This window comes from Cotesia typhae, unplaced genomic scaffold (genome assembly GCF_013202065.1).
Source record: "Cotesia typhae breed Kobodo isofemale line unplaced genomic scaffold, CoteBio_Ctyphae contig_42, whole genome shotgun sequence".
Classification (NCBI taxonomy): Eukaryota; Metazoa; Arthropoda; class Insecta; order Hymenoptera; family Braconidae; genus Cotesia; species Cotesia typhae.
The window spans coordinates 1,099,115-1,171,203 of record NW_027423751.1 but is presented as its reverse complement, the minus strand read 5'-3'; the positions used below and the strand labels follow the sequence as shown (position 1 = coordinate 1,171,203).

Sequence of the window (72,089 nt, the reverse complement as noted above, 5' to 3'; positions counted from 1 at the left end):
GGTTATATACACTGTTTATAGGTTATGTAGACTGTTTATAGGTTATGTACACTTTTAAAGGTTATGTGACTGTTTATAGGTTATGTACACTACACAATAGTTTTTGCACACTGGACTATGCTCGCGTACTTCACAACACTGAACTTCACTATATTTTATATAACACTGAATACTGTTTAATCATGAGAGATGTACTTCGTTTTTGTGAAGTACGCTCTCGGCGAGCTGCTTATATAGGCAGAAAATACTGCGTAGTTACCCCCACTCCTCTACCTAAAAACCTGTTTGATGACATCATCTACTGCGCAGTAAGAAAATTCTAGAACAGAATGAGTCATCTACTGCGCAGTTACCCCCACTCCTCTACCTAAAAACCGGGTTTTTAACGTCATCTACTGCGCATTAAGAATATTCTAGAACAAAATGAGTCATCTACTGCGCAGTTAGGAATAGAACAAAGAAAACTACGCAGTTACCATGACCTTGAACAGGTTCAGACCTGTCTGATGACGTCATCTACTACGCAGTTAGAAATAGAACAAAGAAAACTACGCAGTTACGCGACCTTGAACAGGTTCAAACCTGTCTGATGACGTCATCTATTCCGCAGTTAGAAAATTCTGGAACAGAATGAGTTATCAAATACGCAGTTAGAAATCGAACAAAAAAAACTGCGCAGTTACGCGACCTTGAACAGGTTCAAACCTGTCTGATGATGTCATCTACTACGCAGTTAGAAGTAATGCAAGCTGCCACCAGATGGCGCTGCGTAAAATCCTTCTCGCAAGCAGTTATCATAACTTCATTTTAAATATATAAAACATGGATATATCATACTACGAATGCGTAATCCTGAACTATTGATCTGTTATGGCCGAGCCGAAGGCGGGTTAATAGTTGAGGATGCTTTTTTCTAACCTCAAAATGTTGAACTTGAATTTAAAATGACGGAAATCAGATTCAAGAAAAAGAGTTAATATCAGCTAGTGATCCTAATGCTTGTTCTATGGAGTTTACTGTTTCTGGCGATGGGACATGGAAAAAAAGGGGTTTTAATTCTCTATTTGGAGTAACTACACTTGTAGCAAAAAATTGCAAGAAGGTTGTTGATACTGTTGTCAAATCTAGTTTCTGTCAAGGCTGTAATGTTTGGAAAAATAAAAAATATTCTGATATTGCTGCGTATAACGATTGGTATGAAAGTCATGAAGAATTATGTACAATAAACCATAAAGGAAGTGCAGGCAAAATGGAAGTTGATGCTATTGTCGAAATGTTCTGTCGATCAAATGAAAATCACGGATTGAAATATGCTAAATACATTGGAGATGGTGACACTAAAACGATCAAGGGTATTCTCGATATGGATCCTTACGATGGTAACCCATTTGTCCAAAAAAAAGAATGCGTAGGTCACGTCCAAAAAAGAATGGGTGCAAGGTTACGAAAAGCGAAAAAAGAAAATAGAGGGATTGGTGGAAATGAGTCTCTGAACTCTCTGATTTGGACTTTCGCTCCGAAACACATTCATTCTGGACTTCATATTATCGAGATAGCGACATTTATTAGCGTTTGTGTTTTCAATGAAGGCTTTATTCCTATTTTAAAAATGATGGAGCTGATAGGAATAAAAATTGGACCAGAAGCTCATTCATTTGCTGGCAAACGCGACAACGCCCGGATTGACCGCTCCGAAACACGAGCATCCATCGCTTCAAAGGAGGCCAGAACTGCTCGATATGAAGAAAGAAATGCAGAAAATAGTTTCTTTGAAGTCGAGGAAGGTCCAATGTATGAGGCAGGAATAGCAGATTAAATCAATGTAAGTTTAAAATATCATTATATGACTTAGACTAGAAAAAACTTTACGCGAAACTTTAAACGCGTTTTTCTCAAAACTGTCTTTTTCGGAACAATGACCACGATTTTTCAGGTTCTACTGGACCGATTTACTTGGAATTTTTATAGAGTCTTCTTTATTGGCTTGTCTATGGTTGGAACTAGCCCTATCCCCAAATTTTTATTTTAACTATTTTTAAAAAATTCAAAACCGTCAGAAAAAGTGGTCGAAAAAAAAATTTTTTTTTAAACAGTCGCCATTTTGTGAAAAATTTTTTTTCAAACTTTTCCCTACTTCCGACCATTGCGACATTATTCTTGATTAATAATCTTTTTTTTTTTTAGTTTCAGATTACTAGGAGGGTTAAAATCATAGTCATAGTCACGTGGAAATTTTTAAAGAGCCCCCACTTCGTCAGCTTATAATTTTAAAAATTTTGTACTTTTTTTAGTTTTTAATTTTTTTTTGTATTCTTCTAATGTTAACAAACAACTAATAAAAAAATGTATACTAAAAACATTAATTGTCTTTTTTTTACGACATTTCAAAAATTACCTGAAATTCATGTTTCTAGACCAGAATACCCCCTTAAATTAACAAAAAAATAACAAATGATTGTGTTGTCGTGACAACGATCGTCATTCGTTACTGTTTATAATTTTCATAATCATACCCTGTTGAAAAACCCCAATATGATCCCATCAAAAGCGACAAAAGCCACTTAGAAACCAATCAAATTTATGGGTTTCTAAGTGGCTTTTGTCGTTTTTGATAGGATCCTATTGGAAATTTTAAACAGGGTAAAGCTCAAATTCATTTAATATTATCAACTTAATACAGAGATTATAATTAATTGAAAGTCAAATTCGTTTATACATTTTAAATAATTAAGTTATATTTCAAGTTATTAATTATTGTTTGTTGTGCATCATGAAAATAATTCCCGGTAAAAGTAAAGAATCGAAAGTGCTTTTTGACAAAGGATTTACTTATGCTCGTGATAAAAAAAGCGTGGATTTTTTCCAATGCTCTAAAGTTCAAAGTGGTTGTGATGCATATTTGAATTTTTTTATTCCCCTTGTTGTTTTCAGAATTTTTAGATGGTTTGTATGTAAAAAAATTTTTAAAAAATCCTCCCTCAAAGGGGATTGCGGGGGCGTTAACAATGAATAATTTCCGTTTGTAAACTATAGCTTCTATAGCTCCCAAATTTGGTAGAAATCTTCCGTGAGAGATATATAAATAATCTACGAACGAATTTTACGATAGCTCGCTCCACAGGGGTTGGGGGGGGGGTATTAACAATGAAAATTTTTAACATTCAAATTAAAGATCCTACAGACGGCAAATTTAGGTGGAGTCTTCTATATGTGATGCGGAAATGATCTAGAAGCGGATTTTACAACAATCCACCCCCAATAAGGATTGCGGGGATGGGTGTTAGAATATTAAATTTCCATTTCCACACTAACTTCTACTACAGACTTTAAATTTGGTAGGAATCTTTTATTTGACGATGAATAATGCAAAATTTATTACTTATGATTTTATTAATTTTAGTTATTGCTTTAGATTAATTATTATCGTATTAAACTTATTGTTCGAACTTAAAAATTAATTGATCATTATAAAATAAAAAATTATAACAAAAACTTTAGTCATTTTGACTGACGCCCAGTGAAGTGGGCCGGGCTGCTAGTATATATATATATATATATAATATTATGAACTGGTTGTTACCTATTATCTCCGTTAGGCGCTGTTTAGAATTGTATTTTTAGATCTAGACTTGAAATTTAATTGAAGCATTAGTTTGCAAATTTTGCTATTAATTAAAATTTTTTTTGCGTCGTCAATTAATTTTTGAAAAGAAATTGTACATGTTTTTTATGAATTATATCAAAATAAGTAGCCAAATTTATTTTATAACATCTCAAGTATTTGGAAAATTAATTCATTTTAATCTATTATATTCCCGCGATCCAGCAGTAAGAGCAATTTTTTAAATAAAATTTTTTCATTGTTAACGCCTCCGCAATATATTTTGGAGTTGGAATTCGATGAAATCTATTTTAAGCTGAACTTAACATCATAACACAAGATTATATAAATATAGTAGATAGTACAGAGTTAATTCGGAGCAAGTCGTCTATACTTCGCAAGATTTCGTGATGAGTGACAATATGGATGAGAACTATCTTTAAGTATATAGATAATAATTAAAAAAAGAAATGTTTATGGTCATAATGATAATAATGATTATTATTAGTTCAATAATTAAATATCTTAAATTTCTTATTTCCAGTTTCCCTGAAATTAGCAAGAACTACAATTTTAGCTCCTGTTCGAGTACATTATCGCGTGAAAGACAACATCATCGTGAAAAGATTCCAAAAACAATGAAAGAGTTGGGACAAATTATAATAAACAAAAATATTGCACAAGGTCATGTTGAAGCTGAAGGTCATTCTGCTATTATATTTACAAATAATAAATTATTGAGTGTTCTGAATGAAAGTACTGATTTGTTTATGGATGGAACATTCGAGGTATTTCTTTTCTATAATCACACTATCGTTTTCTCCCAATGACATCCAATAGAATAGAAATAATAGTTTAAAAAAACTAAACAACACGCTTTTTATAGAAAACCGAACTAAAAAAATAGAAAATAAGTTTTAATAAATTTAAATTAAGAATAGTGTTAAAAATTTCAATAAATTTAATCAATAATAGTGTAAATAAAAAAAAAATTTATTTTATTTTAAAAAAAGCGTGGGGTGCTTTTTAAGATATTCTAAAAATGATAATCACTCTACTCATATCTGTCGATAAGATATTTATATCTATTGATCCATGTACCCCACGCTTTTTTTTTTAAATAAAATACATTTATTTTTATTTACACTATTATTAATTACATTTATTGAAATTTTTAACACTATTCTTAATTTAAATTTATTAAAACTTATTTTCTATTTTTTCAGTTCGGTTTTCTATAAAAAGCGTGTTTTTTAGTTTTATTAAACTATTATTTATTTTCTACTTTTTTGTTTGGTTTATTTATAATAGGTTGTTTTTTTTATTTTAAACTATTATTTGGCAACTAACTTACCACCACGCACTTTGTTAATATTAGATAAATCGTCTAAAGATAATGGTTGGAAAATTAAAATTTCTGCCTTATCGACTATAGATAAAAATTACATAAATCAACAAAAATCTTATTTTGCAAATTAAAAAATGGAATAATTTTATCAAATTAGTGTATTGTCATCGGTCCTCGATTAATCTACAAAGTTTGAACGAAATCTGGCCGTTTAAAGTGCGTAAAAATCGCGCCCAAAGAAGTCGGTTACAAATATACAAACATACAAGTGATGCTAATAAAAAGCGTGTAAAAAAAGGTTATCATTTACAAATGGGGTGCATCCCTGATTAAAAAAAAGTATTAAGACAAAGAAAAAAGTATTGAAAAGAATTAGTTTTCTAGACAATCCAATTCTTTTTAATACTTTTTTTTTGTCTCAATACTTTTTTTTATTCAGGGATCATTTTACTTTCAATTTTTTTGAACAAAAATTTACTTTCTCGAAAATTTTGATCAATTTTTTTTTTAAATATATAAAAAAATTAACAATCAAAAAAAAAAGTTGATTATCACAATTTTAACAAATTAAAAAAAAAATTTATAAATTTTTTAGAAAATTATGATGTTCAATAATTTTTTTTTTTAATTGTTCGTTTTTTTGTGTACTTTATAAAAAAAAGATAAAATAGAAATTTTATCCAAAAACATGAAGGCCAAAATTTTTACTAACTTTTAAAGGCAAAAAAGCTATCGGAATCTTAATTTATTATTTTACAATATTCTTTATTATAAATGCGCCGCACAAACAAACAAAATAAAATAATAGTATATTACACTACTAGGTCCGAAAGTTGAATTTTCGGCCCTGCGCGTCATGATGCCCGAGCCGAAGCCGAGAGCACCATGACGCGCAGGACCGAGATTTCAACTTTTGGCCTGTGTAGTGTATACGATTTTTCTTCATAGCCGGTCGAAAGTACGTTATCAATTTTACTTTTTTTAACTTCAAGTGCAGATAAGTATGTCTTGATGCCTGCCCCGACATTTGCGGCACGAGCGAAGCGAGTGCTGCTGGTCGTGGGGGCAGGCATCAAATACATTCGAAGAGTCAAGTCTGGTCATATTTTTTGAAAATAAATTAATTTCATTTTTTCAAAGATGTATTTATTTTCATTAGTTTAACAAACTATATTATTTATTATAAAATTTCTCAAACAAAACATATTATAAGCGAAAAACTCTTATTGCATTTTTTTTAATCATTGCAATTTTCTCTTGAATGATCGCAATTATTAATAATCCTTCCATAAAATACACAGTTTTCAATCTTGATATTGGAGCAGTTAAAAATTATATCTCCACTGAGTAAACAGTTTTGATAATTCATAACTTGATTATTCAAATTAAAATTTTTAGATGAGTATTCTGATGATAGTTTACTGGTAGGAACATTATTTTCAGAAATTTTTCTTATTTAACAGATGACAAAACAACATTGATAAATATTTTTAAGGTTAGAGGTTGCAATAGAAATTACAGCGGTTAAGAATTTGCTATAGTGACGGAATAAACAGTCCCTAGTTACAAGTGTAATTACGCATGAGAAATTCTTTCCTCCCGCCGTTACAAAGGGCGCGCGTGTACTTCTCACAGGGAGTTAATGTTAAACATTCTTTCCTGCCATTAGAGAGGAAAGTACGTACTTTCGACCGAGGTATGAAGAAAAAATTTTTAAATGTTAATTTATCACCTAGATATGGCCAAAAATAGGGTGGATTATCTATATAAGAGATTTATGCAATTATATATTTTATAGTATATAGCTGTAGCTCTCACAGTAGGTAAACAGGGGGGCGGGAGCATGTCCAATCGGTAAAACAGATTTGTGGGTTCATGTCCATAATAAGTTACCATTCATGGATATGGGCGCCCTGTTCTACCGACCTGTTTTTACCGACGTGGACATGGTGGAGGGTTTTTCGTAGGTGGCGCTGGTGGTTAATTCTGTCGCCATTTTGAATCTTACTATCCACCATTTTCCCGCCATTTTTTAGATCTATCCACCATTTTGAATTCGCTATCTGGTGGCTGATATCCGCCATTTTGACTCTGTTATCTGGTGGCTGCTATCTGAAATCCGTCATCTGGTGGTTGCTATCCACTATTTTGAATCCGTCATCTGCTATTTGCTATCAACCATTTTGAGTCTGAAATCCGTCATTTTGAATCTTATTTCCCCCGATTTTGAATTTGTCGTTTCGAGTCTCAGTTCACCATTTTGTTAAATAATGCACCTGTGATCTCAGCATCAACTATAGTTGCTTAGATCACAGGTGCATTTCATGGTTTGTATACTGAAAAGATTAATATATTGAAACTCTACGTACGACAACTTCTTGCGAGAAGGATTTCACGTAACGCCATCTGGCGATAGCTTGCATTACTTGTAACTGCGTAGTAGATGATGTCATCCGACAGGTCTGAACCTGTTCAAGGTCATGTAACTGCGCAGTAGATGACTCATTCTGTTCTAGAATCTTCTTACTGCGTAGTAGATGACGTCATCAAACAGGTTTTGAGGTAGAGGAGTGGGGGTAACTGTGCAGTAGATGACTCATTCTGTTCTAGAATCTTCTTACTGCGTAGTAGATGACGTCATTAAACAGGTTTTGAGGTAAAGGAGTGGGGGTAACTGCGCAGTATTTTCTGCCTATATAAGCAGCTTGCTGAGAGCGTACTTCACAAAAACGAAGTACACATCTCCAGTGAAGTACGAGCTCTCGTAATTAAAAAGTATTCAGTGTTACAAATTATATTGAAGTTCAGTGCTGTGAAGTACGCAAGTATAGTCCAGTGTGCAAAAACTATTGTGTGTACAAAAACTCTAGTCCAGTGTGCCAAAAACTATCGTGTAAATTCAGTGTATAACCTATAAACAGTGAACATAGCCTATAAACTGTGTACATAACCTACAGTGTACATAACCTATAATATTGTGTAAATAGATAGTAGTTAAGTGTGTGTCTTTCCAAGATGGCCCAACCAAACCTCATTGAGGCTTTAAAAAACTTGGTGGATACAATTGCAACCTCGTATGCTGATCTGTTGGGAGAGCAGCTGACTGATGAACATCGTGAAAGGTGTTTACGAGTGTGTAACGAGACCATTGAATACTTCAACACAATATTACTGGATCCTGGAACAACAATTCAAGTGAGACGAAGTATTCAAGCACACATCAACCAACTCAACTGGTTTGCCGATCAGTTCTCTAGACTCGGTAACCTAGTTGTTGGTGGGGATCTTAACCAAGGAGTCAAATGGCGGGACTTGGAAAACGCTTTCGCTGGTAACATCCAGACTGGATGTGTTGTCAACCAGCATCACAAAGAAGAAAGAGCCAGCATCATTTCTCCAGGCCTCACGGGACATCATCATCAACAAGGTACAGAGTGTCTTGAGAGATCTGGCAGGGCTGAAAGTGAATGTTGAACTCTTTTGTACATTCCGGAAACAAGAAGATGTAGAAGAGCGAAAGTCTTTCATCACTAAAAGTCGTGAGATTCTCCCTGCTACATCTCTCCAGGATTGGTCCAGTGAACATGTATACGACAAATTACTTCAAAGAATTGAAGAATTTGAACATGAGGGTTCCGGATGGAGTCTGCTTGGACCGAACAGCTTGATGGTGACCATGTCAAGATTCGCACCAACCCAAGTTGGAAACTCCACCTTCGTCAAATTACCGAGGGATATTATCAGGAAGAGTGCGGTTACCAACATCCAAAACAATGACGAGTTCTGCTTCCTGTGGTGTGTCAACGCTGCCTTGCATCCACCAGTATCGGTTCCAGAAAGCCCTACAAGATATTGCCACTTCAGCGTCAGATTGAACAATGAAGGTATTCAATTTCCAATTAAACTTAATGATGTACCAAAATTTGAAAAAATGAATGATCTTAGCATTAACGTATATGGTATAGATTCTGAATTCACGGGTAAAAAGTCTGAAAAAAGTACGATTATTCCATTATATTTAAGTAACTTCGAGTCAGAAATACCAACAATACATTTATTAATGATTAAAAAAAGTGTAAATTATACCAATAATTTAGATAATATTGAGTCTGTCTATCACTTTGCGTGGATACATAATCTATCCGGACTAATTAAAAGTCAAATAACTCTAGGAAGACATAAATTGTACTTTTGTGATCGTTGTTTGAATCATTTCAAATTAGAAAAATGTTATTTAGAACACCGAGCAGATTGTTTCAAATCTAATAAAGTTCGTATGGAGTTTCCTAGTGAAAAAAATAAAATTTTTAAATTTAAAGATTTCAAATCTAAAGATACTGTACCGTTTGTAGTTTACGCGGATCTAGAATGCACACTCGAACCCCCAGAAGATGATGAAAAGACAGCTCATAAACATGTTCCTCACAGTATTGCTTACTATGTACATTGCAGTTATGATAACACCCTCTCCAAATTCGAATTGAACCGTTCTCCTGATTGCATCAACTGGTTTGTTAAACAATTAGAGTCATTAGCTCTAGACTTTGAAAAAATTCTAAAGAATCCTATTAAAATGAAACCCTTAACCAAAGAGCAACAAGATAGACACAACCATGCAACTGTGTGTCACATCTGTGAAAAGCCTATAACATCTCCTAAAGATAAAGTTTATGATCATTGTCACTTCACGGGTAACTATAGAAACGCAGCTCATAAATCATGTAACGTTAATTATCAAAAATCCACTATTATTCCAGTTGTCTTTCATAATTTATCTGGCTATGACTCGCACTTTATAATTAAATCCTTAGCTACAGTATTTGAGGGTGAAATAATATTATTACCAATCAATAAAGAGCGTTACATTTCTTTCACAAAATCAGTTAAAAATACTTCAGTCTTTCTAAGATTTATTGATTCTTTTAGATTTATGGCCTCCAGTTTAGATAAATTAGCTTCATACCTTGATGACAAAGACAAACCGATTACGCGACTGCACTACACTGACCCCGACAAATTTAAATTAGCAATACGTAAGGGTGTATTCCCGTATGAGTACATTGACAGCATTGACAGACTAGATGAGAGACAATTACCTGACCAAGAATCATTTTATTCAAAATTAACAAACTCAACTATTTCTGATGATGATTATGCTTTTGCTCAAGTAGTTTGGAATGAATTCGGTATCAATACGTTAGGTGAGTACTCAGACTTGTACTTGAAGACTGATGTACTTCTCCTGGCTGATGTTTTTGAGAATTTTAGACGCAGTTGCTTTAAGACATATAATTTAGATGCCCTACATTTTTATACAGCACCAGGTCTTTCAAACTCTGCAATGTTAAAGCATACTGAAGTAGAACTTGAACTGTTAACTGATCCTGAGATGCTTCTTTTCATTGAAAAGGGTGTTCGTGGTGGGGTATCGATGTGTGCTAATAGACATGCTGAAGCTAACAACCGGTATATGGGCAAAGATTATGATTCAAACAACCCCGAAACATACTTGATGTACTACGATGTAAATAATTTGTATGGAGCAGCAATGAGTATGTCTTTACCCAAGGGTAAATTTGAATGGGTTGAAAATGTAGACAATGTAGATCAGTTTTTCAATGATGATGAGAGTGTAGGCTACATCCTTGAAGTGGACCTACACTATCCTGAGAAATTACATGATCTACACAAAGATCTACCTTTATGCCCAGAACATTTTGTACCACCTGGCAGCAAACAACAAAAATTAACAACAACTCTGTATGATAAGTCTAATTATGTAATACATTATAAGAATTTAAAACAATGTTTAGATTTAGGCTTAGAACTTAAGAAAATACATCGAGTCTTGAAATTTGAGCAGTCAGACTGGCTCAAGTCATACATTGATAAAAATACTGATTACCGAAAATCAGCGAAAAATGAGTTTGAAAAAAATTTTTATAAATTAATGAATAACGCAGTTTTCGGAAAGACAATGGAGAATGTAAGAAAATATAAAGATGTATATTTGAGAACGAAGTGGCAAGGTCGATATAATGTATCCGATTTAGTATGTAGACCTAACTTCCACAGCCTTACAATTTTCGATGAAGACATGGTTATAGTAGAACTTAAAAAAGCTAGAGTCTGCTTCAACAAACCAATATATATCGGCTTTAGTATATTAGATTTATCCAAGACTTTTATTTATGACTTCCACTATAATTATGTGCTTGAAAATTATGCAAAAACCTCTAAATTATTGTACACCGATACAGACAGTTTAATTTACCAATTCAATGTACCCAACATCTATGAAGACATCAAACGTGATATCTCAAGGTTTGATACTTCCGATTACCCACCTAACAACGTCTTCAATATGCCCCTTGTTAACAAAAAGGTTCTGGGACTCATGAAGGATGAGAACAATGGAAAAATCATGTCCGAGTTCGTGGGTCTCAGAGCCAAATTGTATGCCTTCGAAATCCATGATCCTGAGAAGGAAAAGGATAGGATTAAGAAACGGGCAAAGGGTATCGGAGGATCAGCCTTGAAGACTATCATGTTTGATGACTTCAAAAGATGCCTTTTTGAAAATGTGCTGTTAAAGAAAGAGCTGTATATGATAAAAAGCAAAAAACATCAAGTGCACACAGTAAAACAGGAGAAACTTGCTCTCAGTTGGGCTGATGACAAACGTCAACTCATTGAGGCAAGATCTGATACTGTGCCTTGGGGTTATAAAGGCTCCTTAGATTTTAAGAAAAGAAAACTTGTAGATGATGAAAATAATAATAAGAGACAAAAAGTTTTGTAATAGTAAAAATAATGTAAATATATTTTTAAGGATTTATGTATTAAGGTTTTGTAAATAAAAACAATGTAAATATAATTTGTGTTTTATATATCTGATTTATTGATCCAACTATTATGTTTAGTATCAAAGCCTAACCATTTAACATAGTATTTATTTCCACGTTTTCTAATTACTTTTTCAACAAGATATACGTCTGGATATTTGACTTTGCTGAGTTCTTCGTTGTAAAATCCGCCTTCAATTGGTTGATCCTGATAGCCCACGAGCTGGTACGTCGTTGGATTCGTATTCTGCACCGATTTGATTGTGAAGATTTCTGTTGTTCAGTTTGGCGTGTATCCTTTGTCAAAAACATGCTTGTACTTGCTGATTCGGACTTTGTCTCCAACTTTGAACTTCTGCTTCGATTTGGTTTTCAGTGGTTGATATATATTTTCCAATAGTTGTTTCTCCTGAGCAGCGGTAACATAAACAGGTTTCATTGTGATGGTACTATGTTTGGTGTTGTTGTATGTATTCACCAAGTCATCAAGTACATCAGTCCACTTGTAGCTGCTGCGAGCTGTAAACTCTCGCCACATTTTAGTCTTGAGTGTTCTATTGAAACGTTCACATATGGATGCTTTGAGATTGCTGAATGTTGAATACAGATTTATCTTGTGCTGCTTCATCAGATCGTTGAATTCTTTGTTGTAAAACTCTTTACCCTGATCAACATGGAGATTCTTAGGAACACGACCTTGCTGGAGTACAGACTTCATAGCACTAGTGACATCTCCACCACTTTTTGATTTAATTGAACTGCCCATGCATATTTAGAAAATATGTCTATGATTGTAAGCAGATACTTGTATCCTTTATTGACTGTTGCATATGGAATCATCTCAACCAAGTCGGCTTGCCAAGTCTCATCGAGATCTCGGATATCAACATGACGACGTTTATAGTTCCTGCGAGCTGGTTTGTGAAGCTCTTCAGCTATCACCACCTTTTTCTCTTCCATTGAAATTATTAACGAGATATTTGATATTATTTTGATGAGAGGAAAGTACTGCTTTAACTTCCTCAATAGCTGTCTGCAAATTTCTCACAGCAGCTTTCAGTATTACTATTTCAGAGTGTAAATGTGAAATAATCTCTTTCTGTTCACTGTCTATACTTTTATTCAGTTCAGACATCTGTCTCAGTACAAACTGCACTGTCGCCGCATCATGTTCATTTGAAGGATTACCGAGATTGCACAGCCTTTTATTCTCAATGTTATAGTTTCCATCAGAAGTTACATTGAAACCTCTACCAGCAGGGCCTCGTTGACCTGACTTATCATTGTCCAGTGGACGTCCAAATATATCGATGCTCATGGTTATGAACACTTTGACTGTCAGCGTGCGAATGATTTAATTTTTCAGAAGCTTTTAATATATAACTCCAGCCTCCCTAAGCTCTTCAATAATTGATATGATTTCATTCGTGTGGCTTGGATTTTCAGCAGCTTGAGATGCCATAAGTAGTCGCAAACGATCAACTAGTTCATTTGGATCATCCCAGTAAACATAGTCCATTGGTAATCTCTGTTTTCTTGCAATCATATATTTTGGTAACCCTTTACCGAACTTGGTGATAAAATCAGCAATGTATTTATTAAACTTGATTGTTGTATCTTCATAAATGGTACGATTTGGATCATAATTTTTCCTATGAACGTTGGTATGTTGAATTATGTCCAAGTACTTTTTCTTATCATCTGGGGTGATGAGTGCACCCTCTGGTGATTTTCTAAATAATAATTCCAACAACCCAGGAGTTATTGGATAATTTTTTTCTTTGACAGTTATTGTATCATTTGCAAATGAAATAGGTGAATCACACATATGCATTTCACCACGTTTTCTGCGTACACCATATCTCATATCATTATCTTTATGTTTTTTACTTAAACGTTGTAGATAATTAGTGAGAAGAGGATTTCTACGAGCTGGAGTACTTGTTGATGGTGGTGGCTGAGTAATAGCAAGTGCTGTATTATCAAATGAACTTTCATCATCTGTTATTAAACTGTTGTATACTTCTGGATCATCATACAAAGATTTTTCAACCTCTTGTTTTTGAACCTGTGGTTTTTCTTCTTTTTTAATATTTTCCCCTTTAAACTTTGAAGATTCAACTATACTCTGGAGTGGTGTCACAATAGGCTTGAATATTTCCTCCATAGCTTTCTCAGCTGTATCTTTACCCAACTTCAACATCTTGTGCTTCCGTCGGATGGCATCACTGGCTTCCCTGATAAAACGAAATGATTTGAAATGATTCAAAATGATTAATTTTTTAATCATTTTTAATCGTACCAAATCATTTAAATCATACCTGATATTTCACAGTTAATCATTATGAATCATTTTAAATACAAATCTATTGACAGGATAAAAAATGATTTGGTATGATTAAAAATTTTTAATAATATTAAATCATTTCTAATCATAAAATACTCTGTGAATTTCTGTCCCCTGGTATGATTAAAAATGATTCAAGTATGATTCAAAATTTTTAACCATAACAAATCATTTCTAGTCATAAAATACTCTGTGAATTTCTGTCCCCTGGTATGATTAAAAATGATTCAAGTATGATTTAAAAATTTTAATCATACCAAATCATTTCTAATCATAAAATACTCTGTGAATTTCTGTCCCATGGTATGATTAAAAATGATTCAAGTATGATTCAAAATTTTTAATCATACCAAATCATTTCTAATCATAAAATACTCTGTGAATTTCTGTCCCATGGTATGATTAAAAATGATTCAAGTATGATTTAAAAATTTTAATCATACCAAATCATTTCTAATCATAATATACTCTGTGAATTTCTGTCCCCTGGTATGATTAAAAATGATTCAAGTATGATTTAAAATTTTTAATCTTAACAAATCATTTCTAATCATAAAATACTCTGTGAATTTCTATCCCTTGGTATGATTAAAAATGATTCAAGTATGATTTAAAAATTTTAATCATACCAAATCATTTCTAATCATAAAATACTCTGTGAATTTCTGTCCCCTGGTATGATTAAAAATGATTCAAGTATGATTTGAAATTTTTAATCTTAACAAATCATTTCTAATCATAAAATACTCTGTGAATTTCTGTCCCCTGGTATGATTAATAATACACCGGCACACAAAAAAATAAAAGTTGTCTGTGCATTGGACGCGACACATATATTCTCATGTATTTTGACCCGCTCAATCCGAATCCGAGGTCCGTTTGACCCGTATACCTTCAAATTTTCGAGAAAACCTTCAAAAACCGTGAAAAATGACTTAAATTCGGGGTTTTAGTAGTATAAAAAATTTTTTTGATCCAAATAAAGCCTGATGAAACAGAATGATTTGATATGATTAAAAATGATTAAAAAATAAATCATTTACAATCATTTTATATAATCTAAATCATTTTCTAAATTTCACCAATAATCATCATTATAATCATTCTTAATAATAGAATAAGAGCATGATATAAAATGATTAAAAATGATTAGAGATTTTTAATCTTTATAAATCATTTCAAATCATCAAAAATACTCAAATTTTTGTCGCAAGTTATGATTAAAATTGATTCGGTTAGTATTAAAACTTTTTAATCATTTCAAATTCTTCTTAATTGTTAAATTATGTTAGAATTTTTTTACTCGTTATTATTGAAAATGATTTCATTAGTATTAAAAACTTTTAATCATTTCAAATCGTTTTTAATCGTCAAATAACGTTCGAATTTTCGTTATTTATTATGATTTGAAAGGATTCTGTTGTTATTAATAATTTGAAATCATGATAAATCATTATTAACCATAAAATATTTTCTGAATTTGTGAGACCACTTATGATTGAAAATAATTCGGTTAGTATTAAAACTTTTTAATCGTTTTAAATTATTTTTAATTGTTAAATACTGTTAGAATTTTTTAATCGTTATTATTGAAAATTTCATTATTCGTATTAAGAATTTCGATGGTAAATTGTTTGTATTGCAGAAATTCCGATTAAATTAAATAAATTGATAAAATCATCCATGGTCAATATTAAAATTATTTTAACTGCTTTAGAATTGTGTACAATACTATGAAAATTTATTTATTTTTATTTGAAATCTTAGGAAATTACTTTCATCGGCTAGAAATATATCTGAGTGAAGACTGAATTTAAAATATTTCGACTTGTAATCGTTGTTCATAATCTACATAGAATTTTCTTCACTGTTAATTTTACTCTAAACAGAATTAATGGCCGAAAAATTATTATTTTTCTATTCCTGCCTTGTATTTTTACAATGTATCTTTGCCTTCAAGGTTTATCAGTCATTGAAAAAAAAAATTTCGCTCACGCAAGTAAAAAAAATTATATATATTTCTGTAATAATCACGAAAAAATTTTTACTGATTATAAAAAAAATGGAAAACGGTCGACCCTAGAGGCCATCCCTGCAACTGCAACTTTTCGCTCATCCCATATATATATATATATATATATATATATATATATATATATATATATTATTACGTTTTTTAGCTGTTCAAACTCAAAAATCCGACAGCCCACAGAAAAAAATGATATGTTAAAATTACAGTAATATAGCTGCAAAATTTACATTATTAATAAAATGTTAATTTTACAAGAAAAAACTCTAAAATTTTTAAAAATAAAAGTGTAAAAATTACAAAAATTCGATTTATAACTTTAACAAGAATAAGCTGTCAAATTTACTAAATAAGTAGATTAAAATAATACTAGTTACTTACTTAATATCCACAAAATAATAAATGTTATTCTTACAATAATCAATCGATAGTAAAGATTGTTCTACACGGAAAGAAAAATATGGGAACTGTTTCCATAATTATAAGAACTGTTACCATAATTATGGGACAATTCCAATACCTATAGGAATGGTTCCCATAATGATAATGGAATGGTTCCGATAATTATAGGAATGATTCTTATACTGTCATGGGAACCATCCTATATAATTTTGGTAACTATTCGAAAGGGCTTTACTAAACTCAAATTTACTGTAAGCTTGAACCAATTCAGACCGATAGATTTTGAAAAATACTCGTTTAGAAAATTGAAAAATCTACACGAATATTTTTTTTTTTACTAAGAAATTCAAAATTGAGTTTTTTTATATTTCAAAGTAAAAGAAATTAACAATAAAAGATTTGTAACATTTTAAATTGTTAAAATTTTTACAAATATATAAAATATGTAAAAGATTGATGTGGATACTCGAATGAAAGGTATCGATGCCTGTAACATCGGGATGCCCTGATTAAAAAAGTATTTAGACGAAGGAAAAAGTATTATAAAGAATTAGATTGATGATAAAAAACTAATTCTTTTTAATACTTTTTCCTGTGTTTGGAATACTTTTGTTTAATCAGGGTGAGCTTATATCTCCAAAAATATCAATATTCGATAAAATACAATACCATTTCTTAACTATTGACATTTTTACATTTATACACTAATAAAAGAAATTAGTTGAACTAGGAAACAAATCTTGACTTAAGATAATAAATTTGAAGAAATTGATTGCCATGAGCTAAAAAGAAAAATTCTGAAACTAAGAAAAATTTACTTAAACTGAGAAAATGTTCTTGGTTCAAGAATTTTTTCGTTGTGGCTCAAGATGATTAATTCTTTCAAAATTATTTTGTTGAGTCAGATTAATTATTTTTTCAGTGTACAGAGAAAATACTGAACTTTCAATAAGTATCATTTTTTAGGTGTAAAATTAACATCTTTTCGAAGCAAAGTTTGCTTTTTTTTCATGTAGATATTATATTTTGCCAGCTGTAATATTTGCATTTAAAAAAATGTAAAGTTAACATCTTTTCAAATGTATGTTTAACATTGTTGATTTCACAGTGCAATTTAATAAAACACTATTTGATAAATTTTCAAATTGCGATAACTTTTGAATGGATGAACCGATTTTCACGTTCTTGGCGGCAATTGACGCGGTTTTTTGAGTTCTAAAAATCTTTCCATTGCATCAAAGACGATCCTATCAGAAATGTCGGAGTTACGTTAAAAAAACACTTTTTATTTTCTTGGGTTCACGATATCTTCCGAACGAATCGATTGATTTTGACCAGATTGGTCCCAATCGACGTGGTCTTGTAAGCTTTAAAGTTGATTAGTTTTTGAACTTGATCAATTGAGCCGTTTAAAAATAATTACAAAAAAATCACATTTCAAAAAATTTTTTTTCTTCGTTTTTTTGAGATTTTTCAAAAACTATCGGTCCGAATCGGTTCAAATTCTCAGGAAATCTAAGTTCAGCAAATACTTTTCGAATGCTGCCAACTATTATTGGATCGCTCAAGCCGTTCAAATGTTATAAGCGGGTTACACACATCCACACACACACACACACACACACACACACACACACACACACACACACACACACACACACACACACACACACACACACACACACACACACACACACACACACACACACACACACACACACACACACACACACACACACACACACACACACACACACACACACATTCATACAGACATACAGACATACGGATATTATAGCTAAAATTTTTGAAGAAGCTTCCTTGGACCTCAAAACGTCAACATCCGTTGAAAACTAGATTTTCGAAAAAAAAAAAAGAGAATGGAACCAATAATTACCTGAATTTAAAAAATTTTCAATTTTTTTTAACGGAAAGTGAAAAATAAATAAAAATTATTTGTTAAAGTATTTGAAAGTATTATGAATATGCTTAATAATTACTGATAATTTTCATTAATACTTTTTGTGATTTGAAATAATTATATATTTTTTAACTAAATCGAATTATTTTTTTAGAACTAACAATGAATGAAAATTTTAATTTATTTCACATCATTTTCAATCATATTTTTATAATTAAAAATGATTAAATATTTCTAATAGTTTTAAATCATTTTCAATCATATATTTATAAATAAAGATCATTTGAAATGATTAAAAATTTCTAATCATTTCAAATCATATTCTTATGATTAAAAATGATTTAAAATGATTCAAAATTTTTAATCATTACAAATCATATTCTTATGATTAAAAATGATTTAAAATGATTCAAAATTTTTAATCATTTCTAATCATTTCGTTTTATCAGGGTTGAGATATCTGATGCAGAATATCTTTCTAAAGTAGAACAGTAGAATATCTTTCTGTTTTTCCGCATAATTTCTCTCATTGTTCAGAAAAAAATTGAGCTGAAGTATTGAAACAAAACTGAAATTGTTTATTGCTTAATGGAGAACAAAATTGACTTTGAGTACTTTAATCTTATCTTTCATAGTTTCAACGAAGTTCCAATTTAAAAGCAAAAAAAAAATTTTCTCAAAATTTTTTTATAAACATTCACTTAAAACTAAATAAATAAATGATCAAGAGTTTAAAATTATAGCTTAATTTATTTTTTGTTTCATGATAAACAATAAAGACTCGAACGGTCATGGTCATATCTTCAAAAGTTTATAAGTTATAATAATTATTAGAATGAGAAATACGGAAGAAAACTGCAAGTTCGAAGCATGAGAATTTTATAAGTTATAGAAAAAATATAAAAAATTTGTTTTTCTTAAAAAACGTCACATGACCGTTTTTGTATATTTTTATAGTATTTAAAAAAAAATATAGGGCAAAATTTCATTTGTTTATAACAAATTGTTTATTTAAAAAACAAATAAAAAATTGAAATAAAAAAATTACTCTTTACATTTATAAAGGGCAATGAAAATTACGATTTAAAAAAAAAAAACGGTTCCTTAATATTCATAATGACTTGCAAAAAAAATTTGTTAACTAACAAATGCGATTTTAAGCAACAAAAAAATTTTTTTAAGAAATGATTTTTATCTTAAAAATCATTATTTTGATTATTAATTATATTTCCAAAAAAAATTTTTCAACTATCATATAAATAACGCATTTGTTATTAAAAATTTTTTAAACAATTATGGTAAAAAAATATTAAAATTTATTTTCGTATGGCTTTTTGTAATAAAAAACCGAATCACTCGGGATCATGAGAAAAAAATTTTTTTTCTGCTTTATTTATGTTTTTTATTTTTCAGCATTTTTCATTGTAAAAAAATGAAAAATAGAAAATTTTCAATTTTTCCAACGAGGATCTGTTCTAAAGCCTTCAACGAACAAGTCCAAAAAAGAAAAAAATTTGTGACTTCCGGTTTAAGAATTATCGAGGTTTTATTGTTTACTTTCATTTTTACAAATTTTGTTAATTAACAAATACATAATTAAAAAGAAAATTGGGATAAAAACTTTTTGAATTTCGAAAGACTTTCTATTTTTCCATTTGAATTACACGCGTACAAAAATTCATTTTACGTTTTCATCAGGTAAAACTACGGAAAAAATTTTTTTACTTGAGTTAGATTTTTAGAAACGTCTTCATTTATCACTATTTCAACTGAAAAATTCATGTCAAGATCTCGCGTCAAACCACGGTAAAACCACGGAAAAACCACGTTGAATCCACAATGGGTCTACTGTGGATCTACTGTGGATCCACCGTGGTTTTGTCGTGGATTCACCGTGGATCCATTGTGAATTCACCGTGGATCCACCGTGGATTCACCGTGGATACACTGTGGTGAAATGTCACAAAACCACGGTGGATCCACAGTGTATACACAGTGTATCCACGGTGGGTCCACGATGTGGTGGTTTCACCGTGGATCCACGGTGGATCCACGGTGGATCCACGGTGGTTCCACGGTGGTTGCAGGACCGCGAGGGTAGTGAATGGATAATAAAAAAAAGTCACGTAACAGTCTATGATTGCCCGACTTTAACTACTGACGGTCCTGAAAGCTTCCATTGTCATAACAAAATAAAACTAGGTGGAAAACATCCTGGCGTTTGGGATCTTGTCGGCAATTAATTTTTTTTTTTTATTTATAAAATCATAAAACTAGCAGGCTAGAGTAAATATATGGACGGTAAAAATGATTAATTATGAAAAAAAAGTTGACTTAATTATTTACAAAAATTTTAAATGAGTATATATAGAAAAAATTTTAGGTACTTTTTAAATAAATTTTATAATTTTATAATTCAATATATAATTTATATAATTCGATAATTTTTGTATTTAGATGGGATTCAAAAAGTATTAATCGATGAACAAACTAATTACGATAGAATTATGACAACTGCCAAGAAACCTAAACGTGAGACACGTATGTTATTGTTCGATGCAATTACATAGACAATTTAAAAGAAGATATTAAAGAAGAAAAAGGGAGATTCAATGTTGAAAATTTTTTGAAAATATTGCCTTGGTCCTTAAAAGAACTTCAAATTTATTTAAAATTATTAATTGGAGATAATTCGGATGAATTGAATCCCTGTTTGAAAAAGAGAATTAAAAACGATTGAAAAACCACACATTTTAAAAACCTATTTAATACCCTTCAATACTCTTAATTCTCCGGAGAATTAAGATATAACTAAAACTGAATTCTTTTTGATTTTCCTTTATCCGGCGAAACAATTTTTATCATTTTAGGATTAAAAAAGAAAAAAGATTGAATAGGATTCAATATTTCTAATACTAATTTATGCTTTTTAATTCTAAAACAATGAAGCAATTTCTGTTCCCGCAAAGAATTCGAAAGAATAAAAAAGAATTCAAAAAAGTTCAATACTAACTTATACTTTTCAATCCTAAAATAATATTGTAATTTTCGTTCTTTTCGGAGATTCAAAAGAATTAAAGAGAATTCAAAAAATTTAATACTAACTAATTCTTTTTAATGCTAAAATAATATTGTAATTTCGTTCTCTCGGAGAATTAAAAAGAATAAAGGAGAATTCAGAAATGTTGAATTTTAACTAATTCTTTCGAATTTCTAAATAATATTGTAAATCCGTTTTACCGGAGAATTTAAAAGAATAGGATAGAATTTCGAAATGTTTAATTCTAACTAATTCTTTCGAATTCTAAAATAATCTTGTAATTTCGTTCTCCCGGAGAATTTAAACTATAAAAGGGAATTAAAAATGTTTAATTCTAACTAATTCTTTCGAATTCTAAAATAATCTTGTAATTTCGTTCTCCCGGAGAATTTAAAACTATAAAAGGGAATTAAAAATGTTTAAGGGCATTCTCCCTAAATTGCCATTTAAAAATTTTTCTACCGAAGCGCCGTCTGGTGTCAGAATGTAGCACTAAAATTTTTAAAATTGAATTAAATTAATAATTAATTTTATAATTAAGAAAAAAATAGGGGAATGAATTTGGTCGTTAGAAAAATTAAAATGCTACAATTTGATAATAATTGAAGATAGTAAAATTTAAAATATACTTACATAAAATGAAAAAAAGTAAACTGTAGGTTAAACATGGGAAAAAAATGTCATGTGTAAAATAATTATTTAAAAAAAAACTATTACCATTCACTAAAAAAGAAATGATCAGCTCCGTGTAGAATTTTTAGGAGATTTTAATCACATTTTAGTTAAATTTTAAACAATAATATTAATTAAATAGTTTTATGAAAACCATTTCCAAGTTTCAACATAAACAACAGTATCGTACATATTATGAGGTCCCAAAGGGATCCCAGTGTAAAAAGCGGGAAGTTAAAAATTTTCAAAATTTGTGGATAATGCAGTTCGCAAGTTACACTCCAAATGTAGTTACCATGGGATAGAGAGAAGCAATGTTACCAATAAGCCCTGGAACGGAAGTCATTCATGTAATTTGAATTTATCACCAAATATGGTGAGTTATACATACTTTATTTATTCATATTTTCTAGATAATGTTTATTTTATAAGGCATGCATATAATGCTATATTCTAGACTAAACAAACGATCGTTTTAAATAAATTTTCACTTTGATTAAAGAAATTTTTTCTTTGAGCATAGTTTTAAAATATCGCATCAGCATAAGTTCCCAAATTGTTTAAATAATATTTTCGAGATTGGCGAAGAAAATTTGTAACTTCACTGGCAGATTTTTATTGAGCTAAGAAAATATTATTATCCAAAAAAAAACTTTTTCTTGCTCAAAACAACGGCCTTTTCAAAAATTTTTTTGGTTTTAATAAATTCATTTTTACTGAGTCGAGTTATGATCAATAAAATTCATTTTTTTGTAGATATTTTTTCCACTTTTTAGCTGGAAGTCATTTTTCTAGTTTATTCTTATTACTTACAACCAAGCTTTCCTTAATAGTGATATCAAATTGTAAGTCGGTAGTCATAACTTTATAATTTAAAGTTATCTAAAGTATGAATATTCTTTACCAGAAAATATGTAGTACAACGAATTTAAGAATAAATGTTATAATAATATTTTTTCACTCAAAAAAATGATGGAAGGTCAAATACTATATATATATATATATATATACGTGTAATGTCCATTTTGCATTTTTCGTAGGGCGTGGCTTTGAAAAGTACAATCCCTGAAATGATAGACTATTACAAAATAGGACTTGTTTTAAAAATATAAATGGTTTCGAACGTAAATATGTAGCATGAAATGCACACAAGAAAATAAAAAAAGATATTTATACAAATACTTCTGCACTGATAAAAAAAATAATTTGGTTTAAGAGAAAAACTTCATAACCAAAAAAATCAGTTTGATGAGTTACTTCATTATTTCGAAGAGTTTCACTGAAGAAAAGAAATTCTTGAATTAAGTAAAATTTATTTACACCAAAAGTTTTTTTTTGGTTCAAAAATTATTCTGCTTCATTCAGATCGACCGAACTCCTTAAAATAATTTTTTCCATTCCACATTTCTGATGAATAAAAGTTTTTTTTTTAAGTTATTGTTTTTTAAAATTAAACAAAATTTTTTTGTAAAATTTTTATTTTCATTGAATATTTAATTTATAATTCCCGCTAAAAAATACAAAGTTTATTTTACTGATGGTAAAAGCAAATTGATTATATATATAGACTATGTGTACATAATTTCTATATACGACTTTTTTACGCCCCACCTTCCTAACCCTTTAACCGCATAGTTTAACAATAACAACAAAGCAGCAACACATTATTAAAATTAAAGAATCAATTATTGACAACTGTGAAAAACTATTGAAACAGTCGCCGCAGATTTATCTCAATAATTTGTTATTTTTAATAGTTGCAATGACTCGTAAGTATTAAAATTAGTACATTTTTAATTTAAAAATATTTAAGCATTTCTTAAAATCTCAAAACTTTTTGGTTATAAATTAATGTATGTTTGGTTTAAAACTCCCCAACTTGACATCCTGTTATTCAATACGATAAATCATTTCAGCTAAGAGCGAGGATCGAGGTCAAACTAGACAAATTTCATCTCATGAAGTTCCATTTCCACCTCAAAATGTGGTTCAGGTTCAAGCGGGAATAGCTGAAGAAAATTTGAGACTTCCAGGTCGACCACAACCAATCCGTCGAACACTTATTATTTCAGCAGTAGTTCGAGCGCCAGTTTCACCAGAAGTTGATCCTGCAACATTAGCTATTGATTCTGCTTGGGGACGAAGATCTTATTCTACTAATGTCTAAATTAATAACCTTTTTATTTATGCATGTTAAACCTTGATGTTTATTTAAATAAATGTGTAATTTTTTAATTATTTTTACCTTCACATTTATTATTCGTATTTCTCGGCAGTTCCGAACTGACTGCAGGTAGCTAATGACGAATTACAACCCTATTAGTGTCAATTAACACAGTGCACAATATACTAGGTAATATTTGAGTACAACTTGGGTGTGTGGTATAACAATAAAAGATACCGTAAAAACCACTGTGCATATTTATGTATTTTTGTTATAGAGGCCTTTCAAATAAAAGTAAGGTAAACGTCATTATTGGCTGTCTTTTGTAGCATCAAATCGTTCATAGATTTTCGAAAGAAATAAAATTAAGCCAAAAATATTTCATTTCCTCAGGTAATTAAATTTTTAATTATTCATGGCAATGCTAGTAATTTTTAAACGGAAAAAGTCCTCATGTTTTTTTACGAGTTTTCAATAAAAAGTGTCATTCAATAAAATTGCTATTCGCTCCACCTACTGATTTTTGTTATAAATCTTTTAAAAATTCTGCATACATTAGCACCCCCTACATACATAATAAATTTATACATATAAATAAAACATTTAACCACTAGCGTCTATTGAAAAATATTAATTCATTGCTACCGATTTCACACCTGCTCACTTTTTTTTATCATTACGGACGAAAGTATTTACATTTGATTATGGATGATGTGTCATTGAACAATGATTTACTTAATAGTAAACAATCTATTCGCAAAAAATATGCAAAAAACCATAACCCTTACCAAACTAAAAGTCGGCGAAGGCGTCAAAAACAGTATGTACATTTGATTTATTGTGATTGATTCATCTAATAAATCTTCGTGTTGGTTAATTAATTAATAATTAATGCGTCATGCACTGATGTGTTTATTATAATTTTATGCCTTTGTTTAATTTGTTATTAAATAAAAATAAAGCAATAATTTATTGGTTATTTTAGGGTATACAAAAGAATTGTTGATAAACAATCACAAGAATCGCAGGAAACAAGTACATCTGATGTGTCACCTGAACTACCTAATACAACACCCGATATGTCGTCTGATTTACCTTTAACACCTGATCTACCTGAAACACCGGATCTACCTTCAACACCTGATCTACCTGAAACACGCCATGTATCGTTCGATCTACTTGCAACATCTGATGCAATCGTTGATTGTGAAATCGAAGCGGAATTTACAATAGAGAATATGGAAATGGAATGTGAAATTGACAATACGACTACAAATGTTATGAAAATTGTTCGTAGTAGTACTAATCAAAACGATGCAAAGTTTGGTTTTTCCGTTGGCAATCAATGTACGGCTATGGCTGCATCGGCGATTGTTTTTAACACATTGAAACCAGTTGACACTTGGATATCAAGCACTATTGATAAGATTTTAGATATTGGTGATGAACTGTACAAAAAAAGTATCAATGTTAGAGATCAATCACAGTTGAATCACTTAGATTCTTCGAATAAACGAAGCGATGAACATTATTTGTCAGCAACTGAACTTGTCAACAATGTTAACATTTCAGGTCCATTTTATTCTTCTTTCGAAATTTCACAAATTTTTGACGGACACTTTTGTAGAAATATTGATAACTCGTCTTTTTTTTTGCCGCTGAACAAACGCTTAGAAAATGTATTTGAAGATACGAACACAGCAGCAATTCTAACCATGAATATGATTTCCATTGCCATCATTTCATACAATGGGGTGTATTATACATTTGATTCCCACAGCAGGAATGCCGAAGGTAAGCAAGATGGTGATGATGGAAAATCATGTCTCTGTTGTTTCGAAAGTCTTGACAATGTACATGAAATAGTTTTATCAAATATGTACATCGCTGAAGATAATTCACAAAAAGATTCAATGATAGCTTTGCAGAGAAATATGTACACTCTATCCGTAATAAATGTTGAAGAAAGTTTAAAGAAGAGCGATCGTAATCAAAACAAATCTACTCCCACACAAACCACTAAGACTTCAAGCAAACCTATACCTAACCCGTTACCATCTAACAATCTAGCGGATAATTCTACATTTGATATTGATGATACATACAGAATCAAAAAACCTCCTCGGAAATATACCAGAAAACCATTAAAACATACAACGAAGTTTATTATTGATTATGATTATGTTCATAATGAAATAAATATGTTATTTGATTTACATCGCGAAAGCTCAAGAGAACAAGCTTGCAGAACATGGCAGTGCAAATGTAATTACGTTGGGTCGGTACTGTATGGATTACAGTCAGTATTATTTTTGAATGTAATGGATGTGAGTACAGATTCGAAGTTCAAAGCGAACCTGACAAGAGTGATGAACTTCCTACTAATCAAGGTATTCTTTTGGGATGTTTTGGAAGTGGTATAGGGTTCTATCAACTTGAAGGCTTACTTGCTTCTGTAAATCTACCCTGCTATGATTACAAATCATATCATGAAATGGAAATAATGATGGGTTTGCATGTTCAACGCACAGCTATCCAATCAATGGCTAATGCAGGTGCCGAAGCGGAATCAAGAGCTCGTTTGGAAGGCCGCATTACAGCTGTTGGAAATATGGCGCACACAACAGTAGTGGTTGATGGCTCTTGGGGTAAAAGATCATACAAAACTGGATCGTTTGATTCTCCTTCTGGCTTAGGAGTAGTGATCGATTACCATACAAAAAAAGTTTTAGATGTTGGTGTCGCCAATCAGAGATGCTTACAATGTCAATTAGGTAAAGAATTGGCTCATCTCTGTTGGTGTAATTATGATTCGAAAAAAACTTCTAGCAGTATGGAGTCGGCAAATATTTTGGGACTGTTTCAGTACAGTGTTGAAAAACATAATCTCGTGTACAAAACTATGATTGGTGATGGAGACAGCAGTGTCATCAAAGCAATCCACAACCATAACCCATATGTAGATTTTGATGTTACCGTGGGAAAACTACTTTGCACGAACCACATACTTCGACGTTTGTCAACAAATCTTTCTAATTTAGCGTCCTTGGATCAATTCAAAGATCACCCTACTCTTAAAAATTTTTTGAAAAGTAGCTGGAAAAATCCAGTACTGCTATTCGAGCAGCAGCCAAATATTGGCAATCTGTTAACGATTCTCAGGACAATAAAATTATGAATATGCTGAGGGACTTAGAAAACATGGCTAATCATGTTTTCGGTCAGCATGATGACTGTCGAGATCATTATTGTGATGGGAATAAAACAGAAGCTAAAAATCACATGGATGAACTAATAAAAATAAATATGTGGAGCACTATATTGGGCTGTTTCGGTACTTGTATATCTGCCCCACTAGATTTTTTAATGAATTCCAATAACAATTTAGCGGAATCGTTTAACAATGTGGTTGCTTCTAAAAATTTCGCAAAACGTGTAGATTCTTACAAATGCGGTAGCTACACTTTCCGAGTCTGTTATTCAGTCATCCAATTTAATTCAAAAACGGCCATGTGTGACGTTTATACCTCAATGGGAAAGAAAGTTCCAGATCAGTTGAGGCATATGGAAAATATGCGACGAAAGAAAGTTGAAAATAATGCACGTCGTGCAACAGAGAAAGGCTTCCGAAATCGCCACCCGGAAACCAATTACTCCAGAAGTGACGCACATTATGGACCTGGTGCCAATCCGCCGATCATGTCACCTGAAGTATATCAAGCTAGATTCGGAGCTCACGAGCAGAAGTTGATGGCTTTACAAGCCGACAGAGTGAATATTGAGCGTAGAACTGTAGGCCAATCACGTTCAGTCGAGTGGCATACGACTCGTCGACTGTATTTAACAGCTTCTAATTTCAAACTTGCTTGCCAATGTCGAAAAATTTCGACTCAAAACAAAGCAGTTCGTGAAATTCTCTATTCACCAATAGCAAATTTTCATCCTGCAATAAATCATGGTATCGTCAATGAGAGTCAAGCTCTTAGTGATTTATGCAAAGAGTTTGGCGTACAAATTGATAAATGCGGATTTTTCATTGACGCAAATATTCTCGGCTTGGGCGCTACACCTGATGGCTTAATTGGTACCGATGGAATAGCTGAAATTAAATGCCCGTACACCATAAGGAACATAACCGTTGAAGAGGCTATTAACAATAATGTTGCGTGGTGCAAGCCTCATTTTGAACGCAATAAACCGAGAGAATTGTTGAAGAACAGTCCATATTATTATCAAATCCAGGGCCAACTTCACGTCACTGGAAGAAAATATTGTTTATTTTCGATATGGACTTTCAAAAATTCCTTGAGTTTGGTCATCCATTATGACGAAGAATTTTTTAACAAAAAAATGCTCCCCAAACTCACTAAATTCTATTGGACTCATTTGGTGCCTGAAATATTGAACCCAAAATTACTATATTCTTCTTCGAATGATGATAAAGAAGTAGAGTATTCACATGAAGTAGAAAACTCATCTACTATGGTATGGAAAGAAGTTGATGATGCCATAAAAGATTTTCTTCTTTGTAGTAACCTTTCTAAGCCCAGTTCTCTTGCACCTACCATGAGAGTTCGTAAAATATTAGAAAAAAATAACAAGGATACTAATAAAAATGATAAAACTAAAGATAAAAATAATAAAGATAAACCATCTGAAAAAATCCAACAGAAGATAATTGATATCATTCCGAATCCAGATCAAAATGAATCAATATTAGGGCAAGGTGAATTGAATGCTATTTATGAAGCTGAAATTGATAGTGACGGAGACGAAGACTCAGAACGATTTGGAAATTTCATCGAAAGTACTGAGGCAGAATTTAGTCAAGCCGAATATCAAAATTTACTGAAAGATTTTAATTTTTAATACTAAATGCATGTTAGTATATAATAAAACCGCAAGTATACAATATATCTCACTACATAATGTAGATTTATTTATTTATAGACGTCAAATAATAAATCTAGAATATAGCATTATATGCATGCCTTATAAAATAAACATTATCTAGAAAATATGAATAAATAAAGAATATATAACTCACCATATCTGGTGATAAATTCAAATTACATGAATGACTTCCGTTCCAGGGCTTATTGGTAACATTGCTTCTCTCTATCCCATGGTAACTACATTTGGAGTGTAACTTGCGAACTGCATTATCCACAAATTTTGAAAATTTTTAACTTCCCACTTTTTACACTGGGATCCCTTTGGGACCTCATAATATGTACGATACTGTTGTTTATGTTGAAACTTGGAAATGGTTTTCATAAAACTATTTAATTAATATTATTGTTTAAAATTTAACTAAAATGTGATTAAAATCTCCTAAAAATTCTACACGGAGCTGATCATTTCTTTTTTAGTGAATGGTAATAGTTTTTTTTTAAATAATTATTTTACACATGACATTTTTTTCCCATGTTTAACCTACAGTTTACTTTTTTTCATTTTATGTAAGTATATTTTAAATTTTACTATCTTCAATTATTATCAAATTGTAGCATTTTAATTTTTCTAACGACCAAATTCATTCCCCTATTTTTTTCTTAATTATAAAATTAATTATTAATTTAATTCAATTTTAAAAATTTTAGTGCTACATTCTGACACCAGACGGCGCTTCGGTAGAAAAATTTTCAAATGGCAATTTAGGGAGAATGCCCTTAATTCTAACTAATTCTTTCGAATCCTAAATTTATATTGTAATTTCGTTCTTCCGGAGAATTTAAAAGAATAAAAGAGAATTTAAAAATGTCTAATTCTAACTAATTCTTTTTAATGTTAAAATAATATTGTAATTTTCGTTCTTTTCGGAGATTCAAAAGAATTAAAGAGAATTCAAAAAATTTAATACTAACTAATTCGTTTTAATGCTAAAATAATATTGTAATTTCGTTCTCTCGGAGAATTCAAAAGAATAAAGGAGAATTCAGAAATGTTGAATTTTAACTAATTCTTTCGAATTTCTAAATAATATTGTAAATCCGTTTTACCGGAGAATTTAAAAGAATAGGATAGAATTTCGAAATGTTTAATTCTAACTAATTCTTTCGAATTCTAAAATAATCTTGTAATTTCGTTCTCCCGGAGAATTTAAAACTATAAAAGGGAATTGAAAATGTTTAATTCTAACTAATTCTTTCGAATCCTAAATTTATATTGTAATTTCGTTCTTCCGGAGAATTTAAAAGAATAAAAGAGAATTTAAAAATGTCTAATTCTAACTAATTCTTTTTAATGTTAAAATAATATTGTAATTTCATTCTCTCGCAAAATTTAAATGAATAAAGGAGAATCTAAAACTAGTTAATACTAACTAATTCTTTTGAATTCCTAAATAATATTCTAATTTCGTTCTTCCGGAGAATTCAAAAGAATGAAAAAGAATTTTAGAAAGTTTAATACGAATTCATTCTTTGTAACTCTTAAATATTATTGTCATTTCGTTTTCGTTGAGAATTCAAAAGAATGAAGGAGGATTTAGAAAATTTCAATATTGAAGCATCCTTTCCAATTCGTCTTTATTAATTTAGCATTGTATAACATTTTATATTTATTGACCTTCGAAGATATTAGGTTGCAGACATACATAATTATTATCTGCAAATTTGCAGATGTTTTGACAGATAGGTAAGATTGTTGTGAGTAAAATTGTGAGAGTGAATTTTAAAAGTATTTTGGAAATGCGTGGGCACTTTAAGTTTAAGTTAGTTTTGCGCATTGTAAAAGTATGAATGAGTGGGGTAAGAGGCCCAAGTAGTAGGTAAAGTAATTAAGAAAAAGGACTTGAGAACAGTGTGGCCAGATCGTGCTCTTTTCTTACCCCCACTTTGTAGGACACTCTCATCTGGCTATATTGAAAGCGGTACAAAGTGGGAGTAAAAAAATCGCACGATCTGGCCACACTGCTTGAGAAGACAGTCCTGAAGAACTATTCATTGTAGACAGACCTCTGTATTTTTTCCTAATAAACACAACACTTAAATTACCTGACCTGTGATCTCCTTTTCAGATATTAACAACATCAATATCCTATACAGTATTTCTGATACTTATTAATTTTAAATAATTAAATCGATGATCCGGTTACACCAATTATTGACAGGTTAAAAAACTGATTGATCTAATTATTGACATACCTTAACTTGAATATTATCAAAGTTTGTTAATATTAATTTCCATAAATGATTAATTACTATTAAAATTAACTTAAAAATAATTTATTGAAACAGAAGAGTTCAAACTCTTAAAGTTAATTTTTTATTGGTTAAAGTAAAAAAATAGCGTCTTAGCGCTGTCGATTGGCTGTCAATATAAGATTCAACTTAAAAATTATGTACTAGTTATTGACACCCATCATTTAAACATTATAAAGCATGCAATTAATTTTGATTATTCAATTTTATAACTTTTTCATTTATTGTTAGTTGAAAACAAAAAAGATCATGTAATTAGATGAAGAAATTAATTTAAACTCGGCATTTAAAAAAAACTGCTTTTCTAATCAAACTCGTTAAGAAAATAAACGCTCGTAAGCTGGTTTGATGAACTGGTGCTAACTTTATTTTTTTTGAATAATTAACATTTAATATTTTAAACTGACAGTAATTTTCATAAAATTTTTTAATTAATTAGAATTTAATAAAAAGTCATTTCCTTCATATTTTTTTATACTTTAACGTAATATTAGAATACAAAATACAAATAACCATAGATTATGTTCCAATAATTATTTTTGTTTCATTCGGTAATTATTAATCTATATGTTTAAGTGATGACTATTAAGTAATTCCTTATTAAATTCAACGCCATTTTGGCAATATTAAAAAATTCATAACTTGAATACAAGCTCGATTCCCTAGCTCAAATTTTCAGGGTTTTTTAGGAACATAATAAAGCAACTTTCCTGAAAGTTTGAAGAAAATCAAAGTTCAGAGAAAAAAGTTCTAGCCATCTGAAAACTGCAATTTCTTAAAATTTGATTGATTTCAGATGGCTATAACTTTACTTAATAGAAGCAATCAAGTAAAAGTTGCATAGATTCCACTAAAGTATGCCCCAATAGAAGACATTAACTGCTGGTTGACCCTTAACTTCAAACACTGTACATATACTAGTGTTTTACAAATAGGTAAAATTTAACCAAAGCAGTTCGTTAGTTAGAGGCTATCAGCTAAGTCCTATATGAGTTTAGACTAAATACTAATTTTTTTCTTAAAAGTAGACAGTCTACTGAGAAGAATGTCGTTTGGTAGGAATCTTTTTTAGAAGTTATTTAGAAGCTGAGATATAAATTATTAGAATTCAATGAAAAATTGACTTTTCTCAAAATTCAAAAAATTTTAAGCCAAATTTGATTATATCGGGCCCAAATTTTCAGGATCGTCTTCTTTCAAGGTGTACTTTTGAGGAAAAAATCGGTATCAAAATCGCTGACGTACCTAAGTACGCACACTTTCGTCGAGAATTAATGGATCTACCCATGTATATACATACACTAGCTGTTACCCGCCCGCTCCGCTGGGTACTTTATAGAATTGTAGTTTTAGATCTAGACTTGAAATTCAATTGGAGTATTATTTTGACTTGCACACGTTCCACATTCCATCGAATCGGAAGTAGAATTTATTGAAATCCGTATTGAGATGATCTCTGCATGACAAATAAAAGATCCGTACCAAATTTGCAGCTTTTTGAAGCTATATTTTAAAAATTATGATTTTTTATTGTTAACACCCACCCCCGCGATCTTTATTGGAGGTGATTCGGTGTAAAATCCATTCTTAGATCATTTTTGTATCACATGTAGACGACTTCTATTAAATTTGGAGTCTATAGAAGCTATAGCTTGAAATTAAAAATTTTCATTGTTAATACCTACCCCGGCAACCCTCTGTGGGGTGAGATATCGTAAAATTCATTGATAGATTATTTCTACATCTCTTACAGAAGATTCCTACCAAGTTTGAAGTCGATAGGAGCTATAGTTTAAAAACGGGAATTTTTCGTTGTTAACGCCCCCGCAGACCCCCTTGTGGGTGGAATCTCATAAAATCCGTTCTTAGCTGACCTCTACTCCGTGAAAGGAATATTTCTGCTAAATTTCAAGTCTCTAGGTCGTATAGTTCCAGAAATATCGTGATGAGTGACTATATCTATAGAAAGTCTCCTATATATATATATATATATATATATATATATATATATATATATATATATATATATATATATATATATATATATATATATATATATATATATATATATATATATATATATATATATATATATATATATATTACGGTATTAATTATTTATCAATGACAAACAAAATTTATTTAATTATTTGTATGTATATATATTTTGCGGCTGTGGACCGACATGTGCTTTATTGTACCGTATCTACCCTATGTCCCATTACACGGCGGAACACAGTGACATGAGGAAACCACAGAGAAAACTCACGCCAGTACAATCGGTGATAGGCAAATTTTCACTAATCACTAAAATTCTGCATTGTAGTGATCAATGAGCCTTTAACTTATACCTAACAACAATGATGTTCATGCAGGCCAATCGTATTCTTAAGAAGATCACCCATCAAAGTACTAACCACTCTAAAAGCTGCATAGATTGGGTGATCAACTGAATCATACGCCAGCTGCATAGCTATCACTGCTGCACTTATATTAAATAATCTTATTACAATTACAATAATAAACATTAATATTTTTTTTAAAATAGAGAAGGTAGCTTGAAAATGAACCGAAATTTAGAGCTAAATGTACGTCAATGTAGATCAATAATATTATTTTCTGGACATTTTCTAACTTCCTTCTTTATTTTTTTAATCGTTTTTCTTCCTTTATTTTTTCAATCTTCTCCTTTTTTCCCTTGTTCCTCCGTTCTTCTCCTTATCCACTTCTTCACCTACTCTTCCTTTTATGGCTTCTTCGTCTTCTATCTCAGTTGATTCCGTCGCGATGTTTTTTTCATCTGATGGGGTTGTATTAAAATTAAATTTATTTATTATGTTTTATATAAATATCTCAATTAACAAATAGAAAATTACTTTTTAATTTCCACTCCTGCTGTTGTTTAGCCTGTTTAACGAAACGCATCATTCGTTCTTGTTCTTTTCTCTCAAAGTAAGTTCGTATTTCTTGACAGTATAATAAAGCGTTGTAAATTCCGTCAATTAACGATTTCTAGATAAATTCAAATAATTTTTATTACATTTATAATTAACTCTTGAACTTTATCATCACTTTATTTTATTTGTTATGCACATTTACCTCTCTAATCTCTGCAAAGGAAAATTCACTTATATTATCGTATTCTTCAAAGCAACCAATCCCTTCATGGAATCTTCTGTCACTTAAAGTGATTCGGACTGTTGTGAAACATCCAATATAAGACTTTCTTGATTCTTTTGATAGTTAATGTCGAATTATTAATAAAAATTTGTAATTTACAATTTAATTATATATCAATATATTTTACAAATCATTACTTACCTAAAGTTTGAGCTTTTATCTCATGAGACCAGTTTTTAGAACCAAACACATAGTCAGCACACAAACATAAACTTTCAATACTTTCTCTGTCGGACATTTTTATTTCACTTCTCAACCGCTTATGAACTGAGGTTTTATCATAAGATTAATTAGGTTATATAAAAACAAATGAAATTAATTAAATTAAAAAAAAAACAATTAACTTTAACCTTTTCTATTTAAACAGTAAAAAATAATCATTTGGAGTCTGTAGAAGTTACAGTTTGGAAATAGAAATTTCACATTTTAACACCCACCACCGGAAACTTTTTCAGCGGTGAGTTGTTGTAAAATCTGCTCTTAGATTATTTCTGCATCACATATAGATGACTCTAGCTAAATTTGGAGTCTGTAGGAGTTATGGCTTAAAAAATAAAAATTTTCATTGTTAAACCACCCCCGCAACCCCCTGTGGGGTGAGCTACCGTAAAATTCGTTCATAGACTATTTCTACATCTTTTACAGAAGATTCCTACCAAATTTGGAATTCATAGGAGCTATAGTTTAAAAACGGAAATTGTTCATTGTTAACGCCCCCGCAATCCCCTTTGGGGGATGAATTTCTTAAAATCCGTTTTTAGTTGACCTATACATAACGAAAGTAATATTCCTACCAAGTTTCACATTTCTAAGTCCTATAGTTCTCGAGATTTCGTGATGAGTAACTATAGAAATTGGAATACTTCGATTATCATCGAAATTTTTAACGTTTTAGCAGACTTTTTTAAAATTTTCTTACCTATAAACAATCTCCTGACAATTCTGAAGACAACAAAAAAAAATTAACCCAATCGGTCCAGCCGTTCTCAAGTGATACTCGATCATAGATACGGCATTTTATTTTTATTAAAAAATGAGAGTGGGTGTGCAGGGGTGCGTGGGAGTTGGTGAGTGGATGCGTGAAAGTTTGTAAGTAGATTCTTAGCTGAATGTAAAAGAACATTATTCGTTTAGTAAACTCCGTTGAAATCCATGAAAACAAAAGAATCAAGAGAAAACGCTTGTCTTTTGTTTTTATTAGCGGGATAAATGTTCATAAAAGTAAAACAGCAATAAAAAAATGACGGAACGTTAGAATTCTAAAAATAAATAGCCATAAACCATCTAGGAAAAATTTCGCATCGAATGGTGGTAGTTTCATGTCGATACGATCAGTGGTTTAGGCGTAATTGAGCCTCAAACGAAGACTATTTTCATTATATATATATATCATCAAAAAAACAGATTCTCTGTAATATGGACGAGCCAAGTACATGTTTAGAAAGTGCAAGTTCGATAAGTATTAATGACAAAAAAAAAATAAAATCATAAGATGCCAAGTATAATCATTTTCCAAAAAATTATCAATTAAAAAAAATACCAAGTAATTGACATAACTTTTGAAAAATTGAAAAAAATATTTTGAAAATTGAATCCTAACAAAAAATGTTTCACTGTAAAAATCCTTTACAAAATAATATGAAATAAAAAAATCTAAGTATGCGTTATGATTTTCAAAAATGAAAAAAAAAAATTTGGTGCTAATTTAAAAATTATTAAAAAAAATTTTTTTAACGTACTTGGCATGCGTCATTGAGTACCCCAAATTTTTTCATATCAAACACATTAGGAATATATTAATTAATTTTAAAGATTAGTCATTTAAGAATGAATCTAGAAGAATGATAAATTTTCTCTGTTGAACATTTACAATTCAATTTTAAATTCATTCGAACTTTTCTGTGAGTAACGTTAAATTTTATATATGAGTTAAATACCTTGACAACAGGTTTCAATAGTAGTAGTTAAACAGGGGGGTGCATGCCCAGTCGGCAAAACAGATTTGTGGGTTCGTGTCCAACACTAAGCTGGGATCTACATTACCGACTGTAGATTCATGACAAGTATCATATGTGGATATGGGCGACCTGTTTTTACCGACAGTAGGTGTTGCTGACGGTAGATATGTATGTCATTTTGAGGTTATGGGTGAGGTTTTTATCGAGGTTATAGGTGGCGCTGGTGGGGAATTCTGCCGCCATCTTACTATCCGCCATTTTTTGAATCTTACTATCCGCCATTTGGTGGCTGCTATCCGCCATTTTGAATTTGAGTTCAACATTTTGAGGTTAAAAAGCATCCTCAACTATTAACCTGCCTTCGGCTCAGCCATAACAGATCAATAGTTCAGGATTACGCATTTGTAGTATGGTATATCCATGTTGTATATATTTAAAATGAAGTTATGTCAACTACTTGCGAGAAGGATTTCACGCAACGCCATCTGGTGACAGCGTGCATTACTTCTAACCGCGCAGTAGATGACTCATTCTGTTCTAGAATTTTCTAACTGCGTAGTAGATGACGTCATCAGACAGGCTTGAACCTGTTCAAGGTCATATAACTGCGCAGTAGATGACTCATTCTGTTCTAGAATTTTTTGAGTCTGCTATCTGATTTCCGCCATCTGGTGGCTGCTATCTGAGTCTGAAATCCGCCATTTTGAGTCTGCTCTCTCAAATCTGCTATCTGAAATTTACCATCTGGTGGTTGCTATCTGACTCCGCCATTTTGAGTCTGATTTCCGCCATTTCAAATTTTGATTCTGATTTCCTGCATTTTTGTTAAAAAATGCACCTGTGATCTCAGCATCAATAATAGTTGCTTAGATCACAGGTGCATTTCATTGTTTATATTCTGAAAAGATTAATATATTCAAACTGTACGTATGAGGAGTACATGCGAGAAGATACGCCATCTGTCGAGATTTCTGTCTACTTCTAAACGGGTCTGAACCTGTTCAAGGTCACGGTAACTGCGTAGTTCTCTTTGCTTTATTCCTAACTGCGTAGTAGATGACGTCATCATACAGGTCTGAGCCTGTTCAAGGTTGCGTAACTGCACAGTTTTCTTTGTTCTTTTTCTAACTGCGTAGCAGATGACGTCATCTAACCGTTTTTGAGGTAAAGGAGTGGGGGGTAACTGCGTAGTATCCTCTGGCTATAAAAGCAGCGCGCTCATGCCGTACTTCACAAAAACGAAGTACATCTCTCGTGATTAAACAATATTCAGTGTTATAAAATATAGTGAAGTTCAATGTTGTGAAGTACGCGAGTATAGTCCAGTGTACAAAAACTATTGTGTAGTGTACATCATCTATAAACAGTGACATAACCTTTAAAAGTGTACATAACCTATAAACAGTGTATATAACCTATAAACAGTGTATATTCTCGTGTAAATTCAGTGTGTATATAACCTACAAACAGTGTATATAACCTATAAACTGTGTACATAACCTATAAACTGTGTACATAACCTACAAAATTGTGTAAATAGACAATAGTGAAGTACGTGTCTTTCAACGATGGCTCAACCTAACCTCATTGAGGCTTTAAAAAACTTGATAGATACTATTGCAACCTCATATGCTGATCTGTTGGGAGCACAGCTTATTGATGATGAACATCGTCAAAGGTGTTCACGAGTGTGTGATGAGACCGCTGAGTACTTCAACACAATATTATTGGATCCTGGAACATCAATCCAAGTGAGGCGAAGTGATCAAGCACACATCAACCAACTTAACTGGTTTGCCGATCAGTTCACCAGACTCGGTAACCAAGTAGTCGGTGGAGATCTCAACCAAGGAGTCAAATGGCGGGACTTGGAAAACGCTTTCGCTGGTAACATCCAGACTGGATGTGTTGTCAACCAACATCACAAAGATCCAGCATCATTTCTCCAAGCCTCACGGGATATCATCATCAACAAGGTACAGAGTGTCTTGAGAGATCTGGCAGGGTTGAAAGTGAATGTTGAACTCTTTTGCACATTCCGGAAACAAGAAGATGTAGAAGAGCGAAAGTCTTTCATCACCAAAAGTCGTGAGATTCTCCCTGCTACATCTCTCCAGGATTGGTACAGTGAACATGTATACGACAAATTACTTCAAAGAATTGAAGAATTTGAACATGAGGGTTCCGGATGGAGTCTGCTTGGACCGAACAGCTTGATGGTGACCATGTCAAGATTCGCATCAACCCAAGTTGGAAACTCCACCTTCGTCAAATTACCGAGGGATATTATCAGGAAGAGTGCGGTTACCAACATCCAAAACAATGACGAGTTCTGCTTCCTGTGGTGTGTCGACGCTGCCTTGCATCCACCAGTATCGGTTCCAGAAAGCCCTATAAGATATTGCCACTTCAGCGTCAGATTGAACTATGAAGGTATTCAATTTCCAATTAAACTTAATGATGTACCAAAATTTGAAAAAATGAATAACCTTAGCATTAACGTATATGGTATAGATTCTGAATTCACGGGTAAAAAGTCTGAAAAAAGTACGATTATTCCATTATATTTAAGTAACTTCGAGTCAGAAACACCAACAATACATTTATTAATGATTAAAAAAAGTGTAAATTATACCAATAATTTAGATAATATTGAGTCTGTCTATCACTTTGCGTGGATACATAATCTATCCGGACTAATTAAAAGTCAAATAACTCTAGGAAGACATAAATTGTACTTTTGTGATCGTTGTTTGAATCATTTCAAATTAGAAAAATGTTATTTAGAACACCGAGCAGATTGTTTCAAATCTAATAAAGTTCGTATGGAGTTTCCTAGTGAAAAAATAAAATTTTAAAATTTAAAGATTTCAAATCTAAAGATACTGTACCGTTTGTAGTTTACGCGGATCTAGAATGCACACTCGAACCCCCAGAAGATGATGAAAAGACAGTTCATAAACATGTTCCACACAGTATTGTTTACTATGTACATTGCAGCTATGATAACACCCTCTCCAAATTCGAATTGAACCGTTCTCCTGATTGCATAAACTGGTTTATTAAACAATTAGAGTCATTAGCTCTGGACTTTGAAAAAATTCTAAAGAATCCCATTAAAATGAAACCTTTAACGAAAGAGCAACAAGATAGACACAATCAGGCAACTGAGTGTCACATCTGTGAAAAACCAATCACTTCTACAACAGATAAAGTCTCTGATCATTGTCACTTCACGGGTAACTATAGAAACGCAGCTCATAAATCATGTAACGTTAATTATCAGAAATCTACCATTATCCCAGTTGTCTTTCATAATTTATCTGGCTATGACTCACACTTTATAATTAAATCCTTAGCTACAGTATTTGAGGGTGAAATTTCATTATTAGCAATCAATAAAGAGCGTTACATTTCTTTCACAAAATCAGTTAAAAATACTTCAGTCTCTCTAAGATTTATTGACCCTTTTAGATTCATGGCCTCCAGTTTAGAGAAATTAGCTTCATACCTTGATGATAAAGACAAACAGATTACGCGACTACACTACCCTGACCCTAACAAATTTAAATTAGCAATACGTAAGGGTGTATTCCCGTATGAGTACATTGACAGCATTGACAGACTAGATGAGAGACAATTACCTGACCAAGAATCATTTTATTCAAAATTAACAAACTCAACTATTTCTGATGATGATTATGCTTTTGCTCAAGTAGTTTGGAATGAATTCGGTATCAATACGTTAGGTGAGTACTCAGACTTGTACTTGAAGACTGATGTACTTCTCCTGGCTGATGTTTTTGAGAATTTTAGACGCAGTTGCTTTAAGACATATAATTTAGATGCCCTACATTTTTATACAGCACCAGGTCTTTCAAACTCTGCAATGTTAAAGCATACTGAAGTAGAACTTGAACTGTTAACTGATCCTGAGATGCTTCTTTTCATTGAAAAGGGTGTTCGTGGTGGGGTATCGATGTGTGCTAATAGACATGCTGAAGCTAACAACCGGTATATGGGCAAAGATTATGATTCAAACAACCCCGAAACATACTTGATGTACTACGATGTAAATAATTTGTATGGAGCAGCAATGAGTATGTCTTTACCCAAGGGTAAATTTGAATGGGTTGAAAATGTAGACAATGTAGATCAGTTTTTCAATGATGATGAGAGTGTAGGCTACATCCTTGAAGTGGACCTACACTATCCTGAGAAAGAGCTGTATATGATAAAAAGCAAAAAACATCAAGTGCACACAGTAAAACAGGAGAAACTTGCTCTCAGTTGGGCTGATGACAAACGTCAACTCATTGAGGCAAGCACTGATACTGTGCCTTGGGGTTATAAAGGCTCCTTAGATTTTAAGAAAAGAAAACTTGTAGATGATGAAAATAATAATAAGAGACAAAAAGTTTTGTAATAGTAAAAATAATGTAAATATATTTTTAAGGATTTATGTATTAAGGTTTTGTAAATAAAAACAATGTAAATATAATTTGTGTTTTATATATCTGATTTATTGATCCAACTATTATGTTTAGTATCAAAGCCTAACCATTTAACATAGTATTTATTTCCACGTTTTCTAATTACTTTTTCAACAAGATATACGTCTGGATATTTGACTTTGCTGAGTTCTTCGTTGTAAAATCCGCCTTCAATTGGTTGATCCTGATAGCCCACGAGCTGGTACGTCGTTGGATTCGTATTCTGCACCGATTTGATTGTGAAGATTTCTGTTGTTCAGTTTGGCGTGTATCCTTTGTCAAAAACATGCTTGTACTTGATGATTCGGACTTTGTCTCCAACTTTGAACTTCTGCTTCGATTTGGTATTCAGTGGTTGATATATATTTTCCAATAGTTGTTTCTCCTGAGCAGCGGTAACATCAACAGGTTTCATTTTGATGGTACTGTGTTTGGTGTTGTTGTAAGTATTCACCAAGTCATGAAGTATATCAGTCCACTTGTAGCTGCCACGAACTGTAAATTCTCGCCACATTTTATTCTTGAGTGTTCTATTGAAACGTTCACATATGGATGCTTTGAGATTGCTGAATGTTGAGTAAAGATTTATCTTGTGCTGCTTCATCAGATCTTTGAATTCTTTGTTGTAAAACTCTTTACCCTGATCAACATGGAGATTCTTAGGAACACGACCTTGCTGGAGTACAGACTTCATAGCACTAGTGACATCTCCACCACTTTTTGATTTAATTGGAACTGCCCAGGCATATTTAGAAAATATGTCTATGATTGTAAGCAGATACTTGTATCCTTTATTGACTGTCGCATATGGAATCATCTCAACCAAGTCAGCTTGCCAAGTCTCGTCGAGACCTCGGATGTCAACATGACGACGTTTATAGTTTCTGCGAGCCGGTTTGTGAAGCTCATTAGCTATCACTGTCTTTTTGTCGTTCATTGAGTTTCTCAGTGAGATATTTGATATTATTTTGGTGAGAGGAAAGTACTGCTTTAACTTCCTCAATAGATGTCTGCAAATTTCCCACAGCAGCTTTCAGTATTACTATTTCAGAGTGTAAATGTGAAATAATCTCTTTCTGTTCACTGTCTATACTTTTATTCAGTTCAGACATCTGTCTCAGTACAAACTGCACTGTCGCCGCATCATGTTCATTTGAAGGATTACCGAGATTGCACAGCCTTTTATTCTCAATGTTATAGTTTCCATCAGAAGTTACATTGAAACCTCTACCAGCTGGCCCTCGTTGACCTAAGTTATTGTCCAGTGGACGTCCAAATATATCGATGCTCATGGTTGTGAACACTTTGACTGTCAATGTGTGAATGATTTAATTTTTCAGAAGCTTTTAATATATAACTCCAGCCTCCCTAAGCTCTTCAATAATTGACATGATTTCATTCGTGTAACTTGGATTTTCAGCAGCTTGAGATGCCATAAGTAGTCGCAAACGATCAACTAGTTCATTTGGATCATCCCAGTAAACATAGTCCATTGGTAATCTCTGTTTTCTTGCAATCATATATTTTGGTAACCCTTTACCGAACTTGGTGATAAAATCAGCAATGTATTTATTAAACTTGATTGTTGTATCTTCATAAATAGTACGATTTGGGTCATAATTTTTCCTATGAGCGTTGGTATGTTGAATTATGTCCAAGTACTTTTTCTTATCATCTGGGGTGATGAGTGCATCCTCTGGTGATTTTCTAAATAATAATTCCAACAACCCAGGAGTTATTGGATAATTTTTTTCTTTGACAGTTATTGTATCATTTGCAAATGAAATAGGTGAATCACCCATATGCATTTCGCTGCGTTTTCTGCGTACACCATATCTCATATCATTATCTTTATGTTTTTTACTTAAACGTAATAGATAATTAGTGAGAAGAGGATTTCTACGAGCTGGAGTACTTGTTGATGGTGGTGGCTGAGTAATAGCAAGTGCTGTATTCTCAAATGAACTTTCATCATCTGTTATTAAACTGTTGTATACTTCTGGATCATCATATAAAGATTTTTCAACCTCTTGTTTTTCAACCTGTGGTTTTTCTTCTTTTTTAATATTTTCCCCTTTCAACTTTGAAGATTCAACTATACTCTGGAGTGGTGTCACAATAGGCTTGAACATTTCCTCCATAGCTTTCTCAGCTGTATCTTTACCCAACTTCAACATCTTGTGCTTCCGTCGGATGGCATCACTGGCTTGAGATATCTGATGCAGAATATCTTTCTGCTTTGATATTTCTTCAGGCTTCATGTTGACAGGTTAACGTCTACAGCATGTATGACTATCACACTCTAAAGTACCTCAATTTATACTAATGAAGCAGTCGAATCCTTTGCGATACCTACCACTGTTCAATTCACTGTCTTTATCTATTACCACAAACCCATATTTATTCCAACATGCCGAGCATAAATCTCTGAATGAGTTGTACGACATGTCTGTATTGACATGATCATTATAAATATGCTTTAGATTCATTTCATCTTGATGGAATAGCACGAGAAAGTTTGCATTATCTCTAATCAGATGCTTCGGTATTCGTGTATACGTTTGACAGAGATAAAAGCTGTCTACATCCTTGTGTCGACCCATGCAGAAAAAAGCCTTGATGTGATCTTGTTTTTCACAAGGAACATCATCAAATATCATCAGGGAGTTAGGTTTAGCATCTTCAGGCTTGATTACAGCTTCATGTTCACTGAATGTGAAGAATCCAATATCATCAATCTGTTTAAGCAGCGTCTCCAGGAACTGATACTTTGGTTGGTTAAGAGACTTTGAGTAAAGATATATATTCTCAAACTTCAAACCGTTTGGATGTACAATAAGGGATAGTAGAGCGTTGGTCTTTCCACAGTTTGATGGTCCGCAAAACACTGCACGGATACTGTTGGGAAGTAAAGCACCGTGTCGTTTGAGTTTCGCACCGGTTCCTTGAACAATTTGATCAAAATTGATAACTGGCAACTGAGCTCTTGGTTTGCTATCCATGACTGATGATTGTATTCTGAGCTCAAGAGGTATATATACCGGCTTATATAGATAAGCGAGTCAGTCTTTGATGTGACATGTCTGAGAGCAGACGTGGTGAAGGTTTATTCAACAACATAATCAATAAGCTTCCACTTGAACTTCACATACCAGGATATCAGTATTGTGGTCCGGGAACAAAGTTAGCTAAGAGGTTAGCTCGAGGTGATCCAGGCATAAATCCTCTGGACGCTGCGTGTAAGGAACATGATATAGCTTACTCGAAAAATCGTGAAAATTTAGAAGCCCGTCACGAGGCTGATAAAATCCTTGCTGAGAAAGCGTGGCAACGATTTCAAGCAAGAGACGCTGCTATTGGTGAAAAAGCTGCTGCTTGCAGTGTGAATAAAATCATGAAGTTGAAAAGACGTTTCGGTATGGGTCTTAAAAAAGAAAAACCTATTACAAAGCGTAAGACAATTAAAAGAAAAACAATGAAGCGTAAGACAGTCAAAAGAAAGACAACCAAGAAGAAGGATGTTGCTCTGAGACAGATTGTTGATGAAGCTAAAAAGTCCATGCAGCCTGGTGGAGATCCAGTTAAAACAGCTCTTGGAGGTGCCCGCAAAGCTGTCAAGAAAGTTGGTGGGAAAAAAACGTTCGATTGCCTCGTATTCTACCAGTTCCATCAAAGATTGGTGGAGTACTTCCATTCTTGATTCCCCTGTTTGCAGGGTTATCAGCGGTTGGTGCTCTAACAGGTGGAGCTGCAGGTGTTGCAAAAGCTGTGAACGATGCCAGCGCAGCCAAAAATCAATTAGCTGAAAAGAAACGTCACAACTTGAAGATGGAGGAAATAGCTGTAGGTAGAGGATTATACCTCAAACCTTACCGCAGTGGTATGGGACTTTATCTGAAACCATACCCAGAAGGAGCTTGCTGCAAGAAGTCAAAAAACCAGTAGAGCTACCACATCGAGCACTGACTAACATCGACTTATTAAAGTATGCCAAGCTGCTTAAAATTCCAAATTTTCGAGGAGTTTTTATGAGAAATGATTTACCAAAATCTGGACCTAAGACAAACGAATCAGCAATAATAAATTTAGATGATAAACTTGGACTTGGAACTCACTGGGTTGCATACAAGAAGAATCATAATCAAGTAATTTACTTTGACAGTTTTGGTAATCTACAACCTCCACAAGACTTGATGAAATATCTCGATGTAGGTAGCGTAAAGTACAATCATAAAAGATATCAAGACTTTGATACAATCATATGTGGACATTTGTGCTTAAAATTCCTGGCTGGACAACTATAAATTGAAGTGAGTCGGGACAACAAGCGTCAGTCATGGCAGAGTCATTCACCTTGACACTATCCGGAAACTCCTCCATACTGGAGGCAAATTATTTTCCGCCGATTGAGCTATCACCAACAAAAAATTATGTACTTGGACTCGTTAAGCTCCTGACATTTAATTCAATACCAAATATTGATGTTGGTGCTTATAAATTTTATGTGTCATCAAAATGATCCAAAAGAAGTACAATCAAGAGATTTCAAGAAATAACTATACCAACAGGGAGTTATGAAATTAAAGATATTGAAACTTATATAAACAAGACATTACCTGAACTAAGTTTCACTTTAAAAGCAAACAACAATGAGTTGAGAAGTGAAATAAGATGTGATCAATATATAAATTTTGAGCCTGAAGATTCCATTGGATCATTACTTGAATTTACCAACCGCGTGCTTGAACCTAACACAGCACATAAATCTGATTTACCAGTCAAATTATTGAAAATCAATGCTCTGAGAGTCGAGTGCAATATAACTACTGGATCGTACATCAATGGTGAGAAGAATCACACAATCCATGAATTTTTCCCGAGAGTTCCAGCAGGATATAAGATAGTGGTAGTGCCAACAAACATCATTTACCTACCAGTCGCCGTACGAGCAATACACAACTTGAGGCTCCGCATTGTTGATCAGGACGGGAGAATAGCAAATTTCCGTGGCGAGACTATAACGATAAGACTGCATATAAAAAGTCTGTAATGGGTATCGTATATGAGACAAAGACTGGTAACGGGTATAAAAGGATTGCAGGATGTGCAAAGATTATCAGTCATCATCGAGCTCTGAAAGTGTTGACACGTCAAAACGCAGAGTTCCTAAAAAGTCTAGGACTAAAATTACGTGGAAAATTCACAAGATAAAAATAAATTTTTGTTGTCTAGCTTGTGTGATACGATGGCGGAAATCTTAGATATAAAAAAATCAATTATTTTCGATGAGTCTATTGCACACTGTGAAGCTCATTCACACTTACCATATGCATCATCAACATTCAACAACAGTGATGAAATCAGGATTGCTGTTCAACATCAAGATCTGTGCTTGCTCCCAAGCAAAAGCACATTACATTTTTATGGAAGAATGAGGAAAGCTGATGGTACTGCTGTAAGTGCTACTACGAAGATGGTCAACATGGCTGTTTGTCATATGTTTGAAGAGATACGTTATGAACTCAATGGTGTAGAAATCGATAGATGTAAGAATGTTGGTATCACCAGTGTTATGAAAGGATACGCTTCTCTGAGTCCGGGACAACAAAATATTCTGGAAAATGCTGGTTGGATTGTTAATGAAGATGACAACAAGCTGACTGATAATAGCGGTTACTTTGATGTCTCAGTACCGCTGAGTTTCATTCTTGGATTTGCTGAAGATTATCAACGAATTATCGTGAATGCCAAGCATGAATTGATACTGATCAGATCAAATACTGATCAAAATGCTTATGTTGTTACCGTTGAGAATGAAAATGTTTCAATTACGATTCAAAAAATTGAGTGGATTGTACCATACATAACAATGTCTGACAAGCAAAAAATCGAGGTGTTGAATTACATAACCTCCGATCCAGCTATTCCAATCAGTTTCCGGACTTGGGAATTGTATGAGTATCCACTGCTACCAGCTACCAACAAGCATATTTGGGTAATCAAAACGACAAATCAGCTTGAGAAACCTCGTTTTGTTATCCTTGGATTCCAAACAGCAAGAAAGAATCAATTGAATCAAAACGCACGCGAGTTTGATCACTGCAGCATAAGAGACATTAAGCTGTTCTTGAACTCTCAGAGTTATCCATATGGAAATTTGAACCTCAACATTGTGCATAATCAGTATGCCTTGATGTATGATATGTACACAAATTTTCAAAGTGCTTACTATGGGAAAGAAGCTGAACCGCTATTGGCTAAGAAAAAATTTCTAAGTACAGCACCTCTGTATATAATTGACTGTTCCAAGCAGAACGAGTCAATCAAGTCTGGACCTGTGGATATACGTCTGGAGTTTGAATCGTCAGCACAGTTTCCAAATCAAACTGCTGCTTACTGCTTAATAATTCACGACCGAATAGTTGAGTACAATCCCATCAGCAGCACTGTGAGAAAACTTACTTAATTGTACAGTTTGACCCCAAGCCCACCATACATTACATGTATGTGTGGGACTTTGCATCCAGACAAGCGAGGAAAGGTCCATGGGAACAAGCAGCAAGAGACGGAGAACGATTTCGCCGACGAATACAAGAATTAAATAAAATTATTGATCCTATACTAATCAATAAACTTATTGTAATTAAAAATAATCAATAAACTTAATGTAATTAAAAATAGCAAATAAAGAAAAAACTTTTTTGTAATTTTGCGTTTTTAACTATAAACCTTACTAGAATAAGTATAAAAAATTATTTAGTATAAAAGTTAAGTATAAAACAATTATTTAGAATAAAAGTTAAGTGCACATATCAAAACACAATTCTCTCACAATTTCTGTAATTGATTTCCCAGAGTGATTAATAAGCTTGAATTTATTATAATTGGCCCCAATGTAGTGTCGATTTAAAGTATTGCATAAAATTAAAAATTTCATTTTAAATATCATATCAGGATTGCTGAGATATTTCTGGTTGGTGGTAGCAGGGAAGAACGTTGAAAAGTGGTTTTCCAGATCGATTTCAACGTTGAGTCCATGATCTATCATAACCGTTCTAATCCCAGTTAGCTTGTAAGTTTTTCCCACCTCAAGTTCACACATCCTCTTGAACATCAACGGGCTTGGAGTTTTATCTTCAACTTTGACACGCTTGAAAGTTGTTGATCTCTCAATTTCATGCATTGTATCGGTAACAGGATGTTTACGGTACGGTGCCATGATTGAGATTTCTTCAGCAGATTTCAAGTAGCAGATTCCAGCACGAGGTAGCAGATTTCAACAGCTGGTAGCAGGCTTCAGAAAACAGTTTCAGAACAGCAGATTTCAAAAGCTTGAAATTTTCTAACACACAACACTATGGTACTTCACTCGTACTTCACTTCGATGAAGTATGCTCGCGGCGCGCTGCTTTTATAGCAAGGTAATGACGTCATCTACTGCGCAGTTGGAAAAATTCTAGAATAGTATGACTCATAATCTAAAAATAGAAACTACGCAGTTATGATAGATGACGCACAAGAAGTTTAACATAACCTGAAATCATAAGTTAAATGGTGGGAAAGCATAATCATAACCTGTAAAATGAGTTAAATGGCGGGAAAGCATAAACATAACCTGTAAAAATGAGATGACGTCATCTACTACCCAACAGAAATAGAACAAAGAAAAACTGCACAGCTACGAGACCTTGAACCGGTTCAAACCTGTCTGATGACATCATCTACTACGCAGTTTAAAACTCTACGACGTAGTTTGAATAACCAATCAAATTATTAATTAACCAATAAGATTATCGAGTGGTGGGGGTAAAATCCAGAGATCGGGTTATAAAAAGGTTGAATTGATTGTAAGAGTCATCATTCAGTCACTCTTCGTTGTCAAGAGCAGTAAAAATGGAGATCATTCTAGACGTTCAAGGATTCAGAGGAGCTGATAATCGCTTCATTGTTAAGGAGTTGGCCTCAATAACAATTCAACATGATATTGATAATATTGAAGAGTTGTCATACACACTATTTCAACCGCCATATCACTGGAAGGTGCTACCTACCAACTATCAACGTCTGAATACCTGGCTGATCCGAAATTATCATGGAATCGGTTGGAATGCTGGAACAACTTCATATTACAAGCTCAAAGAAGTTCTTAATTATTTAACTTGTAATAAAAAAATTATTTATGTCAAAGGTATCGAGAAAAAGTTATGGGTTCAAAATTTAATTGATTGTAATAATAAAATTGTAATCGATCTCGATAATTTCAAATGTCCCTCTCTAAAAAGTATGAAAATTTGTAACAATCATTTTTGTAATTATCATGATCGTTTATCTGATTTATGTGCCTTGGAAAATGTAAAAATTTAAAAGATTGGTTTGTAAGCACTCAATAAATCTAAAATAAATGAATTATAATTGTTATTATTATTTCATCCTAACACATTTAATTCAGAATAGAATTAATTATTGTTAGTTATTAAATTCAAATAATTTTCCAACACTACTACTGATATTAATACTTATCAACAGATGGCGTAATGGTTTTTGATTTTTTAATTATGATAATCAATAATCAGTTTTTGTTTTCTAAAATTTTATAATTAATATTTGTTTAAATTAAAAGTCATGCATTATTTTATATAACCATTTAAAAATAAAAACTGAGTATTGATTTTCAAAATATATAGAAGATTTTTGGATTTGACGATACAGAGCACATCAACCCCATATTAGTTTATCAAATAATACATAACTTTTAATTTAAATAAATATTAATAATATTAATAACAAAATATTATAAACTAATAATAATTATTTATCTTTTATTTAATTAAAAGTTATGTATTATTCTATATATGTATATATAACTAGAAAATTTTTTTAATATTTATGAATTGACAGCTTTCACGCTCTAAGAATAAACTGATAGTAGATGGCTCTAGTAAAAGAAGCGCGAAATTCAAACTATCATTATGATAAGTAACTTAAAAAATTATGATTAAGTATAACTTATTGAATTTGAATTATAAATATTAATCTTAAATTAAAAATGTGAGGAATTACAAATAAAAATAATGAATTATTTATATTGAAATCCAATATTTTATTGATTAAATAATTCCACTGGTCATTTTTACATCAAGACTAGAATTAATAAATTCAAATTTATTATATTTTCCACCATGGAAACGTAGAAACAGATAGTTTGAATCTATTAATTCATTCAAACTCTTCAGGAAGTTATCATCTTTTAAATGTTGAATAGTTCTAGATGGTAGATAAATGTTAAATTCATCGTTTAGATTGGCAACAATCCTAGTCCCATACTGAGTTGTAATAGCTTTGATACCATTAATCTTATATTCTCGATTAAACTCCAAATGAATCATTTTTTTAACAGGAAGAATCCCAGTAAGACAATTAACCTCATTTATCGTGGTAAAATCCATGATTGATAGCTGTAAAAATTTTTTAATTAATTAAATGATTCTTCATTCAATTCATATTTTAATTAGACAGTAAATGAATACTTACAATTAGTAATACTGATAGGCAGAAGATGTATATCACCAATACTTCACTACTGTCTGTCGACAACTGGTACTTCACTGGAGACGTGTACTTCGTTTTTTATGAAGTACGCTCTCAGCGAGCTGCTTATATAGGCAGAAAATACTGCGTAGTTACCCCCACTCCTCTACCTCGAAACCGGTTTGATGACGTCATCTACTGCGCAGTAAGAAAATTCTAGAACAGAATGAGTCATCTACTGTGCAGTTAGAAAATTCTAGAACAGAATGAGTCATCTGGTTCGTGGAAATTTCCCCCACCCCTTTCACAAAACAAGTCTAAACCTGTCTGATAACGTCATCTACTACGCAGTTAGAAATAGAACAAAGAAAACTACGCAGTTACGCGACCTTGAACAGGTTCAAACCTATCTGATGACGTCATCTACTACGCAGGAGAACAAAGAAAACTGCGTATGACCTTGAACAGGCTTAAACCTAAGGTTGACAAAAACCTCACCAGATGGTGTATCTTCTCGCATGTACTCGTCATACATGCAGTTTGAATATATAAACCTTTTCAGATTATGAACAATAAAATGCACCTGTGATCTAAGCAACTATAGTTGATGGTTAGATCACAGGTGCATTTTTTAACAAAATGGTGAATTCACAATTCAAAATGGCGGATAACAGCCACCAGATGGCGGAAATCAGATTCAAAATGGTGGATAGCAGCCATCAGATGGTAGATAGCAACCACCAGATGTCGGATAGCAGCCACCAGATGGCGGATTCAAATGACGGATTCACAATTCAAAATGGCAGATAAATTTTAAAAATGGCGGGAAAATGGCGGACAGTAAGATGGCGGCGGAATTCACCACCAGCGCCACCTGCAAAACCTCGACCATATCCTCAAACTGTCGGTAAAACAGGTCGCCCATACCCACAGACGATCATCTAATTGCAGCCAACCTGATTGATTTCTTATAATTGCAAAGTAATGATTTGAATCTTCTTCCATATTCGAGAGATATATCGCACTGATTAATTTATATCTGTTATTACTAATAGAAATTTTAGCCGTTGGAACTGATTTTATAGAAAACTTTTTTTTTAGTGGCTTATTTCTTGCATCGTTAAGAGAAAATAAATCTAATTTTAAAACGACCATTTCTTTCGATGATTTAAGAGTTTCCTTACGTTGTACTTCTGTTATTTTCATACAATTATTACAAAATTTGAGGTCATTATACCAATGATTATATGACTCATCAATCAATTCATGTAAGCTATAGACTTTTTTTTCATCCTTTGTTGTTAAAGTTATTATATTTTTATTTTCAATATATGAATGTACATAAGTGCATGTTTTGCAACGTTCAGTACATGATAGCTCAAATTCTATAAAACTTCGTATAAACTCGTACTCTTCACACAGCAACGAAAATATTATCGAGGGATCGCCTTCTTGAATTATTTGTAGCCGATTATTCATCAAATTCCATATCATAGTCGACTGTAAGATATGTTTATTGTCAGCATAATTTTTTATGAAGACACTCCAATTGAAATTGTCAGTAAATTCTCCAATAATAAACCTAGATGATTTCGTGATCTGACTGTGTAAAATACACTGAGTATTAAAATACAATAGAAATTAAACAGCTAGATATGTTATCTGTATTTTGAATGCCACGCATGGATAATGTATCTAGCTTTGTCAACTTCGGTACAATGTTATGATCATCTTCAAATGAACTCAATCCAACATCCTATATCAAATCATACACTTTAGTCTAGCGCTTGACTTGATTTGATATTAATGGAAGATTTTTCCTATAAATACTTCTAAGACGATTATACTCATCTATTGCTTTTGAGTTAGCTTTGACGGCGTGGGGATCAAAATTAATTAAATGAATTCCTTCTAACGTAGTGAGTCGTGAAAGAGCTACGTAAGTCTGTCCAACACTAAATATAGTATTTCCTGCATCAATCACAGCATTTTTCAGGCTTAAGCCTTGATTTTTATGAACAGTAACTCCATAACTCAGACAAATTGGAAATTGTTTTCTTACTATAAAAGCTTTATCTAAAACTTGAAATTTTACACTTATTCTTTCGATACTGTGCACTACATCATTTCCAAAATCAATGTTAATTTTTTTTTTTTTATTTTTTATTTTATTTATCTGGTAAAGAATTCTATCGAGGTGTAAGAACACCTGTTTATAGAACCAGTACAAAAATAACAATTTTACAATATATATATATATATACTTTTTACAAAATTTTAGTTAATAATACAATGCAAAGAGATAATAAGTACAAAAGTAATGATTCAACTTCATTATGTTCGTTGGATCTAGTCACTGATTTTACATGTCCAATTGCACCATTAACAAGACCTAGAGTCACATCGATGTTACGTCTTAGCATTATTTTTGCTCCTACTTTAATAACAATTTTTTGAGAGAGCCCGGCACTTCGGCTTGCATCATCTTCAATATTAGATAAAGTATCTAATGTTTTTCGTTTTAAGAAATTTGGACAGTCAGTACTATCAATAGCTGTAAGAGTCACTTCTTCAGAATTAACTTTGTTCATCATGGCTGAGTTTAATAGATCACACTGTTTACAAGTAGGCATTAAACATATTGTGTCAAAAGGTAATTTATCAATATAATTACATATCATTTTTAATCTTTCCTGATAAGATAATTTTTTATCAATATTAATTTTTCTTTGTTCTAAAAGCACAATATCTTCTTTAGTCATGTTACCAATGCGTACTCGGGACAGTAATTCTCCATACGATTGATCAGTTTTTTGACGCATGTTAATATTTAATTCGTCATAAGTGAATAAATTTTCCCATAAATTTATGGTACTTAAGGAGTCAACTCGTTTCTCTAATTCTGATGGCGATAACGTTTTGTAAGTTGGATCTTCATGCACGGGAGGCAATTGCAGCAAATCTCCAAAAACAAGTATGTGTTTGCCACCAAACCATTCTTCGGAATTGAAAATTTCTACTAATCTTAAATGGATGTACAACAACGTAATGTTTGACACCATTGATATTTCATCAATAATAATCAATACAAGATTAGTTAATTGGTCTCGTAATACCTTAAGGACATTGTCAGATAATTGTTTATATTTAGGAGTATAACCGTGTTCGACTGGTAGCTGAAATACTCTATGGATTGTTAGTCCATTGATGTTGAACGCGGCAATTCCAGTGGGTGCTGTTACCATAGTTTCTTGTTTCATACAATCCTTGATCCAACGCTTTATTACGCTTATCAAGAAACTTTTACCAGTTCCACCTTCTCCACTAACATACAATCTCATTTTATCACAATCCTGCTGTACTACATTTTTAACAGTATTAAAAACCCTAAGTTGATCACTATTCATTTTATTTATCATATCATTTAGCGAAAATTGGTCATCTATTTTTTCTGCGACATCTTTTAATTCTTTTTCAATCATATCTACCTCCATTTGATTACATTCTTCCTTCATGCTATCTAACTCATTATCGTTTTCATTTTCTGATGATTTTGTTTTCTCTTCAACCAAATTTTTTACATACACTAAACCAGTGTTAAAATATTCATTACATTCGTGATAGTCAGTAGCTTAATCAAGCATGGTCTGTTGGTATTAAAATGATTCAGTATATGTTTCATAGCCATTTTTCAATTCTTCAGTATCTCGCCAAGGTTGAAATAATAACAATAAAGAATAAAAATAATTTTCAGGATGAGTAGATACATTATATCTATAATGATTAATCAAATAGCCTCTAGTTCTTCTTTTTAGATACAACGATGGACCAAGTTTATAATATTCAAATAATGAGTTTTTTGGTTCATCTTTCGTTGTATCATACCACTTGGCGAAATCATATAAAGATACAAAGTCTAGTTCTTTGGGACGATTTGGATAGTAATCGTCAATCAACGAAGGACAAAATATGTAAGTACATTCTGGATTTATTTTTTCTAATTCTTCTATTTCTTTTTTTTCTTTCAACTTCCTGTTTTTAATCATCCGTACATCAAGCCACTTCACTGTTTCTGAATCGGTTCCGTATAACGATATACCTAGTAATGTGTCAGCAGCTTCAGGAGCCCCAACTTCTCTGTGATTCAAACTACGAAAAGCAATGTTCCATAAAAGTTGAGGTAATGATTTCGTAGAATTAATTTCACTTATTGTATCGGCAACCTTGACTGTTTCTTTTTTTGTAGTATATTTAGTAACATAGTGAGTTAGTAATGTAGATTTTTCACCAATAAATTGAATGTCCTTGTTACCTTGCCATGCAGTTAAGACAACAGGATTATAATCATTAATATAACCTTCATGTTCTGAACGAGGAAGATCATAAAGTCGAGATTTACTTTTTAAATTTTTACGGCCACATATTGAAGTAACAATGTCACGAAGAACAAAATGATCTGTAATAGGACGAGGGAACCCAAATTTACAAGCTTTACTTTTTTTACCCGATTTTTCATTTTTAGTTCGTAAACAATAGCTATTATGATAATGTTGTTGATGTGTAGTTACACGTCGATGTAGAGTAGGAGAAATAATTTTACTTGGCACTTTGCAAGTAACGTACTTCATTATGAATTCGGCAACTTCTTCATTAGTGTTTACGTCTAATATTGGAGCGTTTTCGATCCAAATTATCATATGAATGTTACGTCCCCACCTGCATTCGCAGATGTCTCTGATAGCGAATACGCGCGCTAATTTAAACTCTAACAATTGTACAATAATTTCATAAATATTCATTTTTTCATAAATATAATGTTAAATAATAAGTAAAGAATTCCAAACGTTAAACATTAAATACTAAGAAAATGATAAGTAAAACTCAGCCAACACCTGAATAAACAGATTATTTTTAAGTTCACATTAACATTTTCTTTCGAAGAATGTTAATGGAAAAACTAGAATGATTCAACAAGCAGTAGAACAAATAAGTTGTTTTTAAGTTACCATTAACATTCCAACAAGGAACGTTTAATGATAACACAAATGTATAATAAAATGTAAAGGGAAACTAGAGTACAGTACGCGGCAACATCAGAAAGTTTCACGAAAAGAATGTCCTAAGTCAACAACAAACAATTACGTGGACTAGACTCTGGGGTGGCATCAGCCGATGAGCCAGCTCACCCTGATGACGCAGGAAGCGTGAACTCCAAAGTCTAGAACATTCTATATTTTCGAGAACCTGATAAGCAACCCTACTCCTACAAGGGCGCGTCCCTTGGGGAGTCTATAAAAGCGAGTTGCATCGGGAACTCGAGGCCTTTTTCATAATATCATTAAGCTACTAAGTACTGCTCTAGAAACCGATAAACATTACACTGTACGACGGGTTTCCGTCCTGATAATTAAATTGTATCGTATTACTAATTAAATAAATCGGAGACTATTAATTTCAAATTAAATCAGTTTATTTCGGAGGAAACTCGAGTCCACCTACTGACGACACTGGAGGTCGTCTCATCCTAATTCTCCAGACTCCTTTATATTATTTAGTGCCGGTTCTTCTCAAACCGCGCCGTTACGAGGACGTAACATGAAAATGCTGAATCCCTCTGCCTTGATATTCACGACGCCAATAGTAATGACTAACTTTACCAACAGGTTCAGTGTCGGACAAAAGAAAATCAAGAAAAGCTTTGAACTTATTTTAGATAAATCTTGAGACTGATACAAGATCTGCCGCTATCACTGCATTGGAGGACAACTTATCGAAATCGGGCGCGTTAATATCTTTAATATATTGAATTAAGTCCTCCCAAAGCCATTCAGCAGGACTAACAGTGAGGAACCACGTGGCAGGACCATAATGACGGATCATGCAATGTAAATTGTTTCTTGGCTTACTCCAGAATTGTTCGGAATTTCGTAGACTCGCAAAAAGAGTAGTTAAATTCACTTCTAAATCTCCTTTTTTTAAACTCTGTAGATAAGTTGTTACTGTATATTTATCATGTTTATTTGTAACATGTAAGGTATGATAAATACCTTGGTTTAATTGACAGATATTACAATCATTTTTTTATTTATTAAATAAAACAAATACTGCTGATTTAATCGGAATCTAGAGTCAGCTGATTTCAATTTGGATTTTATATATTCATGACTTGTGAGATTAATCTTTCTATCTTCATGCTGTCCATTTTTACCGTAAGGATATAGACCGGGAAAGCATTGTAGATCTAAAGTTTTAATACGATTATCTAACGATTTATCGTCAATTTTTAGCATCTGATATAAATTCGTTGAGGTGTCATTAATTCTTTTATCATAAAGAGGATAAATTGTAAAATTCTCATATTTTGAATTATCATCATTTAATATTTGAGTTAACGTTGCTCTTTGTTTATGGCTTTCTTCTTTTGTATTGCAAACAGATGGTATTTGGCGTGATTTACTGTCTTCTTCCTCGCATTCTTTGTCAGATATAATTGAAACTTTATCTATATTTTCTTCATTAAAAGTCAACGGTCTACTATAATTATGTTCAGTTTCGAGTTTTTGAGATACAGTTAAATTTTTTTGTATCTCATCTATACTCAAGTCATTTAGTTTTTCATCAATGAGATTATTAATATTCAAACTTTTGTCTTCTTTTTGATCAGATACATTTAAATTATGATCATTTTTTCCTCATTATGATGGCTTATTGGTTGCTGAGGTAAGTTTTTGTTTTCTTCGTCGCTTTCTTTGTTAGATGTAATAAAAATTTTATCAACTTTTGCTTCATTTGAAGTCCATGGTATACTGTACTTATGTTTAACTTCTATTTTCTGAGATTCAATTGAATTTTTTTGTGCAACTTCTAATTGAATATCATCTAATTTTTCATCAATGAGATTATTTATATTCAAATTATTATCATTGGTACATTCATTTTGACATTCCTCATCTTCAGTAGAACAATAAAATTTTATATTTCTATTATCTAACCATGCAATCAAGTTATCAGAACATTTTGGCATTTCAATTGTTTCATAAAGAATATTATTATTCTTTAACCACATTAAAGCTTTGAATACTTTCTCTAAATTTACTAAATTTTCCCAAACAATTTTTGATTTAGTAGGAATTCCACGAATTAATACATAAAGTTCGTGGTTCCTGTTTATTGGATCTGTAGTAGAGCATAACTTTTTCATTGTTTCTTCTAGTGGTAGAGGTAAATGAAACGTTCGACCTTTCAAATTTTGCACTCTCATTGAATGAGGTAAATTTTTTTTTGATATTGTACCAAGTCTTTGAACAACCTGAAATACTTTAGCTCTTTGAATTAGAATCTTCTCATAGTCATTCAATGACGATAATTCTGCAGGTATGTCTCCTGAGTCAAGGTTGTTCAAAATACAAGTAGAAGGTAATTCATTTGAGCGTATCTTTTTCAAACAATTATCGCATATATAATCACTATTTAATAAAGGTTTCAGTTTCAAGTAATTAGTTAAGTTTAACCATATTTCAGTATTTATTGGTTTCCGTAACTTATTGAGGTCAGTACTCTTCTGTCTAAAATTTAATGTTTGACAAGAAATACATTTAAAACGTGGAGTATCAAGCGAACGTTTAGTTAAAGCCAAAAATGCACTTTTGTAATTTAATCTGATTTGATCCTCATCTAAACAAATCCCATCTTGGTCTTTATCAAGTAAATTTCCTTTCTCTTTCATGTCATTCGTTATTTTCGTTAGAATTTCTAAATTTGCACTTTCAAGTGCTTTGTCTAATGCGTTCAATTTATCAAAATATTCTTTTATTTTATACACAAGTCGTTTGATATACCTAACACTCGGAAAATGGGGTGATAGTAGTTCAATAGAAATAAAAAATATGTTACAACTACTTTTAGATTTATAACAATTAGAATAATGTCCCAACTTGCATGACTGGTGGTTTAAAAATATTAGCTTTAAAAAAAATGAAAAGTTTCTTAATTTTTTATCTTTTAATCGTTGAAGAAAGTTCATATATGATTTATAAATACTCAAATCAAAATTAGGATGACAATATTTACTACAAACCCATTGTTTTTTCCCATGAGAATTTTTTAACAGAGGTAAAATATTGACTGCTTGTCCACCAGAGTTAGTTACTATTATTTCATTGTTCAGAGTTTGAAATGAATAGGCTGTGTTGTAAAAATAAGTTTCAGTTGATACAGTATGAAGTGAAGTTCCACACATGCTTCTATAACTATCGATACTGTCTTCAAGTTCAGTTACTTTTGAAAGATGAAATTCAGCTTTACTTTTTATTGAATGTATAGTCTTGCTTAAAGTAGTTATAATGATTTTTCTTTGGCACATGCACCATTTTATAATTCTTTCTACCTCTAATTTACGTTCAGCAATATTTTTCTTATCAATAACTTTCATTAATTTATTAATGTATGTTTCAGAAGAATATTTCAATTTTATAGTATTATTTTTATTATATTGACGACGATATTTGCTAACGATTTTTTTAGCAACCGAAAATTTAACCTTCATATCTTCTTTAGTATTAGTATTTCTTGTATTATTCATGGAACTTAGTGAATTGTCTCCCTTTTCTTCTGAATTTACAGGTAAAGAAGGAATGAGAGGAATATCTGTAGGATTAATAGAATAAACAAGTGAATTAACGATTTGTATGTCAGTTTTTTCATTTAATTCATCTTGAACTGGATCAACCGTTTTTTTCATTCAATTCAATTTGAACTGAATCAATATTTTTAACCTTTGACTTTTCATTTACGCATTTGGATGAGTTCTGGCGTAAACCAATCTTACCGTCACTGCCATATCTATTTATGCGATATTGTAAGCTACTGCGTTCTTTCTTACGAATGTCTGTTAAATTACATAAATTTACATGATTAAAATTAGATATTGTTGGAAAATGAGAAATAATATTTGTTCTCATAAGAGTCAATAAATGTTGCCTCAATAAATTTACATCGTATATGATATGTTCGGGTTTTTGTCTAAATAAAAGAGAAACAGCAAAAGCAATTGCAAAGACTCCACAATCTTTGTCGTTTGTTTGATATTGAACTTTGGGAAAAATAAAACATTTTTGATTATTTTGTAGAAAAGGATATAAATGTTGTAAGAAAACTAATTGGTCATTATCTAGTTCCCCTTTGTTTAATGAGTCATAAATAAAAACTTGTTTTGAATCATAAAAGCTACAAGTCCAATGTTTTGAAATTCCACTGTACAATATTTGAATATGTTTATTTGTCGGTGCTACAGGTTCAATATTCTCTAACCTTTGTAGATATAAAGTATCACGATGATTGTAATCAGAACAGATACTGAGTAATTCTTTAAAATGATACATGTGTTGATCTATTAGCTTATTCCCTTGACTAATCATGTCTAAATAATTTTCGTTAAGTGATGGAATTTGATCTTTTTTCTTTTTGATGTTTACAAGTTCATTTGTTGGTTTGTTGGATTTAGAAAGACTTCTATTTTTTCTATTAGAAGATTCAATCGTTTTTTCATTCCCCAATTTGATTTGCTTGCTAAAATCAGCAGATAAATTTTCATTTTCTATGAATTTTGCAGTAACAAAACTAGTTTCGTTGCTAGATTCAAAATTAGAGGTTTTTTTTGTTTTGCGTAACTTGACTGGCATATTTTCATTTGCTGTCAAATTTTTCTTTGAATAAATACATCGAATTGTTCTTTTCCGAGCAGTTTTATTTTCTACAGTATTAATTTTTTTTTCGATAGGGAATCCTGTTATAAGATTACTTTTAAAGATTTCAATCAAATGTGGGCGCATTTGATAATAAACATAACGAACGAGACTTTCTACTGGCCACGATCCTAGTGCTAACGAAACAGCAAACGCTATAGCATAAATACCACAATCATTACAGCCTTTCTGTATTTGAACTGCTGGAAATTCAACAGTATTAGAGTTAAACACAAAATTCGGATAAAGACGTCGTAGAACAATTTTATGTTTTTCATGAAGCTCGTTATCTGCAGTGACAGTTCTAGTTGAATCAAAAATATAAATTTTTTTCGTATTGTAAAAAGAACAAACCCAATGGTCAGACGCAAAATTATCATTTTTAATGTGAGTATACTCAGAATCTCGACTATGTAATATTTGGATGTGTTCTTTACTTGGATCAAGAGGAATGAGTAAATTAGGCAACTGGACTTTCCATGATTCTATACATTGGTAACCAAACTGATTAGATAAAAGATATGCAAAGTAATCAATATGATCGTCAAGTAATTTTTGACCTTCTAAAATGACAGAAAAATCAACTTTATGATCGATTTCCGTGGTTATATTAAATAATAACAACTTAAAATTTATATCAGAATAGTTAATTTTTATTAATAACTTATATTATAAAATATTTTGTTGAATACTTAATCGTAAGGCGAAAAGCACTTAAATGATAAATTTTAGTAATTAATAATAAGAAATCTATAGGTTCATTTAAATTAATCTATAGAATAATAATAATAATAATAATCATAATCAGTACTAGAGTCTGTCGTACAATCATAAAGAATATATATGATCTTTTCTCAGATTAAGAATAGTCAAAAATTATGTAAATTAATTGTATCAAGTTTATTGATTTACATAAATAAAATATGTATTTGAAAATTAATCTGTAATCATAAATTTCAAAACATTTTCGCGGGTAAAGGATATGGTAATTTCTAACTACTTATATAAAATTACACTTGACAACCTCTATATGCAATTGTAACTGCTTCTTCGTAGCAGAAGCAAATACAAATCTTAGTAAATAATATTTATAAAATTGAACATTAATTATAATCATTAATTTTATAAAAATATCTGGTTTTAAAAATTTTAGAAAATATTGTAAATTTTAATTTTATTTTGACTGCTTTTTCGAAGCAGATAGTAATAATATAATTAAAACTGCTGGACAAGCAGAATAAAAAAAATTGACTGCTGATTAGAAGCAGATAATGTATACAATGTTAGACCAGTAGAATATTAAAAATGACTGCTAATTGACAGCAGATAATATGAGCAATTCCATTTCAATCATCAATAATTCACAAATAACAATGGCAGTAACAGTACCTGTAAGAAAAAAAAATCGAATTAATTAATTATTATAACGAAAACACTTTATAATAAAATGCTATTTATTGTTCAATTTAATAATATTAAATATTCGTTAGCCTTTTTAACTATTTTTCTATCGATGTGATTCCAATATAATTTTATTAAAAACAAATTACTTAAAAATACTCAAGCTGGAAAAAAATATAATTATGAAAAAAATATTTAATTTCTTTTACAAAATTACTAATCAAAATTGTAACATACCACTTGGCATAACAAAATAAGACTCTAACCTTAAAATATATAGTTTAAAACAATAATAGCTAAGCAAAAGTAAAATATGTAATAATTATAATATTAATTATTAATAAACATCATAAGTAGTAGTCTATACTACGTCAAAAATAAGTTTCTATTTTACGAAGAATCTCGTGGTTAATAAAAAAAATAATTTTCCAAAGTTTTTATTTTCATCACACTAAGTTTATATTTATCAAACTATTAGATATAAAACTCACAGCAAAAAATTAAGTCGGCATGATAGAATTCATACTTACTGACGTTTCATAATTATCGACGCACAATTTATAGAGTATAAAATAAAAATTATAAAAATTTGTTAAAATTATAATTGCAAAATATAGTCAACAACAGTGTCAGAGTGTAAATACTTACGTATGCAAATTTTATGAGTATTTCGTAATTAATTACCTGAATGCTTATTTGAAATTATTTTCATCTCAAATAAGCGGCGACATCTTGAGGTGATATAAACAGTGATTAATTATTTGATATTAAATCTCGTGTAGACTATATGTAAACTCGGCATTTGATACAGTTGCACATAACCTTGCATATGATCGTTCAAAAATCAAGGAAAGGATAAACCGAGGAAACCACTCTGTACTCATGTACCAGGAATTTTTTAAATAACTGATTAATCAGTTATCGAGATCTTGTTTATTGAAAATAAAAATATATAAGTATAAAAATTATATATGTTAGAAGGTACTACTAAAAAAACAATAAAGCCACGTGGATGATATAACTTGTTAAAATTAATTGATCTAGTTTGTCGAAAAGAATAAAAATATATATATATATATATATATATATATATATATATATATATATATATATATATATATATATATTTGAGTAAGTATTAATTTTTATATAATAATCAACATCATACATAATATAAATATCTAATTTTGGTAATGTTGCTGTAATTGATTTTTTTTTCTGTCTTAAGTTGTTAGAGCAAAAAAAAAACATGGAGATTGAAGATGATGAAGCATTTCTTGAGGATTTGCTTCAAAACGTTAATTTGAGCGGCAATCGGATGCAAGTTGGTCAGCATGCTCACCCATTAGATCCGAACGCGGCAGAATTCAACCCAGGAAACGTTGATAATCAACAAAATCAAAATTTGCCTCCAGCAAATAATGTAGGCAATGCAGCTAATCAAATAAATAATCAGATTATTCCAGTCCATCAAATGAATAATCAAAATAGACAACAGGAAGGTCTTGTAAATAATGAAAATGGCAATGGTAATGATCCTGGTCTTCGAGATGATGATGCTGATCCTAGAGATGACGCCGAAGAAAGAATCGCTAATGCAAGACGTGATAGGTTGAGAAATATTATTCGTGCTGCTGAAAATCAAGCTAGTAGAGCACGTCAGGCTTACGTGAATTTATTTGGCGCAGGAGAGGATGGTGATGTCAGAGAGCAAATCAGAAGAGTAATGCTGAATCAAAATCAAAATAACAATAATAATAATCATCGTGGAAACATGAGAGGACAGAATAATAATAATAATAAAGCAATGAGGCAAAACTTGCGTCAAAATGAACTAGATTGGAATGATGGCGACAACAATTATGACATTGACAACTATTATCATAATCAGATTGAAAGATTTTTTAATAATAATGCTCGAAACCAAAATGCGCGCTACAATAGAGGTTATTTAAATAATGGCAATTACTTGAATCAAGACTATGTACCTGGACCGACAAGAAACCGAAGGAGGGGACGATATCAAGGCGAGCGTGATGCAGCGTAAGTACTGATAGAAATATTCAATTTATAACATTACAATTATTCTTTTCTGAATTTTTAGTTACTGGAGAAGTCGCTTTTTTCAACTGCATAACCAGAGTAAAAATGTGAAGGAATTTTTCTTTCATGATAAGTATTAGCAAGTGGATGCTGACAGGATAATTTTTCATGAACTATTCATAGTTTTGATACAGGCTCAGAAATTTTCAATGAAAATTATTTGATCAAGGTTTATATATAATTATTAATAATGGCAAGATACTTATAAAGTTTTTGTAGTTCTCATACAGACTTGAACATTTTAATAACAATCATTTGATCAAATATTTAATAACACTTAATTTAATAATACTTAGTGAAAAGATAATTTAATTCAAAATCAATTTTAGATTCATATTTTCAAAACTAAAAATTGATTGCATAAATGTTTATTTAATGACCATTTAGATGCAAAGTTCGTTTCTAGAAATGTAAAATTTTAACCAAGACGTGATGAATCTAAAATGTGTATTATTGAGTTTATTCCACTTGCGATTATATAATTACTAAATAAAAAAGTTATTGATAATCTAAGAAAATCCAAAAGTTAAGATGCCTGTTACATTTTGATACATTCATTGTTAGCTCAAGTATAAGAGTAAAATTATTTTGATGTTTATTCTGGAAGTTTATTGAATTTTTAAATATAAGTATCAATTTAATGGAAAATTTTACATAAAAATGCTACATTAAAATGATGACAAAATAGTATTATTATAACATAGAAAATAATTGTAACTGAAATATATTGATTAGATATTTTTCTTGTCAAATAATGAGTACTCAGGTAATAAGTTTCATGAAAATTAGAAATTGATCAGACATGACAAAAACTGTCCTAGAAACTGAAGGTTATCAGAATCTGTGTTATTAAATTATTATTTTGATATTTTTTCGAAAGTTCATTGGTAGTTTAAAGATAAGTAATTTTTTTATGAAAAATAATATATATATATATATATATATATATATATATATATATATATATATATATATATATATATATATATATATACATGCTACATTTAAATGTTGATAGAATAGTATTATTATTATTATTATTATTATATAAAAAATAATTACAATTAAAATATGTTGATTAAGTATTTTTGTCGTTAAATAATAAGTACTCAGATAAGAAGTTTTATGTGAGAATTAGAGATGGATCTTCCATGACAGAAACCGTGCTTGAAATTAAAGATTATCCAAGTTTGTAATTTTAGAGGATTATTATGATATTTATTTGAAAGCTTATTGAATGATTAGATATTAGTTATGATTATTTGATACTCAATTATATAAGTAATAATATGATGTAAATTTTAATTTATAAGTACATCGTTTGAATATTGACCAAATGATCTTATTATGTTGTAAACAATCATAACTTTGGTATGTTAATTAAAAATTTTTCTAATCTGATTTTAAGTACTAAGATAAAAGTTTTATGTGAAAATTAGGAATAGATCTGACATGATAGAAACTATTCTATAAATTAAAGATAAGATATACGAGTCTGTACTTTTATGAAATCATTTTAATATGTATTTTTTATTTGTGAAAATCAAGTGGATGTTAAGATATAAGCAAAAATTTGGTAAAAAATAATGGTTATAATTATAAGAAAATGATATTAAGAAATAAATACAACCACTTTGTTTATAATACAGCTGTTAAAAATAATTATTGAAATATAAAATCCTTATCATAATTGTTTTCCATTTAAAACTATTCATAAATTTTAATGAATAATTAACAGTAAAAAATACAACGTTTATGTTTTTGTTGAACAAAATAATTTAAATTATTCATAAGTTATAATGAATAATGGAATTAAAATTAATAGTAAAAAATACAACTTTTATCATAACAAAATAATCTAATAAACAAAAACGGAAAAAGTGAATAACAAAGAGATTTATGAAACAATCTAGTTACGGTATTTGAATATTCGCTCCCATTTTTGCACATGCGTTTTGAACACTCCTACCTACGGTGGCGCATGCGTGTAGGTAACAAGTGCCACTGCTACCACGTTCTTTACTGCTCATAACTCAGTCATACCACAACAAATGAAAAATTCGAACTTTCAGAGTGTGAAATCCGGAATATTCCAAAACCGGCGCAAGCCTAATATGTTACCCCAGTAAATATATAAATTAAGTATTAATATATAAAAAATGTATGTAAAATCAATAGAATATGCTTAAGTAGCGTAGATCTCTGCAAAATAATAAAAAAAAATTATATTTTAAAAGGAAATATCGAAAATGTAAATATACGCAAGGTTAGGGAGGCATATGGGGCAAGTATAGATACACGGTAGGTCTCGAGATTTTTTTTCTGCTGTCTCACTTTTTTAAACATGTACTTGGCTCGAGACACTACCGTGTCTCAGGATGGTTGTTCCTTAAACACCTTGTAATATTCTTAGTCTACACAATGGTTGCATTATACCTAGTTTTATGACTCGTAGTTCGAACACTTTATTATTTACTTCTCTGAATAATAAAATAAAACCTTTTTCAAGGGTGGCAATGTGTTTACCAAATGTTACTCTAAAAGAAAACTTTTACTTCTAAATAAGAACTAATATTGTTACGAAAAATATAATATTATAAAAGAAAAGGATTTTTGTAGACGAGCTCAATATTTTAACACTAACCAAGTGTAATACAAAATAATAAATTAGTTCACTTCGAGAAACCTACAGTTTTTCGCAAATTTTGTTTTTTTTTTTTGTGCATTCAAGAACAAAAATGTTATGTAAAATTACGAATAAAATGAAAATAACTATCTAGATTCATAAAATTTGAAAACGTATACATTGAAAATGAGAACTGGAAAAGAAAATAATTGAATTAAACTTAAGAAAATTTTTTGAAAAGGTGAAAAAAATTTTTATCATTTATTACTAATTTTAGATGACGCTTACATCAGTTTTGTAAAAAAATAAATTTCTCGCTTTTATTGGCTCAACGAAAGTTAAGAAATATAACAAATAATATCAAGGTTATCGTGTAGAGTAACATAGCTATAACTACAGCGACATTTTTAGTACGTTCATTCAATTTACTTTTTGTCATAAAAATGTTAAATGTCAAATATTTTTTATCAAGCATCCTTCAAGCAATAAAAAGTCGCATTATTTGAATTTTAGTTGGATATATATATATATATATATATATATATATATATATATATATATATATATATATATATATATATATATATATATATATATATTAGGTGGGTCAAAAAAATCAACTATTTTTTTTTTTACAATTAATACGGAAAAATGGGTTACTAGGCACCTTAAAAAATTCTCAACAAATATGAACTCTTAATTTTAATAGGAAGATCCTCCGCGTCGCAGTTTTTCATTTTTTCTCAGTCCAATAGAAAAAAATTCATTCCTCATCATTAATTGGTCGTACAGAAAAAATTTTTTTAAGAATTTTGTAGGAAATTTAATGCTCTACAAAAAAGGTATCTTATGTTTTTTCCGTAAACCTCACCATTTCACTAATATTGAAGATTTAAGATTGATTATTTTAAGTCAAATGTCACTTTTGTTTATGAATTTTATAACTCGACAAGAAATGGCTATTATTGAATGGGCAATAGAAATTTTTGTAGCAAATTAACTGCTCTATAAAAAAGGTATCTTATGTTTTGGCGATTAAATTAATCGTTCAAAAGATATTCATCATCAAACTTTCATGTATATCGATTTTAAGAGTTTTTGATTAAATAATCGAAAAATTTCAATTTTATCTATCAGTTTTGAGAAAATTTACACGAAAAAAATTTTTTTCATCAACTGAGAAACTTCAAAATGTTTTTCAAGCTTTTTTTTTATGTGTAAGTATTTTTATCTACATTTAAAAAAATAAATTGTACATTATTTATCGCTTAGTTAATCATTTATCAATAAAAAAGCAAAGTTTTCATTATAAATATATTATGATTTCAGTTTTAGAGAAAAAATGTCCAATTAGTTATAAGAAAGTTTTTATTTCAATTTTCAACTGAGCTATTTATTTTCAAACAATTTTTTGTTGCAAGTAGGGTAGTTTTTTCGATGCTCTTTCACAACTTGCAATAAAAATTGAAATTGCTCTTCGTCTTTCGTTAAGCATTGGTTATATTCACTTACTAATGCGACACCTCGCTCTGCCACATCATTAACAACTTTCAATTGTGCGAAAAATTCTTTATTTTCATTATAACTCTCATCAGTAGACCATAAATCAATATTTTTGTCAAGAAAATCATACGGCAGATCAAAGATCTCAAAAGTTTTAATGACTTCTTAGAAACAAAGTCACTTATATTTTTTTGCAGAATTAAATGTAAATTTTTTCTATCAATAATAAATCTTCTTGCTTTAGAATCTGTACCTTCGCGAGTCTTAACAGCTTCGACAATATTCTTCTTTATTTTTAATGGAACGGTATCATCAAAAAGTGATAAAATAGCAAGTTCATCACTTAAGTACCATAAATGTGAAGTCATTTTTTCACATGTAGCCAAGGAAATTAAAGAATTAATTTTACTGTACTCAATTAAATTTTTCATAAACTCTAAGTCGTGATTAGCAGCAGAAGTCGCAGAAGTTGATGAAAACCAAGCTTTTACATACACCATAACTATGAAAATACAAAATTGTCGAAGACCATCCAATTCTTTCTTAGAAAGGTCGAATTCATCTCTAAAAATAAACATTTTTAGGCAATAAATTGCCTTTGCCATCCATCTTGCATGATGAACTGCACCAGGACGCTTGAAGAAAACTTGCTCTTGTTATGTCCGCCCGAAAATTTTTCTTTTTATTTAAAATTCCCGCTTTAGTTAGAAGACCCACCTATGCGCGAAAACCACCTTAAAATTAATATCGTTGCGACTGCCGACTGATCGATGGGGATTTCTGCAAGCTAAGCAGCGGGAACTTTTAAAAGAGGCGGCAACCACCGCCCAACGTCTTTTAACTAATTCAATTCAAGTATCTTTGTTAACTGGCCCACGTTCGTAGAGGCTTTTGGTTTAATTTGCACGGCACTTAGATCAAGCGGGTCCCCGTTAATACGATGAACGTGATAAAACTAAATTCAGGTCTTTTAATTAATTTGCACTGCACTTAGTTAAAGCGGGCCGCCGTCTGTAAGGGCTTTTGTTCTAATTTGCGCCGCACTTAGTTCAAGCGGGTCTCGGTCATCGGGCAGACGTAAAATAGATAAATTCGTTAATATAAGGGATTAACCGTTTAATTTGCTCCGCATTTACATCGGTTCGAATCCATTAAGTTTATTTATTATTCGGTCAGTTACGCACTTTTTCCTGCGGGAAACTGGAAAGACGTTAACCGAAAATTAAAGCGTAAAATTTAAATAATTAGTTCATAAGTGCTAAATAAACTTATCGTGAAAGTGTAACATCCCGGTTGCTGCTGTTCTAATAAAAACAAACTACACGAATCTCGAGTCGTTCTTTACTGAGAAAGCAGCCCTTAATCATCCATTCCTGGCACTCAAATTCAACATCCAGACTTGAGAGCGCTTCCAGCTGCTCTTCGAGGCCCGGATCAGTAAGGAATAAGACATCTAAAGGTAAGTGAAAATTAATCTATTAAATCTAAGAAAATCAAATCTCTACAAAAATTCTCAGTCTCTTCAAAAGGCGTGGTATTTCGTCTCTCGAAAGCTCCCACAACAAATAATTTAACAACGAGAATAAAAACCCCTCGATGTGTATTCTTAAAAGTTAGTCCGATCCTCCACCGTAACTTCGCTACCGCATTTTTAACGCCTACGGACATAACACTCTCGTGGCATTTCTCCCAGAAAAATTAATGACAATTCCAATATTTCTTTATAGTCATTTCGGGGTTGCGATAACTACCAAAAGTAATCAATTATTCGTAAAAAATCAAAAATTATCCTCTACACTTAAAATTGTATTTAAATAATACCTGTAAGTATCGCTTAATAAATGAAGATAGATTATTTTTTTCATTCGTAATAATATTAGCAACAATACTATCTTCAACACCAGATTTATACTTCGTTTTATCGAATGTGTCCCAAAATTTTTTGAATCTGCCAAATATTGGAACATTTGGTCCGGATGATACTGGCCAATAGACTTCGAATGCACTCCTTAAAATGATCTCATAAATATGATGGCGACATGGTAACCAAATTAATTCTTTTCCTAAGGCCTTTTCAATTTCTTTACATGTACCATGATGGATTCCTGTATAGTAAAAATAGATAATTACACTTTAAGTTCTGTATTTAATAAAAATTGTAACGCATATTTAAAATCTATAAATAAATAAAGAATTATAACTAATGGGCACGTGTCGAAAATTTAATTAATGTATGAAAACAATTCAACTAGAACGATGAAAATAAAATTTTCTTTTAAATATTTTATCATTGATTAGTTACCCGTAGTAACCGCAGTCGTGTCAAAACACATCGCCTTGATGTAACTAATAATACATCATTAGTACTACCCCATTGATTTAACGTTGACAAGATGGTTGCTGTTTGATTTTCTGCCGATCCACTATTCATTTTTGGAACTCCAAGTAACTGCTCAGTACCAAAAGCAGTCAAAATAATCGGTAATCGATCCACAAATTTCGATTCAGAAATGTCATTCAGTATTTTCCCATCCCAATGCACGACATATTTATCATGAGCTTTGAAGTTATCTTTTAGTCCTATAGCAATGTCTTTTCGTAAGAGCATGCGAGTTCGTTGAATTGTTCGATAACTAAGAGTTGTATCTTCTACATTAACACCAACACTTGATAGAACTGGAGCAATAATGAACATCGCATTTCTACTACTAACATTAGCTCTGTCGAGTGCTGAGATAAGCTCTGGAGTTAGAATATTTATTTTTGCTCGTGTTGTCGGTATTTGAGGCACATACTCTAAATCTGAACCGAAATTTGTAGCTTGACTTAATGTAAGGGTTGAAGATGACTCTGATTCCTCACTTCGAACAATCTCATGGCTGGTTGAGGGTTGATTCAAATCTAAAATAAGCGTTGTTATTTAATTAATGGAAGCAAAAATATGGAACTCATTCATTTTGACATCAAATAAGGAACACAAAGAGTTTTTTATTTATCATCTACGAACATATTGACATTTATGATATAATTAATTAGAAAAACAATAATATACTTTATTATTCATAATTTATAATCAATTTAATTTATTTTCAATTCTGATTAAAATTTATAATAATTAAATGTTGTAAATACTCACGACTTTCATCTATTTCCATCGTATTCATAGTACTGTTTAATTTATTTGGGTTATTTGAAAGAATTTCTTTCCGGGTATCACTTTTTTGATTTGAATATAGTTCACGAATATCATTATCAAGCAGTTTTATTGATTTATGATCTACAATATCAAATAATGCTTTGATTTCATTCTGAAATATTATTACATTTTTGTTTTGGGCTGATGATTTTTTCGCACAAAAGATTTTTGCAATTTCAACCATCGGTTATGATAGCGAAGAATTTTTGTATTACATTAGTTGATCCACTAGTCGGAATCTGGTTGTTTTTCCATAGTTCAATAACTTGATCAGTTGCATTTTTAGCACTTTGTTTGATAGAACATTTTAACACTTTGAGCTGATAAAAAAACACTCATAACCTCTTTCACTGTTGGCAACTTACGTTTTGAAATTTTTGCATGGGTTTTCTGATCAAATGAATTTCCTTATCCATATTTTCGATAAATATATAAATTTATGTAGTGACCGCAAAATTTGTAAATATTTAATCGTTTTATCACATATACAAGATCATAACTTGTGGAAACACTAGAAATGCTGTAGAAAATGTAAACAAATAAAAACAATATAACTATAAAGAAAAATGTAGGTGGCGCTAGTTCACAAGGGAAACAGAGTAAATAGAATACAAAACAAAAATTCTCTACAGAAGAAATTTTCCCAAGGACAATATACAGCTGTAGTGGAAAAATTTTTTAAGACGTTTTGAAGACGTTATAAAAAAACAACATGATCGTGATTTCTAGTGATGAAAAATAAAAAGTTTGGAATTATTGAATAAAAATTTTGAAAACAAAATTC

General features: G+C 31.3%; 2 protein-coding genes and 1 long non-coding RNA gene across 5 annotated transcripts; 1 reads left to right on the top strand and 2 right to left on the bottom strand.

Annotated features, from left to right (window-relative positions):
- Nucleotides 1–50,281: 50,281 nt before the first annotated feature.
- LOC141528085 (uncharacterized) lies at nt 50,282–53,507 on the bottom strand. Its single transcript, XR_012479305.1, has 2 exons — nt 50,737–53,507; nt 50,282–50,660 (listed from the first exon to the last, which is right to left on the bottom strand). It is a non-coding gene; the product is annotated as an uncharacterized LOC141528085 (long non-coding RNA).
- A 157-nt stretch (nt 53,508–53,664) lies between these two features.
- Nucleotides 53,665–64,495, top strand: LOC141528083 (uncharacterized). Of its 3 annotated transcripts, XM_074243940.1 has the most exons (5): nt 53,677–53,707; nt 54,488–54,704; nt 54,792–54,913; nt 63,106–63,920; nt 63,982–64,495. In XM_074243940.1, the coding sequence occupies exons 2-5, from the start codon at nt 54,557–54,559 to the stop codon at nt 64,058–64,060; spliced, it is 1,164 nt and encodes a 387-aa protein (XP_074100041.1). In that variant the 5' UTR covers nt 53,677–53,707; nt 54,488–54,556; the 3' UTR covers nt 64,061–64,495. The 3 variants fall into 3 exon arrangements, with proteins under 3 accessions (XP_074100042.1, XP_074100041.1, XP_074100043.1); XM_074243941.1 differs by lacking the exon at nt 54,488–54,704 and having other exon boundaries at nt 53,665–53,707; XM_074243942.1 differs by lacking the exons at nt 53,677–53,707; nt 54,488–54,704; nt 54,792–54,913 and adding an exon at nt 62,144–62,858 and having other exon boundaries at nt 63,113–63,920.
- Nucleotides 61,451–71,453, bottom strand: LOC141528084 (uncharacterized). Its single transcript, XM_074243944.1, has 4 exons — nt 71,246–71,453; nt 70,480–71,010; nt 69,931–70,214; nt 61,451–61,865 (listed from the first exon to the last, which is right to left on the bottom strand). Exons 1-4 carry the CDS (start codon nt 71,271–71,273, stop codon nt 61,830–61,832), a joined length of 879 nt encoding a protein of 292 aa, XP_074100045.1. The 5' UTR covers nt 71,274–71,453; the 3' UTR covers nt 61,451–61,829.
- Nucleotides 71,454–72,089: the final 636 nt, after the last annotated feature.

Bases quoted from the DNA above. Each gene is read 5' to 3' on its own strand.
- LOC141528083 (XM_074243940.1), top strand. From the start codon at position 54,557: ATGGACCAAGTTTATAATATTCAAATAATGAGTTTTTTGGTTCATCTT. The intron at 54,914-63,105 runs GTAATGATTTCG...TTCTGTCTTAAG, and splicing joins AATGTTCCATAAAAGTTGAG to TTGTTAGAGCAAAAAAAAAA. The intron at 63,921-63,981 runs GTAAGTACTGAT...CTGAATTTTTAG, and splicing joins CAAGGCGAGCGTGATGCAGC to TTACTGGAGAAGTCGCTTTT.
- LOC141528084 (XM_074243944.1), bottom strand. From the start codon at position 71,273: ATGAATACGATGGAAATAGATGAAAGTC. The intron at 71,011-71,245 runs GTGAGTATTTAC...CGCTTATTTTAG, and splicing joins GATGGAAATAGATGAAAGTC to ATTTGAATCAACCCTCAACC. The intron at 70,215-70,479 runs GTAGTACTAATG...TTTACTATACAG, and splicing joins GTCAACGTTAAATCAATGGG to GAATCCATCATGGTACATGT.